A 72,089-nucleotide genomic window follows, 5' to 3' on the forward strand; every position below is an offset into this window, starting at 1 on the left:
TATATAATAATAATAATCCTACCATGAACTCCTACCTACATGAGAAAGTAGAAGTGTTCTGTACAGGGAAAGAGACTGGTTGTTATTGTTGTTGTTTAGGTATTTAGAAACATTACTGGAGTTATAGAACACTTACCCCCTCCGACGTATAAACCCACTGCATCCTCCTCCTTCTGTTCTCCATGGATGACCTGACATATGTAGACTCCATCATCTGACTCCCTGATGTCTCTCAGCCTCAGAGACACGTTGCCTCTCTCCAGCTCCTGGGTGATCAGACTCACTCTGCCCTCATAGCCACTCCTCTCTGTCACCTGGCCATTCTTATACATGTAAATACACTCTGTCTCTTTAAACCACCTGATTGTTGTGGCAACAGCACTGGTCTCAGGTGAGAGGTGACAGGGGAGTGTGACGTCTTCACCAACCTTAGAAAATTCATGGTCTTCTGAGGTGAGTTTAAACTGAGCTGTTCAGAAAGAGAGAACAATTCTCGTTTAATGCCAAGTCACCAACAGTAACCTACATCCAGCTATTTGCTGCACACCCCAACCCTGTTATTTGCATATGTTAGTCCTGTGACATCTGACCTGTATTCACTAATCATTTCATAGATAAACTCATAGTAAAGTGGTATAGTCCCGTGTAGCTCAGTTGGTAGAGCATGGCGCTTGCAACGCCAGGGTTGTGGGTTCGATTCCCACGGGGACCAGTATGAAAATGTATGCACTCACTAACTGTAAGTCGCTCTGGATAAGAGTGTCTGCTAAATGACTAAAATGTAAAAATGTAATAACACGTGTGCCCCAGCCCCATTCACTTTTTTTCCTACAGCAAAAGTTGTTGCCAGAAAGGATTTGAATGGGCAATAGACGTCCATCCAGACCCATTACCTGTATGAGCCTTGTGTATCCCTACACCCTATGACTCATATAAACCAGGTAAATCCATGGGCATACTCATATAAAACAGGTCTACCCCAGTGCCCAAGCCTCAATATTCATACAAACCAGGTCTACCATTGTGCAAGAGACACTAAACAAACCTATTAACATTAAATATCAGTTAAATTATTATACTAATTCAGTGTATGGGTATATACATAGCCAATTTCCCCTGAAATAACAAAATATTATGTTTTACAGTAAAATCACTGATTTAAACAGTAAAAATCACTGATTTAAACATCAGTAAAGGCTAATGGATAATGGTAAAATTATCTGTAACATCATTTTGATCAAGTATATCCATAACCCAACTTCAATCTACTGAAAAAGTAAATAATCTACTATGACTAAATATATAGAATAAATTAGAGGCATTGTATTTTCCCATTGGTTACAAATGTGTGGCAGGTGGCCTAGCAGTTAAGCACATTGGGTCAGTAACCGAAAAATCCCTTGTTTGAATCCCTGAGGCAACTAGGAAAATGTGTTGATACGCCCTTGAGAAAGGCACTTAATACTAATTGCTCTGGATAAAGAATTTGATTTATTTGTTGATAAGTACAATTTTAACTTCTCTAGAGCCTGTAAAGTCCAAACGTTTTTTTTTCTTCTGTATTGTGACCGACTGGATTAAATGGGTTTCATAATGAAAGGAGATGTTTGGAGGGAGAGGTCACTGTGGAGCAGTAGAGCTGTTTCTCACAGACACAAACTCAGCTACAACTCCTCATGTTCCTAACACATTTAATCCAGTGACAAACATTTACACATAAAGAGAAATAAAACCACAAACACATTTCATTTTCAATTGGTTTAGTACTGTTGTCCCCGATATGTGAAAGAAAAGTTAATAATTAATTACAGCATGGTGACTTACTATGTACTCTGGACTCTGCCATTTTCCCTGCAACAAAAAGAGAAAACATTTATATTTATCATTAACATCATCTATTCATCAAATTCTCAATTTTTCTCAATCACACAGATACAAACATCACCTCCTTTTTCTTTAGTGCTCGTTGTTTTAAAACAGGAGTGTTGTGTCTAGTTTGGAAAGTGAAATATACTGAGATCTCCTCTTACCTTTACTGGTCTTCACGTCCTCCACTTCAGATTAAAAACAGTTTATTTACATCCATAACCATACTCTAATATTCACTATATATGCATATCTACTCGTTTTTACAGAACAACCTGCACCTCAGGCCTATACTGAGATAGAGCTTTCACTTTCACCTTTGCATAGGCACTTGATGAGTAAACTCCTCCCCCCCTTGCCTCTTTGCTTGTTAGATAACCCAGACACAAAGTAAAAAGTGTCTATAGGCCTATCGTAAAATTTCATGAAAACAAAAATGTACATTTCTGGTTTAATTTAAGTTTAAGGTTAGGCATAAGGTTAGCCGTGTGGTTTAGGGTTAGGTTTAAAATCAGATTTTAAGAATTTAAATTGTGGTTCCGTGTAGCTCAGTTGGAAGAGCATGGCGCTTGCAACGCCAGGGTTGTGGTTTCGATTCACACGAGGGACCAGTGGCGACCCGTCATTCAGGGCAGGTGGGGCATGCCTATTTTGCATGGTTTTTTTGTGCCATTAATAGGTGTCACATATCAGTTTGCAAACAATGTAAAAAAAATATATATATATATAATTGAGTTAATAAAGCCGCATACAAACATGGTCTCTTTCTCATTTTCTTGAGTAAGGCAGCTCCAAAAGGCAGGTGTTTCAGCCTAGCTCAGTACTTTCTGTGGTGGTAGGGCAAACCAGCAGAAAATATGAGCATTGCGCCATGATTGGCTCAGTGTTCTGTAACTCATGGGGACACTACGTCACAGGCCAACTCTAAATCCTTAGTAATGGTAGACATCAAACATTTAAGTCCTTTGGGTCCTGCCATAGAGTTAGATTAGAAGAACCCTTCCAAGAAGGCTCAAGGTCATTGGCCACAGATAAAATGAAGTGAAATCACGTTATATCTACAGTAGCTTTGATTGGACTGATCATGTCAACATCTTACTTTCAAAGTCTTAGCTAGCAGTCATCATCATGAATGAAGTCGACAATCTACTGGCAAATCCTTTTTAATCCTTGTCATATGAAGAGAAATAATGAAGAGAAATTATAGATAAAACGTATCCGTGCTCATCGGCCATTGGACATTAAGATTACACAACAAGTTGGAAATTGCAAATTCAACAATAAGGAATCAGTGGCTAACTGCAAGCATCGCAAAGCAACCACTAGCATGCTATTCAATGTGGTGGCTGTGTGGTTTTATCCCGAGTTCCCACCATAAATCCAGAGAATGACAGACTTTGATGACAACATTTGCCCACAAAGGACTGCCGCGCCACCTTCCTGTTTAAGTGAGTCCAAAAATGTATTGTATGCTGCTGCATAAATGATGTAATATGCAAGCGAGATATGTATACTGTAGCTAAGAAAGTAATACTAAGTGTATGTTGTGTAGTAAGCTGTTAGTAGACCATGTGCCTCACCCTAATACTTTGGTCTATTTTCACCAACGCGGTATTGTAAACACATCGTTCGTGGCCGGTGTGTGCTTGTTTGCAGACTTTTATTTGTACAGCTTTGACAGTGCTACTGATAGTAGTGGTGGCCAGGGGGCGGTGTGTTCATTAGGGCGATATGGGCGACGCACTGCCAAACGGGAAAAGGAAGGGATTTTTTTCTAATCAATTATATCACGGCAACAGTAGTTATCAGTGTTCTAATCTAGACGTCTGATCTGCCACTAAATGTCCAATCAGGCTAAAGTCGTGCTTCAAATGTCCCCGCCGTTTTGGGGCGATTTCAGTCAGGTTGAAAATCGCCCAGAAGTCTCTCATAGCCTCTAATGTAAAATCATTTTTTTCAAATATCAGAGCTTTCAATACAATCTCTATGGGTTTCTGAGGGCTTGCACTTACGCGCTTTCGTCATACGTAACATAACCATGAACGTAACTAAGAAAGAGCGGGTAGCCCTCATCAATCAATTCACTACTACTGTCGAAATGGCTAGCCTTCAGTGCAACTTCGATTGTCTCTTTGAAATAAGTTCCTTTTTGTCGCGAACAAATCAAGATAAATTGGCAACCGAAACAATTAGGACCTCCCAGACCAAATTTAATAATTCAACAGGTTTCTACTAAGCAGAGTCGGAACACTGTCTACGAGAATCGAGACGACCTCATAGAATGTTTTTGAAGCCATTCGGACGGGTTCATTGGGTTCATTTGACCAGCCCACCGTGAGAGAGGCATCTGGCTACGTGAGGATGCTACATGATGAAGATTTAATTTTTTTCCTGCGGCTTTTTTCACAAAATCATGCCCCCACGTCGACATTCTGTACCAGAAGCTACAGAAGAAGGACATCGATGCTGTCTTTATCAAACGTGCCCTCGACAGCTTCACAAGCAGTGTGCAGGCCATAAGGTAAGATTAAACAATATCATTCGATCTTTCTCAAAGCAGAGCTTTATTTGAAAATGTATGCATGAAAGGAGACTGCATTTGTGTTTGAAATTACATTATTCTCATTATATATGGCCAGTGGTGTAATCTAGCTTATTTTATATACTATGTGTACTGTACAGTGGTGCTCATAAGTGTATGAACACATTCCTAAAGTTGACTAAAAAGAGGAATACAAAAATAAAAAAATCATCTTTTGGAAATTGATCTTAATGACTTAATTAAAAAAGTTGGAAAATCCAACCTTTAAGGACACCAATTTTATTTTATTTTTTATTCCTCTTTTTAGTCAACTTTAGCATGGGATCATAAGCTTTATGAGCACCACTGTATACTGTGCTGAACATCCAGGCTATGTGAGACACAAAGGCTAACTTAAACACTAAAGACTTTATGCATCCCTGCCCATTTTAAGTGGAACTGAAGTATTTGTACTATACATGGATACATTGCATATACCTGTGCATCACATAGACAACAATACTGTACAAAGCCAACAAACACATTGGTCTGTTTGCCTTCAGGGACTCCTCTCAACAGCAGCTGCAAGAAGCAACAGGAGCCAAAAGACCCAGAACAGCTTTGAGAGAAGAGGAGAAGCAGAGGCTGTCTGAAGAGGTCTGCAACACCATCCTGGATCACACCAAAGAAAGGTTCTCTTTCTCTGGCCACCTTGTGAGTGCTACCTTACTGCAAGCAGACATGTTTGAAAGGTACTGCCATTCATTTCCTGATGAGGCTCTGAATGCCACTGTGAATGCATACCCCATGCTGAGCAAGGCAAAGCTCAAGACAGAACTATCTCTGATCTATGAGAATCCTGAATTCAAGGGCTGCTGTGGTGCACTGGCACTGTACCAGGTTCTCATGAGCTACAACCTCCAGGAGACGTTCTCTGAGACTGTGACTCTGTTGAACATCCTCATAACTACTCCCATGACAACAGCTGAAGCTGAGAGATGTTTCTCAACTTTGACACGAGTTAAGACATTCCTGCGAAATTCAATGGGCCAGGAACGTCTGAATGCACTGGGCCATGCTTTCCATGGAGAGGGAACTAGTCCTCAGCATGCCTGATTTCAATGAGAAAGTCATTGAACGCTTTGCTGTATTGAAACAGAGATGAGAACAGTTTCAGTACAAGTAATGTAGCCTCTCTCTCTCTTTGTCCCTCCCTGTCTGTCTCTTTAACACACACACGCCCAAATCAGTTCACAGTTGATGTTGTTTAAAATAGTTATTTTTCATTTTAAAAAAAAGTAAAAAAAAAAAAATCTGTTCATGTTAATTTTACAAATCTATACAATTGGCCAGAATATGGTTGTTCATATTTACAAATCTATACAATTGGCCAGAATATGGTTGTTCATTTTACAAAGCCATACAGATAGCTGTGTTTACCTTTTCTAGAAATTACTTTCAAATTCTGTTTTCAGGCAAAATGTCTATCACTGTTCATTTTCACAAATCTATACAAGAGGGCAGAATATGGAAGTCTATAAAAATGTCTTATTACCAATAACTTGCATCAATGTTTTCAGTAGCCTCTATCAAAAGCTCCTGCTTGCTTGTTGTGAATTATGCTCAGGTGCACATATTTCCAATTCAACCATGAGGCAAAAAATGTGGTAAAATCTCTTGTTGATCCTGCAATCTGAACAAATACCAAGATGCTGTATTTTCAGCTGATATTTCATTTGTTTATGGAAATGCATATTGTTTATGCAGTGTTGAGGAATGTGAAAGAACACCCTTGATTATTTTTACTGTGATAACTTATTTTGATTTTGTAGCCAACACTTTTGAGATCAGTCAATAAATGCTTCTGGTATTGACTTATATGCTGCCCTGTCTTCATGTTGTTGCTGGACATATCTTTTAAAAATGTGTGTAGGTCACCTAAATCATCAGAAAAATTGCCCCCCTGAGAATTTTTTTCAGGAGCCGCCACTGGTGGTGGCGCTTGGCTTCCACGTGCAAATTCAGCACACACAACATTCTATACGTGACAAATTAAAAGCTTATTTAACGCGTCAAATAGTGTTATTTGACGTGTATCTTTCTGATACGCAAAGACCCAAACGTTGTTCAATGTGCCTCAATTTGGTCTATTTGCACATGTAGTCTATAACCTCTTTAGAGAAATGTCATCATTGAATATTGTAAGAGCTTTCATTGTCTGCTTATATGCCCCCTTGATTTATCCTACGGTTCTGACTTGGTGTACAGGGAGTACACTGTAAGAACGGCCCATGTTCTGATTTCTGTCTCTGTACATTTCAAAAGTGCTGAACAAATAGTTATATTGACTACGTCCGTTGTCGCTCGCTCATTAGTGTCTTAATCGAAATTACGGATTTACTCTTATCCGCTTGTCGTCCCCTTATGCCATAGTTTGTACATCTCAATTGTCAGTAGAAACCACATTTGTTTAAGCAAGTCAGCCATATCAGCTATGTTTTTTTAAAGGGCAGTAAATGAGGCTGAATGAACTGTTTCGCTGCCAGACAAGGCTCCACTGATAGCCAGGTGTAGCAGTGGTAAGGTGTTTGGACTACAGTTGGGACTCTGCTGTTGGGACAGCTTTATGTAGGCCCTAACAGTTTGTGGGCACCGTTTGTCACCGTTATAGTACAATGAATGTATTGTTTAGTGTTGTGTTGTGTAGTGGCTTTGCTGGCATGCATCCCACCGTTTTTTTTTTTTTGCCCACCAAGATTTACATGCTAAAATCGCCACAGCGAGGGACCATTGCTAAAAAAGTATGAAAATGAATGCACTCACTACTGTAAGTCGCTCTGGATAAGAGCGTCTGCTAAAATGTAAAAATGGGCAGGGTTTGTGACTTTGCTAACTAGTGACTACCATTACAGGGTTTATGCTATCATACAGCATGGTGCCTTCTTCTATGATCATATTTTAGTTAATCATCTCTAAGTTCTAAAACTATTTCAATTCAAATCAGAAGACAGATCCAGCCAGCAGATGGTAGTGATGTTCTTTAATTATAGTCATATTATCCTGAGCTGTAAAAGATTTAACAGTGCGTATCAATATTAGCTTCTCTTATCTCTTTGGACGCATTCAAATTAGTAAATGAGTGAAATTGCTTCGATGTCAAATAGTCTCAATGCTTTTCCAAAGGCTGGGTGTAGTCTGACTGGGGGGGTAGAGGTTAGGGGCTGGGAGTAAAGGCTGAGTTTGGGTTAGTGTGTACAAAGGACAGGGCTGGGAGTAAAGGCTGAGTTTGGGTTAGGGTGTGCAGGGGACAGGGCTGGGAGTAAGGCTGAGTTTGGGTTAGGGTGTACAAAGGACAGGGCTGGGAGTAAAGGCTGAGTTTGGGTTAGGGTGTGCAGGGGACAGGGCTGGGAGTATGGGAGGCTGGGGGGCGAGTTAGGGGGGCTGGGAGTAAAGGCTGAGTTTGGGTTAGGGTGTGCAGGGGACAGGGCTGGGGGTATGGGAGGCTGGGGGGCAGAGTTAGGGGGCTGGGGGTAAAGGCTGAGTTTGGGTTAGGGTGTACAGGGGACAGGGCTGGGGGTATGGGAGGCTGGGGGGCAGAGTTAAGGCGTCTGCATGCTTCCCAGCCGAAACAATTCGGGATGAGTTCTTGCATATATTACAACAACATTTTGTGACTTTCTTTTAAAAATACAATACAAAAAATGGGGCCAGAAACCATGTGGAGTCTGGTCTGTAGACCTCTCAATCTCCCTCAACATTAAACAGCTTTTATGGACAGATTGGGTTTGAACCAGGGTCTCCTGTGGACCACAATACTGTGTTAGCTTACACAAGTCTTCAGGTCTCCAGACAAGGTGACTTATTACACGAGCTTGGTTCAGCGAACCACAAGGAGCCATCTAAAGCTTTTAGGGAACTAGTACTAGGACTTGAGAAGACTCATTAGACCATAGGCCTACTAGTCAAATGCACATGAGCAGAGCAAAATGGGGCAGAGCGAAATTCAGTTGGTGGAACAGTAACTGAAAGAGGTTGGGAACCACTGGTATAGGAAATATAACGCAAAATGAACGAAACTTTTAAGAGATCACATTTTTTATTTATAAATACTTTGTTACATTGACACACTTAGCTAGCTACCCACCTCGTTCCTTTCTGTTAGCATGCGCACCTAGTACACCATCATGCTTTCGGGATACGTGTCTTTTCAGATTCCACTATGATTCTTTAGTTGAGGACACTACATCACAGCACTCCCTCTCTTGCTCCTCCTCATAAGTAAGTCACCTTGATTTTCTTCATGAAAATATTTAGCAAACTCCAGGACAGTAGCTAAAGTAAAGGGCTATAGCAGCACACAAGTAGCCTACAATCGCATGCTGGGCCGGGCATGCCCTGAGCTGGTGAAGTGAAGTGAGCGCTACTGGAGCAGTACTGGAGAGAAATTGGAGCAGGCGAGAAGGCGAAACTCAGCGCTCCAGTCAAATTGGGCACGCTCAGCTCCACTCACATACTCTGATTCACTTTGGACGGTAAGATGAAATGACTCAATATCTCTATCTGCCGGCCTTTGGGCTAGGATAAAATGCAGCAGGGAAGGAAATAGGAGGAGGAGGGGAATTCACAAACCACTAGGTTAGGTTTCCCAAATTCAGTCCTGGGGACCCCCAAGGGGTGCACTTTTTGGGTTTTGTCCCTAGCACTACACAGCTGATTCAAATAATCAACTAATCATCAAGCTTTGATCATTTGAATCAGCTGTGTAGTGTTTGGGCAAAAATGCCCCCCTTGGGGTCCCGAGGACCGAGTTTGGGAAACTATGCACTAAGTCAAGCATGCCGCCACAGCTTGTGCAATAATGGATTTTAGCTTGAAATCTTTGCTCAGATAAGTTCTTATGTGTGAAAAGTGAATCCAATGTGTGTAGCTTAGGCTATATTCCATAGCTACATTTCTCACATTACATTTACATAGATAGACCACAGCTCTGCTTTCTGTGGAATTTCAAGAACTCAATAACCACCCGAATACGTTTTAGCTCGTTCCATCACACTTTTAGAAAACATCAACAGAAACGGGACGTGCAACCTCGCAGCAGCTGTCCCCTAAAGCCAAGGAAGAAGGATACAATGCTACACCTGAAATAGCCCTCTATTCTCACAAGAGACGCTTGTTTGACCAGCAGCTGTAAGAAGAAATAAACTTTGAGAGAGTTTTTCCACTGTGTCCATTATTACTGTGCCAGTGACGTGGTTCCACCCAGCTCGCGCCAAGTTTCAAGTTCCGCTCATTTGCAACAGGTCGCTGTCAAACTCACCTCGTCTCACCGCTGGTCCCATTAGGTAACAACTCTGTCTAAATACATGTATCTGTCTTTACTGTTTTGAAATGTTACATTTAAGGCAAAAACATATTATTATGGATTATTTAGTAGCCGTTTAGTGCTGGTAGCTTGTACAGATTTCAATGGAACAACAGTAATAAATCCAGTTCAGATAAATTGATAACTGCGCTCATTTGATATGTGTTTTAATTCCAAACCATACAGACTAATACCTAAAAATACCTATTCTAACTTTCTAACAATTTGAGGTTGTTGGAAATGACACAAAAAAGGATGTTATATCTAGATATTGTCATTACATTGATCATTCAGCGGTGGCAGTACATGTCAAGTTAATTCCTACATAAGTGTGGTGTATAGTGTTGACATCTCTCTTTGTCTTTGTTGTCTCTGTCTCTGAGTGCTGTTCTTTCCCCATGTCTCTCTGAGGCTGAGAGGAATGGGACTGTTCTTTCCCCATGTCTCTCTGATGCTGAGAGGAATGGGACTGTTCTTTCCCCATGTCTCTCTCTGATGCTGAGAGGAATGGGACTGTTCTTTCCCCATGTCTCTCTAAAGCTGAGAGGGAATGGGAGATGATGGTTGATGAACCAATTATACTGAACAAAAATATGAACGCAACATGCAACTATTTTAAAGATTTTAATGAATTACAGTTCATAGAAGGAAATCAGTCAGTTCAAATACATTCATTAGGCCCTAATCTATGGATTTCACATGACTGTGAATAAAGATATGCATATGTTGGTCACAGATACCTTTAAAAAGGTAGGGGCGTTATCAGAAAACCAGTCAGTATCTGGAGTGACCACCATTTGCTTCATGCAGCGTGACACATCTCCTTCACATAGGCTGTTGATTGTGGCCTGTGGAATGTTGTCCCACTCCTGTTCAATGCTGTAGCGAAGTTGCTGGATATTGGTAAGAACTGGAACATGCTGTCGTGCACGTCGATCCAGAGCATCCAAAACATGCTCATTGGGTGACATGTCTGGTGAGTATGCAGGCCATGGAAGAACTGGGATATTTTCAGCTTCCAGGAATTATGTACAGATCCTTGCGACATGGGGCCGTGCGTTATCATGCTGAAACATGAGGTGATGGCGGCGGATGAATGGCACAACAATGGGCCTCAGGATCTCGCCACGGTATCTCAGTGCATTCAAATTCCCATCAATAAATAGCAATTGAGTTCGTTGTCCGTAGCTTATGCCTGCCCATACCATAACCCCACCGTCACCTTGGGGCACTCTGTTCACAAAGTTGACATCAGCAAACCGCTCGCAAACACAACGCCATAAATGTGGTATGCGGATGTGAGGCCGGTTGGACGTACTGCCAAATGTTCTAAAACCACTCTCACCTCGGGGTGAAATATATCCGTTGTGCAACGAGCTTCTGACTGCTCTGCTTGTGATGCTGCACATTTAAGGAACCAACCCTGCATTCAAACAGATACCCCACCCAGAAATAAATACAGAAATACCTCACCCAGAAATAAATACAATAATACCCCACCCAAGCCTAAATATACCACCCAGCCCAGCCTTAGCCCACCAGTAACGGAGTATGTGTTCCGTTTGAGCCACGTACTGTACTGTACATTTTTCAATTGTTTTCTTTATTGATCTATTAACCACAGAAGCAGGTGAGATGACTGGTGAAACATCTGCAGACTTTAACATCATAACGTTCCTGTCTGTTAACATATCTGGACACACATGAACCTGACATACTGTATGTTCATTTTCCTACAGACATGAACTTAACCTCAAACTTAATCTTGTCCCTGGACTAATTGCTACCGCATGTACCCTGTAGGTCTGGCAGAGATGATTATTCTCAACCACACATAAACCTGACTATGTTCATTCTGTAACATAAACCTGACTAGATAACACCTGGGCTGTTATATAGGGTCAGATAGACAGAGTTTCCCAGCTTCATGGTTATTGTGAATTCAAATAGAGGACCCCTTGGACAGACACTACGTACACTCTCCCGGGGGACAACATTTCCATTTTAGTCATTTAGCAGACACTTTTATACAGAGCGCCTTACAGTAGTGAGTGCACACATTATAATACTTTTTTTGTACTGCTCCAACTCTACTCACACGCCTGAAGCGAATAAAGGTCCTCATAAGCAGCTGATTATTATGTTAGAGCAGGGTTGGAACGAAGCCTGCAGTGCACACCAGTAGCAGTTGATGAGGAGGGTTAGCCATACACTGCTGAAGTCCATAGCCTTCATCCTCTCTCTCATTTTCTCTCTCGCTAACTCTTACTTAGTGGTAGATTAAATCACATTGACATCCGCGTAGCGTTGTTTTGGCGGTGTCTGAGGTGGAACTGTGTTAGAGCTGTCAAATCCACAAGTGGCTCGTTACATTATCTTATTGTGGACACTGCCACTGCCACAGCGACTATACCATCAAACAGGCAAAGAGTCAGTACAGAACTAAGATTGAATCGTACTACACCGGCTCTGACTGCTCGTCGGATGTAGCAGGGCTTGAAAACTATTACAGACTACAAAGGGAAGCACAGCCGCGAGCTGCCCAGTGACACAAGACTTCCAGACGAGCTAAACCACTTCTATGCTCGCCGAGGCAAGCAACACTGAAGCATGCATGAGAGCACCAGCTGTTCCGGATGACTATATGATCAAGCTCTCCGTAGCCAACGTGAGTAAGACTTTTAAGCAGGTCAACATTTACAAGGCCGCAGGGCCAGACGGATTAAGAGGACTGAGCACGCCCCCATTCTCATTTGGCTGTAGTGGAACAGGTTGAGAGCTTGAAGTTCCTTGGTGTCACATCACCAACAAACTATCATGGTCCAAACACACCAAGGCAGTCGTGAAGAGGGCACGACAAAGCCTATTCCCCTCAGGAGACTGAAAGGATTTGGCATGGGTCCTCCGATCCTCCAAAAATTATACAGCTGCACCATCGAGAGCATCCTGACTGGTTGCATCACCGCCTGGTATGGCAACTGCTCGGCCTCCTACCGCAAGGCGCTACAGAGGGTAGTGCGTATGGCCCAGTACATCACTGGGGCCAAGCTTCCTGCCATCCAGGACCTCTATACCAGGCGGTGTCAGAGGAAGGCCCTCAAAATTGTCAGACTCCAGCCACCCTAGTCATAGTCTGTTCTCTCTGCTACCGCACGGCAAGCAGTACCGGAGTGCCACGTCTAGGTCCAAAATACTTCTCAACAGCTTCTACCCCCAAGCCATAAGGTTCCTGAACAGCTAATCATGGCTACCCGAACTAGTTGCACTGCCCCCCCACCCCCACCCCATTATTTTACGCTGCTGCTACTCTGTTAATTATTTATGCATAGTCACTTTAACTCTACCCACATGTACATATTACCTCAACTAGCCGGTGCCCCCGCACATTGACTCTGCACCGGTACCCCCCTGTATATAAAGCCTCCCTACTGTTATTTTATTTTACTTCTGCTCTTTTTTTCTCAACACTTTTTTGTTGTAGTTTTATTTTAGAGATATTTTAGATTATTAAAAGATAAATGCATTGTTGGTTAAGGGCTGTAAGTAAGCATTTCACTGTAATGTCTACACCTGTTGTATTCGGCGCATGTGGCCAATAAAATTTGATTTGATTTAATTTGGAATCCGACAAATCCCATGCAGCCGTGTTAGAAGTTCAAACACTCGAATTACACTGATACTCTGTCTTCCTTCCTTCCTTCCTTCCTTCCTTCCTTCCTTCCTTCCTTCCTTCCTTCCTTCCTTCCTTCCTTCCTTCCTTCCTTCCTTCCTTCCTTCCTTCCTTCCTTCTCTCTCTCTCTCTCTCTCGTCTGTCTTCGTTCTCTGGCGTCTCGCTCTTGATCTACAGTATGGCTCTGCCCCTTATCAGTTGATGATGTCATGAGACAAGAAATAGCCTGTGTGTGTGTGTCCGTCACTCCTCTCAGAGGAGTCATCAGAAAATCTATCAGCTCAGTGATGAACCGCAGGATCCCACTCTCACAGTCACAGTCTATCAGGATGTCCTTATAGCTGGTTACTGTTGGGGCGTGCATGTCATTCTGCTGCACTGGTCTTGATGCCGTCTGGACAGACTCCCAAGGGGTGTGTGTGTTGAGAAAGACTCCACAGTGTATAACTGCAGCCAGAGTCTGTTTTATGACTAGCCTGTATGTCCCCCTGAGAGAGGATCAGTGAGGGTCAATAGTCCTATCTGCCATATGTGTGTTTGGTCAGAAATAAGGTCTGCTCTAGTCATTGGTCACTGGATGTGTCATGGTCACCCTCCTCTCTCCGCCAACCTCTGGAATGTAGCCAACGTGTTAAGGAGCTCTGAAGGTGGACTCTCAGAGTGACATATTGATGACAGTCATAAAGGACCAGTAATGGAGGACACTCAGTCAGTGCCCAGTCAGAATGTTATGTCACCGACCCGCTATCTGGTTACCCACCGTCAATCAGAGTCTAGGGCATTTAATGTCTGTTTTAGTGGCTGAGGCCACACTCAGATGCACGCACGTTTGTGCACACATACACAAACACTCTGAGTGACTATGGTGTTCTATAGAAAGCCTGATATGCGTTAGCTACTGTGGGACACGGGGACGGCACTCTCAGACACAAGGTTATGTGAAAATAAAGACATCAGACATCACTCCAGATGGGACATTCCTCAAGACCCCCACACCAAGGAGCTTTCTACTTCATAGAAATACATTGTCCCTTCACACAGCCAAGGTGTCTTCTTCGTTAGCATAAACCCCTGTCTTTTAAGTCTGTGAAGTGCATTGTGACACTCCTCAAGTTTTATTTAATTTGATTCAGAGTTGATAGCTAATGGATTGAATGTATGTAGTGCGTCTCAAAGTGCTCAAAGCCCTGACTGTACAGTTGTCTCAGAGCTGCTCAGATCAGCTGTTAATTATATTGTTGTTTCATTATAATGCACTCAGTAGAAAACAGGAAGGACAGAAACAATGTCTCTCCAAATCATATTATTGCTGGTGCTGTGGGTTGCCAGATGCAGAGCTAGATAGCATGGACCCAAGGGCCAAAGGGGAGATGGAGGGAGGAGAGGGCCAAAACCAGGGGCCCAGAGGTGGGGGTCAGAGCGATTGGGGGTGACCTCAACAGTGAGAGATTTGTCTTGGAGCCCCAATGCAGTCTGCTTTGAGTTTGTGCTAGGACGTGTTTGTGCAATCCACCTAAGTGTGTGTCTGTATGTATGTGTGTGTGTGTGTGTGGTGTCCTAAAGTTAATCCAACATAGGGCTTTAGTCATCCCGTGTTTGTGTGTGTGTTGTGAAAGGGTCAAAGCTTTAAAGGGATAGTTACTTTGAGGCGATCTGTGCCCAGTGTGGATTGTTGTCTTCGTTGGCCCATCTACTTTTAGGAAAGGGAAGACATCAGTAAGTTGGTCATTGGGTGAACTATCCCTTTAAATGCTAAAGGGTGCTTTAGTTCTTGTAAAGAGGACATTGTAAACACCAGTCTCTAATGAATTAACCATTACTCTGTGTGTTTGTCATGTGGCAGTTAATAGTGCATGTGTGAGTGTGTGTGTGACAGCCTGAGTTGAGTGTTTAAATAGGAACCCACCCAGCACTTAGATTACTGTGACATCATCTGTATACTTTAGATTTGATCCTTGCAATGAGCACCTTACTGTGTGTCTTTGTCCTTCTCCTCTCTCTCTCTCTCTCTCTCTCTCTCTCTCTCTCTCTCTCTCTCTCTCTCTCTCTCTCTCTCTCTCTCTCTCTCTCTCTCTCTCTCTCTCTCTCTCTCTCTCTCTCTCTCTCTCTCTCTCTCTCTCTCTCACACACACACAGTCTCTCTCTCACACAGTCTCTCCCTCTCTCTCAATTCAATTCAATTTCAATTTCAATTTAAGGGCTTTATTGGCATGGGAAACATATATTAAAATTGCCAAAGCAAGTGAAGTAGATAGTAAACAAAAGTGAAATAAACAATAAATATTAACAGTAAACATTACACTCAGAAGTTCCAAAAGAATAAAGACATTTCAAATGTCATATTATGTCTATATACAGTGTTCTAACGATGTGCACATAGCCTGTCTTCTCTTGAGAGCCAGGTCTGCCTTCGGCGGCCTTTCTCAATAGCAAGGCTATGCTCACTGAGTCTGTACATAGTCAAAGATGTCCTTAATTTTGGGTCAGTCACAGTGGTCAGGTATTCTGCCACTGTGTACTCTCTGTTTAGGGCCAAATAGCATTCTAGTTTGCTCTGTTTTTTTGTAAATTCCTTCCAATATGTCAAGTAATTATCTTTTTGTTTTCTCATGATTTGGTTGGGTCTAATCGTGTTGCTCTCTCTCTCTCTCTCTCTCTCTCTCTCTCTCTCTCTCTCTCTCTCTCTCTCTCTCTCTCTCTCTCTCTCTCTCTCTCTCTCTCTCTCTCTCTCTCTCTCTCTCTCTCTCTCTCTCTCTCTCAATTCAATTTAAGGGGCTTTATTGGCTTGGGAAACATATGTTTACATTGCCAAAGCAAGTTTGTGTTTGTGAACAGAGCCCCAGGACCAGCTTGCTTAGGGGACTCTTCTCCAGGTTCATCTCTCTGTAGGGGATGGCTTTCTCTCTCTGTGCTTACTCTGGACTGATCATTGTGGTGCCCGTACCTCTAATCGCTTGCTTGGTGTCGTAACTGAACATGATCAGCAACTGAGAGTTGCCCTGTGTTATTGAATCAATGCCAGGAATAGACTGACAGACAGCCTTCCAACTGTTCCCCCACACAGCAAGCTCTCACAGTCTCACTGCAGAATCCATCCAACGTTTGTCCAAAAATTTCTAAGGTAATCTTTAGGCATTAATTCTGAATGGTTAAGTTCAGGGTTAAGGTTTGGGATAGGGTTAAAATAAAAAGTGCACCGTTAAGTTTAGGAATTAATTCTGAATGGTTAAGGTAAGGGTTAAAGGGTCAATCAGCAATTGCTTCATCCATTTTTTTACTTAGAAATTCATTAAATGTACCCACTGACTCTTGAAGAATATAACTTAAAAATGCCTCATGCGCTTAGATCAACTGTCATACCCCATCAGAACCAGAAATATATGCTTGTTTCACTACAATGTTTGTAAACAAATTAAATGTAAACAAACACTATTTAGCCTCAAAAGATGGTTAAAACAGTAATTTTGATATCATGAAGGGTACGTCCTTGCATCCATAGCTCTGTCATTGAATTTGAGAGTGGTTACATTTCTTCAGCCCTATTCCTCAGCTTTTTACCGAAACGGGTGTGGAGTAGCTTTGTTATTGTTTCAACTGCTGAATGCCTCTTTAAGGTTTGGGATAGGGTAAAAAAAAAGAATTAAATAAAAATAATGAGTCCTAGCACTGGGATTGATCACGTGATCCTCGGAGCTCACGGCTTACACCCATCCGTCATGCCCATCCACAGCGCTCACCGGTGCCGCTACTGGCCAGTTTGGAAGTCATCTCCCGACATCCTGCTTATATGGATGGACGTTGAATTTGCAGTGAATCTTAAGCGACCTGGCTGCCACCACATCCCACTAATATTCCCCTACAGCTGTACCTGTACCATGTCAGTGCATTCTTCAATGTAGACATCACATCCTGGTCATTGTTGTCAGTCATTGTAAACTCTTCAGGAGAACACTCACAACAATACTCCATCATTAGAGCATCACAGCAGAGGGACACACACACACACACACACACACACACACACGGCCCGTAAAACACTCCTGCCTATTTACTCTCCACACAGATGGGCCATTGGAATGTCTGCACCAGTGACATCAGCTATAGTCAGAAATACACATGCCGTGTGTGTGTGTGTGTGTTTGAGCTCTCAGGGTTATCGGTTGTGATTGGGAACACAGGCGAATGCACGCACATACACACTTGTGTGTTTGTTTGAGGACTATGTGTGTTTAATGTAGCTGTATTAGGGCTAACAGGCTGGCTAATGTAGTGTGTGTAATTGGTACTAAGTCCTCTGCATCACTTATACTGTTGCAGAGCTGTTCTTTATCTTGCTTTCTCTCCGCCCCTCTACCTCTCTCTTTCTCCCCTTCTCTCTTGCTCTGCCCCTCTCTCTCCTTTCCCTCTCTGCCCCTCTATCTCCCATCACTCTCTCTCCTCTCTATCTCTCTCAGTTATTTTACACTTAATTTCTCTCTCCTGCAGAGGGGAACTCAGTTGAGGAGACTCTCCTGCTGTAAGTTTCTCTCTCCTTCCCTGAGGAAAGGGCATATCATAACCCCCCCCTCTCTCTCTCTCTCTCTCTCTCTCTCTCTCTCTTTTCACTTCCCCCATCCCGCTGACCTGCTTAATTACTTTTTTCAGGCTGGGAGGGGGAAAAGAAGGGGTGTGTGTCTGTGCGTAAGTGCATACAGTATCGTGTGTCTGTGTGTGCTCTGTAGGGCAGTGTTCAGCTGACTGCAAAAGCTCTACATGGCAGTGTCAGCCAGTACGTCAGCACCAGGGGATGGAGGGAGTGAATGAAGGAAGAGAAAGGAAATAGAGGATCAGAGTGACTGCAGACAGGAGAGGAGCACACACACTGCTCACAAACACACACACTGAGCACACACACTGCTCACGCTGGATTAGAAGAAAACCCTGGAACCAGAGTCTGTTTTAAAGTCGGAAAGGGGTGGGTGTTCATAAACTTTCTGAATATTAATGGCTCTATTCAATCCGTATCGCGGAAGGTTAGTGTTACAGCGTGATTGACATTTAAAGGCAATGTTCCCACGTTTGCAGACTGCATTCACGGTAAACACTGATCAATCGGAAATGACCTTTACATTTCTATCGCGTAATCTGTAACGCTTCAGCGATACAGGTTGAATAGAGCCCTAAAAGTGACTTTGATACCTGGTAGCAATTTAGTTGAAAACAAATTAGTGTGTGGTTGGGTGTGAATGTGTTTGAAGTATACTTTAAATAGATGTTAATGATACCTGGAATAATTGTATTATGCGTGACTGGCAGTAGTTCATATTATTACTATATCTATAGACATCATAATAAACCAATCATTCTCTCATAGACAGGCCAGATGTTTGGAACCTGATATTGACTACAGATTTTCCTAATACACCGTCACTGTCAATACATCAACATTTAACAACAAGCTACATTACAAATGTTTAAACAATTACAATGCAGAACTGTTTGTAAAAACAAGCTGCACAATAACACAATGTTAAAAAAGTTACATCATCACCGTGTTTGTGACGAGGTTGCACAACTGAGCTCATGTGCTTCGGGAAAAACAGGGATGGGAACTATTTAGCTATTGAGCAAGCATCTGCTTCCATGCCCAGTTCTTGCTAATCAGTTTCAAATGGGATAATGTGATAACAGGTTAAATACCATTCAGATAAAATAAACCAGCCAATTTGTTGATTAGATACAAAGAACAAAACAATGGGTTAGTGTTGTTGTTGCTGAGCTAGTGAGAGAGGGAGACATACTGTAGAGCAAGGGAAATAGGTAGAGAGAACCACCCCTCGATTACTAATTGTATAACCCACCCCTCTATTTCAGAGAATGGCTCTCGGCTCTCTGTGGTGACGGAGCAGTCCAAGGTGGTGTCGAGGCGGGGGGGAAACACCACCCTGCCCTGTAAGTTCCACAGAGATGCGTCACTGCCCACCAACCCCAAACTGAGGATCAAATGGACCAAGCTGACCTCAGACTACCTCAAAGAGGTGGGTTTCTACTAGAACCAATGTCATAAAATAGACCAGGGTACTACTCGAATCAAACCTCGTTTTCCATCCACATAATGCAGGACTTTTGGTCAGAGTCAGATAATGTACAGGTCTGGTCAAAAGTATTGCACTATGGGGGATAGTCCATGTCATAAAAGAGTCCAGGAAGTATCCATTGGAGCCAACTGATGACATCAATTACAAATCCTTCTTCGTGTTGTTCTAGGTGGATGTGTTCGTTGCCATGGGTTTCCACAAGCGGAGTTACGGACGTTTCCATGGACGCGTCTACCTACAGGACTCGGCTCCTACCGATGCGTCGCTGGTCATCACAGAGCTCACACTGGAGGATTATGGGAGATACAGTGGGGAAAAAAAAGTATTTAGTCAGCCACCAATTGTGCAAGTTCTCCCACTTAAAAAGATGAGAGAGGCCTGTAATTTTCATCATAGGTACACGTCAACTATGACAGACAAAATGAGAAAAAATATCCAGAAAATCACTTTGTAGGATTTTTTATGAATTTATTTGCAAATTATGGTGGAAAATAAGTATTTGGTCAATAACAAAAGTTTCTCAATACTTTGTTATATACCCTTTGTTGGCAATCGACACAGGTCAAATGTTTTCTGTAAGTCTTCACAAGGTTTTCCACACTGTTGCTGGTATTTTGGCCCATTCCTCCATGCAGATCTCCACTAGAGCAGTGATGTTTTGGGGCTGTCGCTGGGCAACACGGACTTTCAACTCCCTCCAAAGATTTTCTATGGGGGTTGAGATCTGGAGACTGGCTAGGCCACTCCAGGACCTTGAAATGCTTCTTACGAAGCCACTCCTTCGTTGCCCGGGCGGTGTGTTTGGGATCATTGCCATGCTGAAAGACCCAGCCACGTTTCATCTTCAATGCCCTTGCTGATGGAAGGAGGTTTTCACTCAAAATCTCACGATGCATGGCCCCATTCATTCTTTCCTTTACACGGATCAGTCGTCCCTGGTCCCTTTGCAGAAAAACAGCCCCAAAGCATGATGTTTCCACCCCCATGCTTCACAGTAGGTATGGTGTTCTTTGGATGCAACTCAGCATTCTTTTGTCCTCCAAACACGACGAGTTGAGTTTTTACCAAAAAGTTATATTTTGGTTTCATCTGACCATATGACATTCTCCCAATCCTCTTCTGGATCATCCAAATGCACTCTAGCAAACTTCAGACGGGCCTGGACATGTACTGGCTTAAGCAGGGGGACACGTCTGCACTGCAGGATTTGAGTCCCTGGCGGCGTAGTGTGTTACTGATGGTAGGCTTTGTTACTTTGGTCCCAGCTCTCTGCAGGTCATTCACTAGGTCCCCCCGTGTGGTTCTGGGATTTTGCTCACCGTCCTTGTGATCATTTTGACCCCACGGGGTGAGATCTTGCGTGGAGCCCCAGATCGAGGGAGAGATTATCAGTGGTCTTGTATGTCTTCCATTTCCTAATAATTGCTCCCACAGTTGATTTCTTCAAACCAAGCTGCTTACCTATTGCAGATTCAGTCTTCCCAGCCTGGTGCAGGTCTACAATTTTGTTTCTGGTGTCCTTTGACAGCTCTTTGGTCTTGGCCATAGTGGAGTTTGGAGTGTGACTGTTTGAGGTTGTGGACAGGTGTATTTTATACTGATAACAAGTTCAAAAAGGTGCCATTAATACAGGTAACGAGTGGAGGACAGAGGAGCCTCTTAAAGAAGAAGTTACAGGTCTGTGAGAGCCAGAAATCTTGCTTGTTTGTAGGTGACCAAATACTTATTTTCCACCATAATTTGCAAATAAATTCATAAAAAATCCTACAATGTGATTTTCTGGAGAAAAAAAATCTCAATTTATCTGTCATAGTTGACGTGTACCTATGATGAAAATTACAGGCCTCTCTCATCTTTTTAAGTGGGAGAACTTGCACAATTGGTGGTTGACTAAATACTATTTTTCCCCACTGTATAAGTGTGAGGTCATCGACGGGCTGGAAGACGGAACGGGCGTGGTGTCTCTGGACCTGCAAGGTAACACACACATGCATGCATGCTTGTAGACACACATACACACACACACACTGAAAGTATGTCCTCACACAGTTAGCATTTAATATGCACTCAGTGTGCCTTCCGATCACTTTTGAGATCTCCCGAGTGGCGCAGTGGTCTAAGGCACTGCATTGCAGTGCTAGCTGTGTCACTAGAGATCCTGGTTCGAATCCAGGCTCTGTCGTAGCTGGCCGTGACCGGGAGACCCATGGGGCGGCGCACAATTGGCCCAGCGTCGTCCAGGGTAGGGGAGGGAATGGCCAGCAGGGATGTAGCTCAGTTGGTGGAGCATGGCGTTTGCAACGCCAGGGTTGTAGGTTCGATTCCCACGGGGGGCCAGTATGAAAAAAAAAAAAAAAAAAAATGTATGCACTAACTGTAAGTCGCTCTGGATAAGAGCGTCTGCTAAATGACTAAAATGTAAATGTAAATGTGAGATATGGAAATGTCTGACTAACTTTTTTGGGAGAACCATTATTTGAAGTGACTGGGCTGTGGTAAAGTGACTGTGTCCTGTTGATAAAGTCTATTTACTGTGGAAACTCTGTAGCAGCCTGTCCTTGTCTAGCTGTCCCAGGGTTCTGGCTATATATTACCACGAGCTGAGACTACCCAGGAGGACTGTCAGGGGACACATACGCACGTGCACAAACACACACAGGCATGCGCATGCACGTGCACACACAAGCACGCTCATGCACAAGCATGTATGCACACGCACACACACACACACACAGTCAGGCCAGAGTAATGGAGTTCATCAATTAGATTTCCATTCCTGGCTTTCCTCCATGGAACAGGGTATAACTCCATACATCACCCAGCCAGACCTGCTCCATTAAATATGAGAATGATCAACCATTGGCAATCTAAAGCCTGGAGCTACAGACCTACAGCCACCACCCACTAACACAACACTGGAACAGAAATAGTAGGATTTTATATAAGGTAATGGGGTTTAGCTATTACAGTTTGTCTTTTTACAACTCATGTTTTGTTTAAAGAGAGATTAAGTGAGGACATAAAATCCAAAGCAAATTGATGTTTTATTTATTGCTGTTGGGATGTTGACTTTCTCCTCTCTCTTCCCTCTCTCTCTCTCCCCTCTCTTCTGCCCTCTCTCTCTTTCCCCTCTCCTCTCTCTTCCCTCTCTCCCCTCTCTTCTGCCCTCTCTCTCTCTTTCCCCTCTCTTCTCTCTTCCCTCTCTCTCTCTCTCCCCTCTCTTCTGCCCTCTCTCTCTTTCCCCTCTCCTCTCTCTTCCCCATCTCCCGCCTTCTCCCTCTCTACTCCTCTCTCCCCTCCCAGGTATTGTCTACCCCTACTTCCCTCGGTTGGGTCGTTACAACCTGAACTTCTTCGACGCTGAGCGAGCGTGTCGCGATCAGGACTCCATCGTGGCGTCGTTTGACCAGCTGTATGAGGCGTGGCGTGGGGGTTTGGACTGGTGCAACGCAGGGTGGCTGAGTGATGGATCCGTCCAGTATCCCATCACCACCCCCAGGGAACCCTGTGGGGGCAAGAACACTGTCCCGGGGATCCGCAACTACGGCTTCGGAGACAAGGAGAAGAACAGATATGACGTGTTCTGTTTTACCTCCAACTACAAAGGTGAGAGGGGGGAGGGGAGTGTGTGTGTGTGTGGTGAGGGGGGTTGAATGTGTGTGTGTGTGTGTGTGTGTGTGTGTATCTAACCCTCTCCCTATCTCAGGGCGGTTGTACTACCTGATCCACCCCTCCAAGCTGACGTATGACGAGGCTGTGCGTGCGTGTCAGAAGGATGGTGCTCAGATTGCCAAGGTGGGCCAGATGTACGCCGCCTGGAAGCTATTGGGCTACGACCGCTGTGACGCCCGGCTGGTTGGCTGATGGGAGCGTGCGTTACCCTATCACCCACCCCCGCAGGCGCTGCAGCCCAACGGAAGCTGCTGTGAGGTTCAACGGTTACCCCGACAAGAAACAGAAGCTGTATGGAGTCTACTGCCTCAAAGGCCACAACTGAGAACCCAATACACTCACACACACACTAGAGAACCTATTACATTTACATAGAGAAGGAGGGAGAGGGGGAGGGGGATGGGGGGAGGAGATATGAGAGAGGGAGGTCATGTGGAGGAAGTAAGTGGTATGAAAAAAACATTACAACTGTGATGTTTTCTTTTTAGATACTGTAAAACACGAGGTGTGAGACAAAATCCATGTTTTTATGTAATCTGGGACCTGTAATTATACGGGGATAGTTTACGCATATTTAAGGTTCATGTAATTTAATCTGTTGTTTCTATGCAGGAACAGAAAGGGAAGATGGATTTGGGGGAGGGAGGAGGGAGGGGAGGGAGGGAGGGGAGGAAGGGGAGGAAGGGGAGGGGGAGAAGGGGAGGGAGGGAGGGGGGAGGAGGGGAGGGGAGGGGGGAGGAGGGGAGGGAGGGGGGAGGGGGGAGGAGGGAGGGAGGGGAGGAAGTGGAGATAATGATGATGGATTAGTCATGCCATAGCCTGAAGGACATGCTTGGACTGAGAACAACCCAGTACAACTTCTGATAATTGGACTGATACCTTTGGGCACTTACCTTTTCTGTTCAATTAAACCTAGGACGACAAAAGAGCAACACTAAACGCAAAGATGGTGTAGATCAAGCAGCACTCCATCACTCACCTTACACAGGCTTGAGGTGTGTTTTGGGTCATTGTCCTGTTCAAAAACAAATGATAGTCCTACTAGCGCAAACCAGATGGGATGGCATATTGCTGCAGAATGCTTTGGTAGCCATGCTGGTAAAGTGTGCCTTGAATTCTAAATAAATCACTGACACCGTCACGAGCAAAGCACCCCCAAACCATCCTTCCATGCTTCACGGTGGGAACCACACATGCAGAGATCATCCGTTCACCTACTCTGCGTCTCACGAAGACATGGCGGTTGGAACCAAAAATCTCAAATTTGGACTCATCAGACCAAAGAACAGATTTCTACCAGTCTAATGTCCAATGCTCGTGTTTCTTGGCCCAAGCAAGTCTCTTCTTATTATTGGTGTCCTTTAGTAGTGGTTTCTCAAAGCAGCAATTCAACCATGAAGGCCTGATTCACGCAGTCTCCTCTGAACAGTTGATGTTGAGATGTGTCTGTTACTTAAACTCTGTGAAGCATTTATTTGGGCTGCAGTCTGAGATACAGTTAACTCTAATGAACTTATCCTCTGCAGCAGAGGTAACTCTGGGTCTTCCTTTCCTGTGGCAGTCCTCATGAGAGCCAGTTTCATCATAGCGCTTGATGGTTTTTGCGACTGCACTTGAAGAAACTTTCAAAGTTCTTGAAATGTTCCGTATTGACTGACCTTCATGCCTTCAAGTAATGATGGACTGTTGTTTCTCTTTGCTTATTTGAGCTGTTCTTGACATAATATGGACTTGGTCTTTTACCAAATAGGGCTATCTTCAGTATTCCCCCCTACCTTGTCACAACACAACTGATTGGCTCAAACACATTAAGAAGGAAAGAAATTCAACAAATTAACTTTTATGAAGGCACACCTGTTAATTGAAATGCATTCCAGTTGACTACCACATGAAGCTGGTTGGAGAGAATGCCAAGAGTGTGCAAAGCTGTCATCAAGGCAAAGGGTGGATATTTTGAAGAATCTAAAAAAATTTTTTATTTTTTTATAACACTTTTTGGTTACTACATGATTCCATATGTGTTATTTCATTGTTTTGATGTCTTCACTATTATTCGACAGTAGGTGTGTCTAAACTTTTCACTGGTACTGTATATATATTACTTGTTTCCCTTGCCAGCAAAGCACAGTGATGAACCATTTTGAACCATGAATCATGAGCCACAACAGTGATGATGATGATGATTAACCCGAGAGAGCTTGTCAGGGAATGTTACAAATATGTCAGAAAACATCAGCAATGCTTCTCTTCATCTGTAGTCACCTGTCCCTTGTGAACCTTTACTGACAACCCTTTTGTCTGGTACAGGAACTGTCCATTACTTATTTTAAGAATAAACCATGTAATGTATCAATTCTTCAAAAGTTGAAGAAAAAAACTAGAACCAGGCAATCCTTTCATCCCTGTACAGTTTTGTGTACATACAACATTACTCAGTCGCAGTATTCTTTGTAACTATGTTAGGAACTTTTTAGACCTAAAGTCAAGAGGAAATAAAACAAATAATTACACTTAACCTTGCTTTTTATTGTCTCATGAAAACAACCAAAATACCTGGACTTGCAACTATGATGCGTATATCATTACTGAGTGATTTAGAAATAGGGGATATAGTAGGAGCCCTAGGGTAGGGGATATAGTGGGATGATAGGGGTAGGGGGATATAGTGGGATGATAGGGGGTAGAGGATATAGTAGGAGGATAGGGGTAGGGGATATAGTGGGATGATAGGGGTAGGGGATATAGTAAGAGGGTAGGGGATATAGTGGGATGATAGGGGTAGAGGATATAGTAAGAGGATAAGGGTAGGGGATATAGTAGGAGGATAGGGGTAGAGGATATAGTAATAGGATAGGGGTAGAGGATATAGTAAGAGGATAAGGGTAGGGGGATATAGTAGGAGGATAGGGGTAGAGGATATAGTAATAGGATAGGGGTAGAGGATATAGTAGGAGGACAGGGGTAGGGGATATAGTAGGAGCCCTAGGGTAGGGGATATAGTAGGAGGATGGGTGTAGGGGGTATAGTAGGAGGATAGGTGTAGGGGATATAGTAGGAGGATAGGGGTAGGAGGATAGGGGATATAGTAGGAGGATAGGGGTAGGGGGATATAGTAGGAGGATATATGTAGGGGTTATAGTAGGAGGATAGGGGTAGGGGATATAGTAGGAGGATAGGGGTAGGGGGATATACTAGGAAGATGGGGTAGGGGATATAGTAGGAGGATAGGGGTAGGGGATATAGTAGGAGGATAGGTGTAGGAGGATAGGGGTAGGGGATATAGTAGGAGGATTGGTGTAGGGGGATATAGTAGGAGCCCTAGGGTAGGGAATATACTAGGAGGATAGGGGTAGGGGATATAGTAGGAGGATAGAGGTAGGGGATATAGTAGGAGGATAGGGGTAGGGGGATATAGTAGAATGATAGGTGTAGGGGATACAGTAGGAGCTCTAGGGTAGGGGATATAGTAGGAGGATAGGTGTAGGGGATATAGTAGGAGGATAGGTGTAGTGGATATAGTAGGATAGGTGTAGGGATATAGTAAGAGGATAGGGGGTAGGGGATATAGTAGGAGGATAGGTGTAGGAGGATGGGGTAGGGGATATAGTAGGAGCCCTAGGGTAGGGGGATATAGTAGGAGGATAAGTGTAGGGGATATAGTAGGAGGATAGGTGTAGGGAATATAGTTGGATAGGTGTAGGGATATAGTAAGAGGATAGGGGTAGGGATATATAGTAGGAGGATAGGTGTAGGGGATATAGTAGGAGGATAGGGGATATAGTAGGAGGATAGGGGTAGGGGATATAGTAGGAGGATAGGTGTAGGGGATATAGTAGGATAGGTGTAGGCATATAGTAAGAGGATAGAGGTAGGGGGATACAGTAGGAGGATATGTGTAGGAGGATAGGGTCTGGGATATACTAGGAGGATAGGGGTAGGGATATAGTAAGCGGATAGGGGTAGGAGATATAGTAGGAGGATAGGTGTAGGAGGATAGGGGAAGGGGATATAGTTGGATAGGTGTAGGGATATAGTAAGAGGATAGGGGTAGGGATATATAGTAGGAGGATAGGTGTAGGGGGATATAGTAGGAGGATAGGGGATATAGTAGGAGGATAGGGGTAGGGGATATAGTAGGAGGATAGGTGTAGGGGATATAGTAGGATAGGTGTAGGCATATAGTAAGAGGATAGAGTGGGATACAGTAGGAGGATATGTGTAGGAGGATAGGGGTAGGGGATATACTAGGAGGATAGGGGTAGGGATATAGTAAGAGGATAGGGGTAGGGATATAGTAAGAGGATAGAGGTAGGGGGATACAGTAGGAGGATATGTGTAGGAGGATAGGGGTAGGGGATATACTAGGAGGATAGGGGTAGGGATATAGTAAGAGGATAGGGGTAGGGATATAGTAAGAGGATAGGGGTAGGAGATATAGTAGGAGGGGCGGCAGGTAGCTTAGTGGTTAAGAGCGTTGTGCCAGTAACCGAAAGGTTGCTGGTTCTAATCCCGAGCCGACTAGGTGAAAAATCTGTCGATGTGCCCTTGAGCAAGGCACTAAACCCTAATTGCTCCTGTAAGTCGCTCTGGATAAGAGCGTATGTAATAATAAAAATGTATGCACGCATGACTGTAAGTCGCTTTGGATAAAAGCGTCTGCTAAATGGCATATTATTATTATTATTTATATTATAAGAGGATAGGTGTAGGAGGATAGGGGTAGGGGATATACTAGGAGGATAGGGGTAGGGATATAGTAAGAGGATAGGGGTAGGGGATATAGTAGGAGGATAGGTGTAGGAGGATAGGGGTAGGGGATATACTAGGAGGATAGGGGTAGGGATATAGTAAGAGGATAGGGGTAGGAGATATAGTAGGAGGATAGGTGTAGGAGGATAGGGGAAGGGGATATAGTAGGAGGATAGCGGTACACACACACATGCCCTCAGTAATGTAGGTCTTTCCAAAGAGTGGGGACATTTGCATAAAGTGTTTTCCTGCCAGTTTTATTAATTACAGAAGTACACGTCTTTTCAAGGTATTCCTGTTCTGTTCGTTGATGTTGTAACCGAAAAATGTCTGTCAAAGCAGCAGATTATTTTAGGAGCTGGATGACGTCATGAGGGTGAGACTTTGTTTTACTGGTGACGGTTCATATTTTCATGCTGGTTTCCAGAGCAGAGTGCTATTTTCGGATCCCCCACCCAGCCTTTAGCTGTTGCCTGAACACACAGCAGGGCTGGACTGACAGACAGACAGGAAAGATAGACTCATTCACTCACTTCAATCATTTCATTCATTCATTTGTTCATTCACTGTGTGAGAGTATATGCCATGACTCTTTACGCCATTAGACATTGGAATGCAACCCCACTTTCTAAAATAAAGTAAAGTGGCTCCCTCTGTTGGTAGCCAATACTTATTGCAGGTAACGACAATATTTGTATAATATTTCAATAAACTCAATTGCATGTAATGAATAATCTTCTGCATTGAGGTATGAAGCGTGAGAATATTGATACACATGGATAACATCTGTTATCATATTTTTATTGCACAGACAGCAGAAGTTGAGATGGAGCCGAGGATGGTGTATAGGTACATTATTAGTGAGTCTTTGGCGACATACACAACAGAAACATGAACATAAAAACAGACAAAGTATTCTCTGATAAATCACATTCCCTCTGCCTCCTCCGATACAGTATCCCCATCACTCTCTGGGTAGAAACACACATGGATGATAAAACACATACATGAAGAGCAAACAGAATGGATGAAAGCAGTAAACAAAGAAGACAAATGCAGCAGAATCCTCTCACTGAGGAACAGAGATACTAGCCTATAAACGTTCAATACCGTGTCCTCTTTGTGCTGTTGTTCATGCTTAATCAGGACCAATTGATTTATACAGATATTTTACAGATGATAGCAACAGGATATACGGAAAAAGTATTTGAACTACTCTTTTTTTGGACCAATATTATGCCTTACGGAAAAAGGAATAACTTGTATTTCTAAAAGGTCATAGTTCAAGTGTCTTTGAGGTCGTGTTCCTCTGCTCAGACGTGCCTGGATAGGTATTTTACGTATCAGCTAACAACATATGTTATAGCAATCTGGTGCCTGACGGCACAGTTGATGATCTGGCACGCAACCATTGGTTGATGCATGCAACGTCTGAGTAGGGGAACACGACCTGCATGTTTCTCATAGTTGGTTCTTTTGAGAGCAGTTTGGCGTGATTCTCAGGTACAGATCAACCCCCTGCACAGCGTGGTAACAGCTCAGATATCTGGATTGTATAACTTTACTAAACAGGTGTAATATATGCAATAAATTAAACAGATATGTCTTCATATATAACTTTATCCTCTATCTTATGAGTCAGGTCCCTAGCCACAGCACATGCCCACCCACATACCTGACATTCATTCTACTCTATATTTTCCTCTTTATCATTGTATGTATAAAAATGGTTAAACATTTAAAAAACACTCCCTTTTAAAACCATTGTCTTTACGATGAAGGTATTACTGATGTTTTTGAATACACTGGAGAGCCACTGCGGGAGGTGACTGCTTTCACTTCATAGAGTGTGATAAATGTGTGGTATTTTTCTTTTGTTTTTTTACATAAAATGAATTCATATGACATACTGCCTGTATGTACAATATTGAATCAATTCTACACTGAGTACACACAACATTAAGAACACCTGCTCTTTCCATGACATAGACTGACCAGGTGAATCCAGGTGAAAGCTATGATCCCTTATTGATGTCACCTGTTAAATACACTTCAATCAGTGTAGATGAAGGGGAGGAGACATGTTATAGAAGGATTTTTAAGCCTTGAGACAATTGAGACATGGATTGTGCATGTATGCCATTCAGAGGATGAATGGACAAGACAAAAGATTTAAGTGCCTTTGAACGGGGTATGGTAGTAGGTGCCAGAACTGCAAAGCTGCTGGGTTTTTCACACTCAACAGTTTCCCGTGTGTATCAAGAATGGTCCACCACCCAAAGGACATCCAGCCAACTTGACACAACTGTGGGAAGCATTGGAGTCAACATAGGCCAGCATCCGTGTGGAAAGCTTTCAACACCTTGTAGAGTCCATACCCCGACGAATTGAGGCTGTTCTGAAGGGGGTGGGGGTTATATGAGAACAATCAACTTTTTATCTCACATTCTGTGAGCAGAAAATATGGAATGATTCATATAAACCTTCATAACTTGCTGATGTGATTATGTGAATGCTCATTATTCCAAATAATAAACTATGGTCTCTTTCACTGGAATAATTGCAAACGTGACACCAGCACACAGGCAGACATTCTAGTAGTGAGCCAAATATCTATTTTATATGCCTTTTCAGTGGATTATTTCTCAGGAAAAAGAAACAGGGAAAAGTGGAAATATTCAGAAAGCACTGGATTGAGATGTGTACCTCTAGAGCAGGAACAGTCAAGCTCTCCTGTTCTAGAGATGGTCATTGTTGCTGTATTAACCATTAAGGCACTGTGTGTCACAGTTGTAGGAAGAATCAGACGTGATCTGGGGTGGATTTCACTAAGTAAGATCAAGATCAAGTTAGCCAGCTAACTTCAAAAAATATTCAGAAACTTAATTTGTCCTAGTTGAATTTGAAATGGACTCAATACTCTGTGTAACAATGTTTATAAAACCTGTTTATAAATTAGAAAAGTGTTTTTATCAGAGTTAGCTTGCTGATTATGATTATGCCTTGTGAAATACCCCCACGGCCCTATCCAGAGCCATAGCTATACATATTTATAAATAGTTATGAATGTATGTCTATGGGTCTGGCCCTAGCTAGCCCTTTGGATTCGATCTGAGTTGGTCTGGGATTACTACATTACTCAAAATTCCAGAAATCCCGGTTGGAAGGAGGGAGGGAATAAGCAGGAACCAGGATTTCTGGAAAAATCTGGAATTTTGGGAAAGTTACTGGAATTTTGCAACCTTATCTGTGCTTTTAAGGACTGACCAGAGATCAGATTAGTGTTGATGTCTCCTCTCTCTCTGGCTCTGTTGCTGCTGGTTACGGCTGCCCTGACGTTTCTGGTTGTAGTTCTTCTGTTGGTCTTGATTGTTTTGATTGTTATATTGTTGGTTTTGATAGTTGTATTGGTGGTTTTGATAGTTGTATTGGTGCTGGTTTTGATTGTTGTGATTGTACTGATTCTGGTTATGATTGTGATTTCCGGTACGTTGCCTAGAAACGAAATACTTCTGGTAGGTAGCGGCTGAAAAAAACAAAAGGAGAGATTGTTAATGTCGTTGGATCAAGGCCCTGATTAGATGGTGTGTGTAGTCAGTTCTGGTAGTCATTGAGACAGCGGAAGTGGACGGTACTCACGGCTCATGCAGGTGATCTTTGGGCTGTCCCATTGGCCGTTGTCACGGCAGCGGATAGTGGGGACATGTCTCTGTATGAAGCCGTTTTTACAGTGGTAACGAACCAGAGTGTTGATCTCATAACGAGGCTTCATAGAACCAAACACACAGGCATCCTTCACTACTGGGGGCTGGCTGCAAGAGACTGGAGGGAGGAGAGAGGACAGGGGTAAGGTGTGTGTGTGTGTGTGTGTGTGTGTGTGTGTGTGTGTGTGTGTGTGTGTGTGTGTGTGAGAGAGAGAGAGTGAGTGAGTGAGTGCATGTCAGGGTTGGGATCAATTCCAATTCAATTCCAATCAAATCAGGAAGTACATTGAAATTCCAATTCCAATTCTCTTCAATGATTTTTAATGACAAAATTGAAATTTGGTTTACTTTCTGAATTTACTGGAATTTAAATGGAATTGACCCCAACCCTGGTGTGTGTGTGTTACCTGTGCCCTTCTTGCAGGTGAAGGTGAGGTGGTAGTTGCAGGGTACATCGTTCCACTGTCCTCCCTCGTGCCAGATCATCACCACGCAGTCCTCTCCAGACTGGAAGAAACTGTCTGGCTGGTTGGGACGCCAGTGCTCATATTGCTGCAAACAAACAATTACACACTCTCATCATCACCAAAGTTTAGACCTTTTTACTGCACCCACATTCACTAACAGCTAAACAGCACCACAGTTACTCTGATAGCTCACACAGCCCTTATTTTATAAGATCATCATTCACAATACACCTGACCTGTAAGGTTGTCAACGTATAACACAGGGGAGGAATCTCATTGTAACTTCTTTACCAATCTCATTCATCACTAGCTACTATAAGGACCAGATGACAATACCTTTTAACAAGCCTATTGGTTTATTACACAAGGTTCCTTTGTTAACCCTGCTATTCTGTGACCTGTCAGAAGATTTACTAACTAAACCACCTCTAGAGGAAAGAACCCAGTGGAGACTCCTACCGTGACAGAATAGTGCTGAGGTGGTTAGTCTGTGGCTGTAATACACAGAGAGGGCATTCTGGGGCGATATTGCTCCATCTCAGTGAGCCAGACCCATAATCTCTACTGTGAAACTGAACCAGATGTTTAGCTAACCCCGACCACCCCCTCACCACCCTCTGGCATGGGGAAAGGGGAATTCTCCCCAACTTTCCCCCGCCTCCCCTTCTCTTCTTTAGGATATTTTTGTTGCAGCGTCCCTGGTCCAAACGGCTACAGCTATGCATTAACGCGTGTTAACTCAAACACACACCCAAACACACACGTACACTTAGAACTGAACATGGGTGTGTCTTGCAGTACTGAGCGATAACTCAGTTTAAAAAAACATTGTTTCAACAGTATCATCTGTGTCTCTCTCTTGTGGCTGTGCGTGCACAGCAACACACACACACACACACACACACACACACACACACACACACACACTGTCCTTACTCCATATATCAGCTCACACTTCATACAGAGAAAACAGCTGGACATTCTCTGGAGCTGCGCAGTTTGTGTGTGTGTGTGTGTGTGTGTGTGTGTGTGTGTGTGTGTGTGTGTGTGTGAGAGTGTGTGATAAGACCATCTGTAACACCCATATCACATCATATCATACACTATGTGGCCAAACGAACATCTCATTCCAAAATCATGGGCATTAATATGGAGTTGGTCCCCCCTTTGCTGCTATAACAACAGCCTCCACTCTTCTGGGAAGGCTTTCCACTAGATGTTGGAACATTGCTGCAGGGACTTGCTTCCATTCAGCCACAAGAGCATTAATGACGTCACGCACTGATGTTGGGCGATTAGGCAGTCGGTGCTCCAATTCATCCCAAAGGTGTTCAATAGGGTTGAGGTCAGGGCTCTGTGCAGGAAAGTCAAGTTCTTCCACAAACTGTTGCTACAAAGTTGGAAGAATGTCATTGTATGCTGTAGCGTTAAGATCACCCTTCACTGGAACTAAGAGGCCTAGCCCGAACCATGAAAAACAGCCCCAGACCATTATTCCCCCTACACCAAACTTTACAGTTGGCACTATGCATTGGGGCAGGTAGCGTTCTCCTGGCATCCGCCAAACCCAGATTAGTCTATTGGAATGCCAGATGGTGAAGCGTGATTCATCACTCCAGAGAACGTGTTTCCACTGCTCCAGAGTCCAATGGCGGCGACCTTTACACCTCTCCAGCCGACGCACAGCATTGTGCATGGTGATCTTAGGCTTGTGTGTGGCTGCTCGACCATGGCAACCCATTTCATGAAGCTCCTGAAGAGCAGTTATTGTGCTGACGTTACTTCCAGAGGCAGTTTGGAACTCGATAGTGGGTGTTGCAACCGAGGACAGACGATTTTGAGCTTGTGTGGCCAACCACTTCGCGGCTGAGCCGTTATTGCTCCTAGACGTTTCCACTTCACAGCACTTACAGTTCACGGGGCAGCTCTAGCAGGGCAGAAATTTGACGAACTGACTTGTTGGAAAGGTCCTATGACGGTGCCACGCTGAAAGTCACTCTTCAGTACGGGCTATTCTACTGCCAATGTTTGTCTATGGAGATTGCATGGCTGTGTGCTCGATGTTATACACTTGTCAGCAACGTGTGTGGCTGAAATAGCCGAATCCACAAATTTGAAGGGGTGTCCACATACTTTGGACCATGTAGTGTATCTAATCAGGGGGATTTTCTCCTGTCTTACCATGATGCTGCCGTCTGTCCAGCGGAAGTCTCTCTCATACATCTTGTCGTTCAGACCGATCCACTGGTAGTCATGGCCCAGACCTGGGTGTGAGAAACAACAGTTAGGCCTGCTTCTGTCTAGCTCTCCAACAGGAAATCACAAAGACATTTTAAGATGTGTGAATCACCAGCTTCCTTGTTCCCAAAGCCTGCTTTGTAAGCCCCAAAACACTGCAAATCTCTCCCTCTTTCCCCCTTTCTGGTTGAATCAACGTTGTTTCCACGTCAATGTGGAACTTTTAAATTCAATGACATGGTGAAATGTGTTGATTTTACACTGAATTCACGTTAGTTGACAACTCAACAAAATGTAAATCATAACTAGACGTTGAACTGACGTCTGTGCCCAGTGGGTAGTTTGCAGTGTGTGCATGAATGATACAGACCAGAGTAGAGGGGTACTTACTGTGCAGTAGGTAAGCAGCCCTAGGGTATGGCGTGAGTCCCCCTACCGTGAACTGTCCCCAATAAACTAGTCAGCAAAACTGGGTCATGTTGTCATGTTGTTACCACAGCTTGAGCTGCATGTTGCACAAACATCAGTCTTTTTACAGTTTGTTGTGCAGACTCATCAAAACAGTTTCATTATGGAGACTTGAGTGCTACATATGACACACAATATCTCTATGCCCCATACTCTCTACCATCTGACCTCTCACCCTAACCTGGACCTGTTACCTGTGACCAATGACAACCTAAGGGAGGCGGGACTTTACGGTTGACATACAGCTGCTCCTCCTGTGACAGGACACTGGCTAGGTGGGCTCCTTGGACACTCCTTGGTCTCTCTCGGCGGCGTCCCAGGTCCGACGGTGGGTGATGTACTTATAACAATGGCTCTCAAACTTCTGCCAGCCATACTCACACACCTCTGTGTCTGGGGGGAGAGAGAGGCAGAGAGAGGAATCATTGACTATCAGAGGAATCAATGGCTAACAATATCCACAGAGATTAAACAAATTGCACAAAATTAGGGGAGAAGAGAGAGAAACAGAGACATAGAAACAGAGTGAGAGAGTTAAAGAGAGAGAAACTAAAACGAAGGGTGGACTATAAAAGAGAAAGAGCTCCAGCTGGTTTAGAAAGGTCCCCGACTGAATGAGCTCACAGACTCACAGTTGGTGCTCATTATCCTCTTTGGAAACCCTCACAAGTTCCCCTGTTCTCTAGGCCAAACACACACACACACACACACACAAGATTGCTCGCTCTCATGCATTCACACACATTGATCCGCCTGTGTAAGTCGAGTATAGAAGAGCATGCTACTGCACTAAGGGACTGTAGCTCCATAGTGAACCCTCTTTGTTCATTTTGGACTTTGCTAGATTTGGTCATGAAGTGTATGTTAGTGGGTCCACAATGCTATGTCAGAACACCATGATCTGGCATGCTGCTGGCTTGGATGAGATGACTATTCACACACATGATTCTCTGGTGAGCTCTTCTAATAGAATTACAATTCTGAATAGTTGCTTAGAGTAGTTTCATTCTTCTAGAAGTTTATTCTGAGTGTTCTACTGTAGAATGTTGAATGGGTTCAATATGTTATGAAAAGCAACACATCATGTGTTGACATAATTTAATGATGAGACACTTGATACAGCGAATGCCAATCTGCAAAAACCACTGTTAACTTCTCGGGTCTGTTTTGCTTGTTTCCCGCGAGTCTTGTTGCTAAGTTCGTTGCTAGGGAATGGCCAGTGTTATTCATATCGTATGGGCTGAATAGGCAGGTCTTTGTGATGTCATCAATTATAATGTCTAGAGAAACATACAAACATTATAAAGGGTTAAAGCAAGACTGGTAGACTGAGAGTGCATGTGGTGTGTGTTAGATAGGGGGTTACGGCGTGGCAGGTGGCCTAGCAGTTAGAGCGCTGGCCAGTAACCCAGAGGTTGACCGCTTGAATCCCTGAGCCGACAAGGTGAAAAATATGTAGTTCTGCCTCTGAGCAACGCCCCCACAACAACAGCTCCCCGGGCGCCCAATGTGGCAGCCCCGCGCACCTCTCCGATTCAGAGGGGTTGGGTTAAAAGCGGAAGTCAAGTTTCGGCTGGACCTGGAGTGCAATTGACAATAATATTACATTTAATCAAGGCCTCAGGTACGTCTATCATCAGCAAACTTCAGATCACCTTTATTAACTTATCATACCCCGTCCCTGGCTACACACGCATGCACATACTTACACACACACGCACATGCTCACACACACACTAACACACACACACAATGTCAACGAGCAGCTCTGTACTGGATAAAGAGTTGGTTTGGTCAATGCCAGTGGTTAGTACAGCCTGCATTGATCCAGTTCACCACAGCTGCAACATCTTTCTAATAAAATAATGGACTAATTCTCTCCTTTCTCTCTCTCCTCTGGCCCACTAGCAGCAGAACACAGCTGGGGTTCTCCAGGTGTGGCTGTCAGTGTGTTTGTTTGTTTAGCATGATATTTCTGTATGCACTGTTACAGATACAGTAAGAGGGTGAATGAAGATGTTATTGGGTGTATGTACGTGAGCATGCAGTACAGTATTATTGCTGAGTAAAAGCAGCAGTATTGGGGATGGAGCTCGAACTAATCTAGTGTGCAGCCAACGCCCAGCGTTAGGGATATCCAGGGAGCAGAGACATGTCTCACTGTGTGTGTGTGGATGTGTGGGTGAGTGTGTGTGTGTGTTTGTGTGTGTGTATGTGTGTGAATGCGTATGTGTCTGTGTGTGTGATGCAGCCCTATACACAGCCGTAGTCAACCTTGGACAATGGTTTTCTCAGCCTGATCCAGAGAATGGAGTCTGTCTACTGACTAAATACGACCAAGAGCTGGCAGTTCCACTAGAATAATTTACCACTTTTTGTTGGTTGGCTTGAAAGGCTGTCTCTTTTCTGTAAAAGCTTTGATCAAAGCAGCTGCACTGGTGTGTGTGTTACCTTGTTCACAGAGCTGTCCTGCATAGCTGGGCAGACACACACAGCTGAAGGAGTTGACTCCGTCCATACAGGTGGCTCCATTACGACATTGGTTGGACTGGCACTCATCAACATCTACACAAATGACACAGAATATAATATAACTGTGTGTGTGTGTATGTGTGTGTGTGCGTGTGTGTGTGTGTGTGTGTGTGTGTGTGTGCGTATGTGTGTACCTGTTTTCGCAGCGCTTTCCGGTGTATCCATGTGCACACACACTGATGCTGGCGTTGCCTCTCTGGTAGCAAGATGCTTCGTTCAGACACACATTCACAGTGCACTGCTGCAGAGCTGAGACAGACACACACATATCATCCTCATTATCATCCTCATCATCACAGCAGTTATCATTAGCATCATCGCAAAGTTAACATCGTCAACGCTGTCATTGTCATCATTATCAGCATTATCAGCATCATCATCATCAATAACACTATTTTCATCATCAAGAACATTATTATCATCATCAAGAACATTATTATCATCATCAAGAACATTATTATCATCATCAAGAACATTATTATTATCATCAAGAACATTATTATTATCATCAATAACATTATTATTATCATCAAGAACATTATTATCATCATCAACATTCAACAACAACCAATGGCCATGATGACATCATACACCCATTATTAAACACATTGAATAGGCTCTGAGATTTACACCTACGTCTGACATCGACGGTCTGGGCCTCGATGTAGTAGTCAGTTCTTGTTTCAGGCTGATAGGTGGACTGGGGTTCCTCAGGAACAGGGGGGCTGGCCTCCAGCAGAGGAGAACCAATCACACGGTCATTATCCACAAACTCCTCCCCGTCAGGCAGGAGGGTCTGGGGGGTCAGGGTCCAGTCAGGGATGGGGCGGGAGAGGCGGGCAGGAGGTGGAGTGGAGGGATGGGCGGGAGGTGGAGTGGAGGGGCGTGCGGGAGGTGGAGTGGATGGGCGGGTGGGATGTGGAGTGGAGGGCGGGCGGGAGGTGGGTGGAGGTGTGTGCAGAAGGTGGAGTGGAGGCGGGGCGGGAGGTGGAGTGGAGGGGCGGGCGGGAGGTGGAGTGGAGGGGTGTGCAGGGGGGTGTGTGTGTTTGGTTCAGGTGCTGTGTGGTCTTCTGATCTGTGGTAGAGTGGCTGGTTTGCTCCTGGTGGTGGGTGGTGGGGAATCTAGGGTGAGAGGGTTGTTTGGTTTGCTCTTTAGTGTGTGTGGCGTGATCTCTATCGTGTGTGGTGTGCTGAGTGGTTTGGTCCTTCCCATGTGTAGGTGGGTATCTGGTCTGATCCTTAGTATGAGTGAAGAGATCTTTATCCTGTGTGGTAGGCTGGAGGGGGTAGTCTCTGTGCTGTGTAGAAGAGTCTGTGTGATGTGCAGTGCGGTCTCCTACAGTCACTCCTCCCTGGGCTGGTCTGGCTCCTGGTCTGGCACCTGGTTCGGGTGTAACAGTCACCTGTCCCTTCACCCCAGGCCCCACCAGAGGAGCCTCAATGGCTCCAGGGCTGCCAGGGCTAGTGTATCTGGGGTCTTCAGGTGGGTACACCTCCTGTGCTGAGCCTTCCTCTTCTGTTGATGTAGACCCCTCAAAGTCTCCCGCCTCTGTCTGTGAGGGAGTGTGTGTGTCCTTGGTGTAAGTGTAGCGTGTGTGAGATGGAGTGTGTGACGCTCTCCGCCCCTCAATCTCTGTCTCGTCCGTGACCACATCTGATTGGCTATCTACGGCTGGGGTGGGCCGGGTATCGTCTGCTGAGTCCTCCTGGGTACGGCCGCCTGACCCTCCATGTCCTCATATGGGGAGATGCCATCTGGGGAAGTATGGGGGAACCAGAGGATGAGGCTGAGACTGGGGAAGAGACTGGAGAAGAGACAGGGGAAGAGACAGGGGAAGAGACTGGGGAAGAGACTGGGGAAGAGACTGGGGAAGAGACTGGGGTAGAGACTGGGGAAGAGACTGGGGAAGAGACAGGGGTAGAGACAGGGGTAGAGACTGGAGAAGAGACTGGGGAAGAGACTGGGGTAGAGACTGGAAGGAGACTGGGGTAGAGACTGGGGTAGAGACTGGGGAAGAGACTGGGGTAGAGACTGGGGGTAGAGACTGGGGGTAGAGACTGGGGAAGAGACTGGGGAAGAGACAGGGGTAGAGACAGGGGTAGAGACTGGAGAAGAGACAGGGGAAGAGACTGGGGTAGAGACTGGGGTAGAGACTGGGGTAGAGACTGGGGAAGAGACTGGGGGTAGAGACTGGGGTAGAGACTGGGGAAGAGACTGGGGAAGTGTGTCGGGAAGAAGGGGTTGTTTCTTTGGAGCTCTCTGTCTTTCCTTCTGTCTGTGTCCTCTCTCTGTCCCTATATCTGTCTGTGTCTCTGTCTGAAGTTGTGTCTCCGTCTGTGTCTCTGTCTGAAGTTGTGTCTCTGTCCGTGACTCTGTCTGAAGTTGTGTCTCTGTCCGTGACTCTGTCTGAAGTTGTGTCTCCATCTGTGTCTCTGTCTGAAGTTGTGTCTCTGTCTGAAGTTGTGTCTCTGTCCGTGACTCTGTCTGAAGTTGTGTCTCTGTCCGTGACTCTGTCTGAAGTTGTGTCTCTGTCCGTGACTCTGTCTGAAGTTGTGTCTCCATCTGTGTCTCTGTCTGAAGTTGTGTCTCTGTCTGAAGTTGTGTCTCTGTCTGTGTCTCTGTCTGAAGTTGTGTCTCTGTCCGTGTCTCTGTCTGAAGTTGTGTCTCTGTCTGTGTCTCTGTCTGTGTCTGTAGTTGTGTGTCTGTCTGTGTCTGTGTCTGTAGTAGTAGACTCTCTGGTCTCTCCAGTATGAATAGCTCCATAGTCAAAGGGAGTGAGGCTCTTCTCCTCCTCTTCATGGTCCATCTCTTCTCCCAGTTCACTGTGGACTGGTGTGGCTGTCTCAAACTGGTCTCCTCTCGCCTCCTTCTCCTTCCCCGGCAGCTCTGGCTCCAGAGTCACCTAAATGAATAAATGAATGAATGAATATAAATATAAATGAATAAATATGAATGAATATAAACCTAAATAGGTCCCCACAAGGATAATAACACAAGGGAAAATTCTCCCTTGTCTGGACATTTTTCATGATGTTGATGATGATGTGCTTTCTTGTATGGTGTGTGGGGGTGGGGGGGGTGACCTTTGAGGGGTTTGGATCCCTCTTGAAATGTACATTTGTGGATCCAAATAAGTGTGTGTGTGTGTGTGTGTGTGTGTGTGTGTGTGTGTGTGTGTGTGTGTGTGTGTGTGTGTGTGTGTGTGTGCGCATCAGGACCTGCAGATCCTGCAGATTAAGGTCTACCAGAAACACATCATGGGCAATCCCTCATGCACATTGCTGATAAATTATAATTGTTTCAGCATTGCAATACTATCCACAAAGAGTGAATAGTGTCTGCTGTGTGTTGGCTATGACTGGGTCGATCCGAGCCAGACGTGTTACTGGAACAAGGCAGGTTTGTGTGTCTTCATTAGGTCTTTATGGTACACATGGAACCTATATCGTGGGAACGGGTGCAAGGGGGAAGCACAATCGGATGGTCAGCACTAAACCTGAGGTTAGTTATATCTCTGAGGACAAATAAAAACTGTGACGGGATGGTATAAATAAATCATTTTAATCTTGTTACGGTCCGGCACTGTTGGTCCTGTCCCCGCTTGTTTTCCCTTTTCCTTTTTCCCTGTGTGTGTTGTCTGTGTCTGTCTCCCCTGCTGTGCAGCCCAGTCAGAGGATCTAGGTCAGGGGGCGTGGCCATCCTCTTTCATGCTCAGTTACATCCAGCTGCAGCTCATTGTCACCAATCAACCAGCAGTTATCTACCCGGGCTGGACACCTCTCCAGCGCCAGTTCGTTCCTACACCACCTGTGGTAACCTGGCTCCGTACAGCAATCTCAGTTTAGTTGTTACCCTCTCAGCATTATAGTTGTCTCTGCCACGTTTGTAACCTGTCTCTCTTTCGACCAGATCCCGTCTGTTCCTGCTGCCTGCCTGCCTGCCACTCCCACGCCGCAACCTGCTCATCTGTTGTCTGATATCCCTCGACATCCAGCTCTCAGTGCTACTGGCTCTCCACCCCACTCAGCTCCTACCCCGGTCTGAAGCTGCTCCACCCTGAACTGTTTCTCTCTGCCAAAACACGCTGAATAAACAACATCTTAATTCACCCTCTTTGTCCGTGTGTCCGTCTCTGCGCTTGAGTCCCCCACCCAGCCTAACAATTCTACAGTTGAATGTGTGTGTCTGTGTGTGTGTGTGTGTGTGTCTGTGAGTGTTTGAGTGTGTGTGTGTGTGTGTGTGTGTGTCTGTGAGTGTGTGTGTGTGTGTGTGTGTCTGTGTGTGTGTGTGTGTCTGTGAGTGTGTGAGTGTGTGTGTCTGTGTGTGTGTGTGTGTCTGTGAGTGTGTGAGTGTGTGTGTGTGAGTGTTTGTGTGTTTGTGTGTGAGTGTGAGTGTGTGTGAGTGTTTGTTTGTGTGTTTGTGTGCGAGTGTCTGTGTGTGTGTGAGTGTGTCTGTGTGAGTGTTTGAGTGTGTGTGTGTGAGTGTCTGTGTCTGTGAGTGTTTGAGTGTGTGTGTGTGTGTGTGTGTGTGTGTGTGTGTGTGTGAGTGTGTGAGTGTTTGTGTGTGTGTGCGTGTGTGCGTGCGCGCGTGAATGCGTTTGTGTTAGTGTGTGTGTGTGCGTGTGTGGAGTGTGTGTGTGTGATGTGTGTGTGTGTGTGTGTGTCTGTGAGTGTTTGATGTGTGTGTGTGTGTGTCTGTGTGTGTGTGTGTCTGTGAGTGTTTGAGTGTGTGTGTGTGTGAGTGTGTGTGTGTGTGAGTGTTTGTGTGTTTGTGTGTGAGTGTGAGTGTGTGTGTCTGTGAGTGTTTGAGTGTGTGTGTGTGTGTGTGTGTGAGTGTGTGTGTGTGAGTGTGTGTGAGTGTGTGTGTGTGTGTGGAGTGTGTGAGTGTGCGTGAGTGTGTGTGTGTGTGAGTGTTTGAGTGTGTGTGTGTGTCTGTGTGAGTGTTTGAGTGTGTGTGTGTCTGTGTGAGTGTTTGAGTGTGTGTGTGTGAGTGTCTGTGTATGTGAGTGTTTGAGTGTGTGTGTGTAGTGTCTGTGTATGTGAGTGTTTGAGGTGTGTGTGTGTGTGTGTGTGTGTGTGAGTGTGTGAGTGTTTGTGTGTGAGTGCGTGCACGCGTGCGTGCGCACGTGAGTGCGTTTGTGTTAGTGTGTGTGTGTGTGTGCGTGTGTGAGTGTGTGTGAGTGTGTGTGTGTGTGTGTGTGAGTGTGTGAGTGTGCGTGAGTGTGTGTGTGTGTGAGTGTTTGAGTGTGTGTGTGTCTGTGTGAGTGTATGAGTGTGTGTGTGTGTGTGTGTGTGTGTGAGTGTGTGTGTGTGAGTGAGTGTTTGTGTGTTTGTGTGTTTGTGTGTTTGTGTGTTTGTGTGTTTGTGTGTGAGTGTGTGTGTGAGTGTTTGAGTGTGTGTGTGTGTGAGTGTTTGTGTGTGTGTGTGTGTGTGTTTGTGTGTGGGTGTGTGTGTCTGAGAGTGTCTTTCTCTTTTCTCTCTCTCTTTCTTTCTGAGAAGTTCCTGGACGACCAAGATAAAGACCAAAACATTTCTTCATGTTTGTCCACATCTGTTTGTGCAGAATCTGCGGATGTGTTTGCATGTAAACTGGTGCTGCCAGCTTGCTTGTAAATGGACAGGGTGATAATGATACAACTTCTCTATTAAAACAGGACAACAAACAGCTAGAAAGCATCCAGAGCTCATCCTCGTCAAGCCCCACATTTCCTCAAGGCATCACTGCAAGCAGGCACGCACACACACAGCTAAATGATCCTGAACTCCAACAGCAGCCAAGGCTTACTGACATGACAGATCTCAGAGACCCCTCGTAAATCTGTCTTGGGTGGAAATCTGGAGATACTAATATATTATGGAGATGTATCAGGTCAGTTTAGGTCACAGTTGTCCAGCAGTAGCCTGGTTTAAGAGTGGTCACTGTGTCCTTCCTGTCCATGCCACACACACTCTTTAACAGTGTGTCCTGTATACTCTCTTTCTATGCAATATCTCTCTCTCTCTCTCTCTCTCTCTCTCTCTCTCTCTCTCTCTCTCTCTCTCTCTCTCTCTCTCTCTCTCTCTCTCTCTCTCTCTCTCTCTCTCTGTCTCTCTGTCTCTCTCTCCCTGACCATTCTGTCTGCCTACAGAGCATCAACAGAAGCAGGCCACTGTGGATACAGAGTACAGAGTCAATCAGCACACAGTCACCCACAGAGACTCAGAATGTTAGAGTACACAACATAAGTTATTGTAGTCAATGCTCCTGGACCCGTGCCACGACTCCAGGCATGCGCTCCTCTCCCGCTGACTCCATAGTTGGTGGGTGATTCTGTGATGCGTGATTTGAAGGAGTCAGGCGCAGGAGGGTAAATCACAGTATACAGAGTTTATTCCATAATCCAGCGTAACCAGTCCAGTGCACAAAACAGGCGCACTGGAACAGACATGCACACAGGGAAAATACCCCGGCAATACAAAATACTGAGCTCAACCGAGCTACTAATCCTCACAATGAACAATCACCCACGAGGACAAGGGGGCAGAGGGAACACTTAAACACGTACTAATGAGGGGAATATGAACCAGGTGTGTGTAATGACAAGACAAGACAAATGGAATGATGATATATGGAGCGGAAGTGGCTAGAAGGCCGGTGACGACGAATGCCGAAGGAAGTCGGAGGAAGTCGTGACACACACACCATTTTGGCTTCACATAACCTGCTATGTTTCAACACTGGAGCACATCTTGAGCCAACATGTTAGCCCTCTCTCTTTTCTTCCTGTATACAATAGCCTATAACCCTAACCCAAAGTCTTTACATTGTCTGCCCATATAATCCACCCACAGGCTGTCTGTGTAAACCACAGAGAAATATGAGTTTGGCATCAAACAACATCTGTGAATCTCCAGTAAATCTTTACCATAAGAGGAAAAGGGAAGGCAAGGCCTTACATACACACACACGCATGTATGCACACACACACAAACACAAGCACACACACACACACAAACACAAGCACACACACACACACAAACACAAGTAGACACACACAGGTCTTTTATAAAGTGCTAGCTTGTCTCATGGGGAGCTGACGTACGTTAACCTTACTGACACACGGTAATGACATAATTAAGTTTAATGTACAGTACAATTTATACATTGTAGAATAATAGTGAATACATCCAAACTATGAAATAACACATATGGAATCATGTAGTAACTAAAAAGTGTTAAACAAATCAAAATATATTTGAGATTTGAGATTCTTCAAAGTAGCCACCCTTTGCCTTCATGACAGCTTTGCACACTCTTGGCATTCTCTCAACCAGCTTCAACTGGAATGCTTTTCCAAAATTCTTGAAGGAGTTTCCACATATGCTGAGCACTTGTTGGCTGCTTTTCCTTCACTCTGCAGTTCATCTCATCCCAATCCATCTCAATTAGGTTGAGGTCGGGTGATTGTGGAGGCCAGGTAATCTGATGCAGCATTCCAAAACTCTCCTTCTTGGTCAAATAGCCCTTACACAGCCTGGAGGTGTGTTGGGTCATTGTCCTGTTGAAAAACAAATGATACTCCCACTAAGCGCAAACCAGATGGGATGGCGTATCGCTGCAGAATGCTGTGGTAGCCATGCTGGTTAAGTGTGCCTTGAATTCTAAATAAATCACAGACAGTGTCACCAGCAAAGCGCCCCCACACCATCACACCTCCTCCTCCATGCTTCACGGTGGGAACCACACATGCAGAGATTATCCGTTCACCTACTCTGCGTCTCACAAAGACACGGCGGTTGGAACCAAAAATCTCAAATTTGGACTCATCAGACCAAAGGAAAGATTTCCACCGGTCTAATGTCCACTGCTCATGTTTCTTGGCCCAAGCAAGTCTCTTCTCCTTATTGGTGTCCTTTAGTAGTGGTTTCTTTGCAGCAATCCGACCATGAAGGACTGATTCACGTAGTCTCCTCTGAACAGTTGATGTGTCTGTTACTTGAACTGTGTTAACCATTTATTTGGGCTGCAATCTGAGGTACAGTTAACTCTAATGAACCTATCGTCTGCAGCAGAGGTAACTCTGGGTCTTCCTTTCCTGTGGCGGTCCTCATGAGAGCCAGTTTCATCATAGCGCTTGATGGTTTTTGCGACTGCACTTGAAGAAACGTTCAAAGTTCTTGATATTTTCCGTATTGACTGACCTTCATGTCTTAAAGTAATGATGGACTGTCGTTTCTCTTTGCTTTTTTGAGCTGTTCTTGCCTTAATATGGACTTGGTCTTTTACCAAATAGGGTTATCTTCTGTATACTACCCCTACCTTGTGACAACACAACTGATTGGCTCAAACGCATTAAGGAGGAAAGAAATTCCACAAATTAACTTTGAACAAGGCACACCTGTTAATTGAAATGCATTCCAGGTGACTACCTCATGAAGCTGGTTGAGAGAATGCCAAGAGTGTGCAAAGCTGCCATCAATGCAAAGGGTGGCTACTTTGAAGAATCTCAAATTTAAAATATAACACTTTTGACTGACTGGTACTGTATCTCTCTCTCTCTCTCTCTCTCTCTCTCTCTCTCTCTCTCTCTCTCTCTCTCTCTCTCTCTCTCTCTCTCTCTCTCTTTCTTTCTCTGTGAGTGTTGGAGGCATTTATAGCTGGCAGGACTCTGAGCAAAGACACTCAGGGGAGTTAGTTAGCCTGCTCACTCACACTGTGAGGGGACCTGGACAGTCCAGCTCCTGCTCCTGCTCAGCTCCAGCCCAGGTCTGATGTCATGTGCTTGGCTGGGCCAGGCCATCTGGTTGGCTGGCCTGCAGTCTGTCCCCTGTCCCTATAGCCATGTCACATCCACTGTGCATGAGGCAGCTCACATATACTGTACGTTCTGAGCTGTATAAATCAGTACCACACTGTCAGAGACCTTACTGTTTCAAATGATTCACATGTGAATTATGTTATGGATTTCATTTTCTGGTATTTTAGAAACATAATATTTGGTTTCTGGAAAAAGAGGATTGCAAGTGTGTAAATCTATTCTTATTATGATGATGATGATGATGATAATGATAATGATAATGATACTCTTGGGCAAGTAAGACTTGCGTTGCTCGCTCTCTTTCTCAGACTGTCTCTCCCTCCTCTTTCACTTTCCCTCTCGTTACACTCTCTCTCTGGCCAGGGGCCAGCTGCTAGTGCATTAGGGACCTGTTTCTGTTTTAGAGAGCATGAGTTGGGTTTTACCCTTGTAAAAAAACACAGCCCCATAAACGTGAGGAACAGGAGAGAGGTAGCGTTAAACAGAGCCCTATTTCTCTGCAGAACCCATCCACCTTGCAACACCACACTATAAACTGCTTGAGTTCCTAACTGTAACTGGGTCTCTGCTGTGACCCACCTACAGCTTCTAAAGTTTTCTAGTGACCCACCAAATCAGAGCCATGTTTCGAGCCAGGATCCAGTCTTAAGCCCTGACCCTTAAAGAATGGGCCTTAACCAACCATGTTGGAGACACTGGGCTAAATCAGCCGTGGAGTTGGAGACTGTAAGGTAGAGATAGGATGAAGAGGTAGGGGAGGTTGCAGACTGCAGTATGGCAGGGAGGCAGGGAGAGGAAGGGGAGGTTGGAGACTTGGAGACTGCAGTAAAGCAGAAGAATGGGAGGTAGGAGACCGCAGACAACAGCAAGGCAAGTAGAGGAGGGAGAGGTTGCAGACTGCAGATAAGGTAGAGAGAGGATGGAGAGGTTGAAGACCAAGGAGCTCTCCAAACAGTTCAGGGACAATGTTGTGGAGAAGTACAGATCAGGGTTGGGTTATAAAAAAATATCCGGAACTTTGAACATACACGGAGCACCATTAAATCCATTATTAAAAAATTGAAAGAATATGGCACCACAACAAACCTGCCAAGAGAGGGCCGCCCACCAAAACTCACGGACCAGGCAAGGAGGGCATTAATCAGAGAGGCAACAAAGAGACCAAAGATAACCCTGAAGGAGCTGCATAGCTCCACAGTGTAATGAATACTCGGACAGAGTGGTAAGATCCAATCGCAGAATAGCGATGCTTTATTAGAGTACAGACAAGGGAATAGCTTAATCGTGGTCGGGCGGGCTGTGGTCAAAACCGGGCCAGGCATAGACAGGCAGAGGTACCAAAGGAGCGGGCTTAGTCGTAGTCGAGGTCACAGGCACAGGATCAGAGAACGGTAATCACTGGGGTAGACAAGTAGAGGATTAAGCAATTCGGGGAGTCAAACAACAAGGCACAGGTCGGATACACGGGTAATCAAAAACAACAAACTCTCTCTCTCTCGGAACAAAACGCTTAGCAAGTCACAATGGAACAATACCTCGCACCGACTGAACTTCTGAGCACACCTTAAATCCTACACTAATTACTGACAGGTGTGCTCAGAACTCAGGTGAACCAGATCGAAGTCTGATGACTCCCCCTATCTGTAGATCGGGGAAGTGTCAGACTCTGTCTAGACCCAGCCAACCCCGATCCCTTACAGTATCCCCCTCCCCAGGGCCGGCTCCTGACGGCCTTCTACCTCTACCGGGTGGTCTTCCTCTGGGTCGGGGTCCGGGATGATCTGGGTGTTCAGCGTGGAAAGTGGCCTTGAGAGCGGGGTCTAGTATGTCCTTAGCAGGAACCCAGTACCGTTCCTCCGGTCCATATCCCTCCCAGTCCACGAGATATTCGATGCCCCCTCGTCTCCGTCTTGACTCCAGTATCTCATGGACTGTATAGGTGGTGTCCTGTTCATCCTCCAAAGGTGGTGTAGTAGGTTGTTGAGCGATTGGTGGATACATCGGGCTATAATGGACAGGTTTCAACAGGGAGACGTGGAACGTTGCGTTTATCCTGTATTGTCGAGGGAGTAACAGACGGTAGGTGACAGGGTTAATACGGCTCTGTCGCAGCCGGCCGCGACCGGGAGACTCATGGGCGGCGCACAATTGGCCCAGCGTCGTCCAGGGTAGGGGAGGGAATGGCCGGCAGGGATGTAGCTCAGTTGATAGAGCATGGCGTTTGCAACGCCAGGGTTGTGGTTCGATTCCCACGGGGGGCCAGTATGAAAAAAATATATATATATGTATTCACTAACTGTAAGTCGCTCTGGATAAGAGCGTCTGCTAAATGACTAAAATGTAATGTAAATGTACTTTGAAGGGACCAATGTACCTGGGTTGGAGCTTCTTGCAGCTCCGTCGGAACCGCAGGTCTCGGGTAGACAGCCACACTCGTTGCCCGGTTTGATAAGTGGGAGTAGGTCTCCGGCGTCGGTCGGCATAGGTCTTTTGCTGCTGTGAGGCTTGACTGAGATGTTGATGGGCCGTCTCCCAGACCTGCGCACTCCGACGGAACCACTCGTCCACCGCCGGTACCATCCCGGGTGCGGTATCCCACGGGAACAGGGGTGGTTGATACCCTAGAACACACTGAAAGGGCGTTAGACGTAGGGGAGGTGTGAATGAGTGAGTTTTGAGCATACTCTACCCAAGGAAGGAATCGGCTCCACTCTTGCGGCTGCCGCGAACATTGTTGCCGTAGATACTTCCCAATTTCCTGGTTGAGCCGTTCTGTCTGCCCATTGGCCTGGGGATGATATCCGGAGGTGAGGCTCACCGAGATGCCCAAGCGTTCGCAGAAGGCCTTCCAAACCCGGGATACGAACTGGGGTCCCCGGTCGGAAACAATATCCTCTGGAACACCAAACTGCCGGAACACCTGGTTAAATATAGTCTCCGCCATCTGAGTGGCGTTAGGTAAACGGGTCATGGGTACTAACCGACACATCTTTGAGAATCGATCGATGACCACGAGAATTACAGTATGGCCCTCTGATTCTGGTAGGTCGGTAACAAAGTCCATCACAATGTGCGACCAGGGTCGTTGAGGAGTTGGCAATGGCATCAGCTTACCCTCCGGTAGTGCTCGAGGCGCCTTGGACTGAGCACATACTGGGCAGGATAATACGTAGTCTCGGGACGTCATCTGTGAGGGAATCCCACCAGTATTTTCGACTGATGAGTCGGGTAGTTCGAGTGATTCCGGGATGACCAGATCCCTAGCGACGTGTGGCACCATTCCATCAGTTGAGGTCGAAGCGGAGCTGGTACAAACACCTTCGACACCGGGGTTTCTGGAGGGGCTGGTTCCGCTTGTAGGCTCTCCTGAATCGTGTCATCGATAGCCCACCTCACAGGACCAGCACGGCAACTCATGGGGAGGATAGGTTCTGGTTCAACCCGGTCTGTCCGCGCGCTCGAACCGTCGGGAAAGCGCGTCCGCCTTACAATTCTTGGACCCGGGAATATAAGAGACAGTGAATTGAAAACGGTTGAAGAACAAAGACCACCTTGCCTGTCGGGAGTTCAGTCGTTTAGCACTGTGAAGATACTCCAGATTGCGGTGGTCCGTGAGCACTTGGAACGGATGAGCTGCTCCCTCCAGCCAATGTCTCCACTCCTCCAGTGCTAACTTCACCGCCAGTAATTCACGATTTCCCACGTCGTAGTTCTGCTCGGCGGATTCAGCTTCTTCGAAAAAAAAGCACAGGGTCGTGATTTGGGCGGCTCACCTTGGCGCTGGGATAGCACGGCTCCAACTCCAACCTCCGAGGCGTCCACCTCCACGATGAACGGCAAGGTAGGATCCGGCTGACATAAAATGGGGACGGTGGTAAATCGTTGTTTCAATGTCTCAAAAGCCCGCACTGCCCCCTCCGTCCATTTCAGACCACGCCCCTTGTGGCTGGTCATCGCCGACAGGGGAGCTGCGGTGGTGCTGAAATTACGCACGAACCGTCTATAGTAATTGGCAAACCCTAAGAATCTCTGAAGCTCTTTCACCGTCTGGGGTTGAGGCCAGTCTCGTACAGCTTGTACATTGGATTCATCCAGTCTTACCCCGTCGGGAGTGAGTATGGCCCCAAGGAAGGAAATCGTCGTGACATGGAACTCACTCTTCTCGGCCTTCACGAACAGAGAGTGTTGGCGGAGTCGGTCCAGAACCTGTCGTACATGGGACACATGTTCACTCAGAGAGTTAGAGTAGATTAGGATGTCATCAATGTACACTATGACGAAACGATCAATCAAGTCCCTAAAAATGTCATTCATGAACGCCTGGAACACCGAGGGCGCGTTAGTAAGTCCATAGGGCATGACACAATATTCATAATGCCCTCGATGGGTGATGAAGGCGGTCTTCCATTCATCCCCCTCTCTAATGCGCACCAGATTGTACGCACTCCTGAGGTCCAGTTTACTGTAGATGGAGGCCTGCCCCACCTGCTCGAGGGCTGCTGGAATCAAAGGAAGGGGGTAACGATTTTTATGGTGATATCGTTCAAACCTCGATAGTCTATACAAGGACGCAGTCCGCCATCCTTTTTCTTAACAAAGAAAAAACTGGATGCCGCTGGAGACGTAGATGGGCGAATGGCCCCTTGCTGAAGTGCCTCGTCAATATACTTGCTCATTGATTCCCGTTCGGCTGTGACAAAGGGTAGATTCGTCCGCAAGGAGGTGTAGCCCCGGATAGCAGATCAATTGCACAATCCAAGGCCCGATGCGGTGGTAACACGGTAGCCCTCTCCTTGGAGAACACCGGCGCGTAATCCTGGTACTCTGTAGGAACAACAGTAGACACCGCACCCTTCGCATCCTCCACAGTAGACGTTTTGCAAGGTAAAATGAGGCACTCAGCCCTACATACCTCACTCCAAGCCGTGATATCGGCAGATTTCCAGGAGATGACCGGATCATGGGTAACGAGCCAGGGGTGGCCGAGGACTAGCGGCTCCCGTGGAGCGGAGATGACGAACAGAATGATGTTCTCATGGTGCAGAGAGCCCACTTGTAACTTGATTTCCCGGTACGGTGCGTAATGAACCCAGTGCCCATGGGCTCTGTAGGAGTTCATCCATCCGTTTCTCCTGTATCTCCCATCGCCTCTGTAATTCCGCTGGATCCATGGTAAGGGCGAGGTATTCTGTAATGAATACTCGGACAGAGTGGTAAGATCCAATCGCAGAATAGCGATGCTTTATTAGAGTACAGACAAGGGAATAGCTTAATCGTGGTCGGGGCGGGCTGTGGTCAAAACCGGGCCAGGCATAGACAGGCAGAGGTACCAAAGGAGCGGGCTTAGTCGTAGTCGAGGTCACAGGCACAGGATCAGAGAACGGTAATCACTGGGGTAGACAAGTAGAGGATTAAGCAATTCGGGTTGTCAAACAACAAGGCACAGGTCGGATACACGGGTAATCAAAAACAACAAACTCTCTCTCTCTCTCGGAACAAAACGCTTAGCAAGTCACAATGGAACAATACCTGCACCGACTGAACTTCGGAGCACACCTTAAATCCTACACTAATTACTGACAGGTGTGCTCAGAACTCAGGTGAACCAGATCGAGTCTGATGACTCCCCCTCTCTGTAGATCGGGGAAGTGTCAGACTCTGTCTAGACCCCAGCCAACCCCCGATCCCTTACACACAGCAGAGATTGGGGTATCTGTCCATAGGACCACTTTAAGCCGTACACTCCACAGAGCTGGGCTTTACGGAAGAGTGGCCAGAAAAAAACCATTGCTTAAAGAAAAACTAAGCAAACATGTTTGGTGTTCACCAAAAGCCAGGTGGGAGACTCCCCAAACATATGGAAGAAGGTACTCTGGTCAGATTAGACAAAAATGGAGCGTTTTGGCCATCAAGGAAAACGCTATGTCTGGCGCAAACCCAACACCTCTCATCACCCGAGAACACCATGTTTTTCATCGGCAGGGACTGGGAAACTGGTCAGAATTGAAGGAAAGATGGATGGCTCTAAATACAGGGAAATTCTTGAGGGAAACCTGTTTCAGTCTTCCAGAGATTTGAGACTGGGACGGAGGTTCACCTTCCAGCAGGACAATGACCCTAAGCATACTGCTAAAGCAACACTTGAGTGGTTTAAGGGGAAACATTTAAATATCTTGGAATGGCCTAGTCAAAGCCCAGACCTCAATCCAATTGAGAATCCGTGGTATGACTTAAAGATTGCTGTACACCAGCGGAACCAATCCAACTTGAAGGAGCTGGAGCAGTTTTGCCTTGAAGAATGGGCAAAAATCCCAGTGGCTAGATGTGCCAAGCTTATAGAGACATACCCCAAGAGAATTGCAGCTGTAATTGCTGCAAAAGGTGGCTCTACAAAGTATTGACTTTGGGGGGGTTGATAGTTATGCATGTTCAAGTTTTCTTTTCTTTTTTTTCTTATTTCTTGTTTGTTTCGCAATAAAAAATATTTTGCATCTTCAAAGTGGTAGGCATGTTGTATAAATCAAATGATACAAACCCCCCAAAAATCAATTTTAATTCAAGGTTGTAAGGCAACAAAATAGGAAAAATGCCAAGGGGTTAAATACTTTCACAAGCCACTGTAGCTGAATAAAATAGAAAGGATATTTTCTCCAAACGATTTGAGGCAGTGCGCACAGAAACATATATGCTTATATGCTTAATTTAGAGTTATTTATGTAACTTTAGTTGTGATACAAATGTTAGATATATGTTTTGATTTTTAATACATTCTAAGGCTGCATGATGCGACTCTAATGATGATTTGAAAAAAGTTTCATGAAAGGCCTGAGCTCTGCTTAGTTTTTTTGCGCAGGCTGTACACATTTCATCAGTCTCTCATTCATAATTTGACAAGCACTTGATAATACTCCTGAGTATACTCCTGAGTGGCGCAGTGGTCTAAGGCACTGCATCACAGTGCTAACTGTGCCACTAGAGATCCTGGTTTGAATCCAGGCTCTGTAGCAGCTGGCCGTGACCGGGAGACTCATGGGCGGCACACAATTGGCCCAGCGTCGTCCAGGGTAGGGGAGGGAATGGCCAGCAGGGATGTAGCTCAGTTGATAGAGCATGGTGTTTGCAACGCCAGGGTTGTGGGTTCAATTCCCACGGGGGGCCAGTATAAAAAAATATGTATTCACTAACTGTAAGTCGCTCTGGATAAGAGCGTCTGCTAAATGACGTAAATGTAATAATGCCTCAAATTTCCCGGCTGCATCCCCTTTGTGTGGCTGTAATGCCCCCTAAAAAAATCCATGCCTTTTGCGGCCGCTGTGCCCTTGGGCTGAATATAATAATTATAATCCCCTTCTCCCAGCTGCGTGCTGAAGCACCTCTCCCTCACATGGCTCTCTGTCATGTGATCGGGTCTTTCTCACAGGCTACAAATGAAGACAGACGCAACTGTGCGATTCCTTATCCAATTCTGAGGCGCATATTGAAGATATTGGAAGGACTGTCCACATTTACTTTTCGTCAGCCAACAAGATGAGTAGGCCTAACAAACAGCAAAAACACTAGCCTATGTGTCACGATCGTCGGATATAGAGGACCAAGGCGCAGCGTGGAAGGTGAACATACTTATTTATTAAATGATACACGAACAAAACAACAAATCGATACGTGACGTCCACAGGTGCAAAACACAAACCAACACGGAACAAGATCCCACAAACACTGTGGGAAAACCACCTGACTAAATATGGTTCCCAATCAGAGACAACCAGCAACAGCTGATACTGCGTTGCCTCTGAGAACCACTCTGGCCAACATAGATATACAAAAACTAGACTAGACACAACGAGCACAAAACATAAACTCTACACACCCTGGCTCAACTTAAAAGAGTCCCTAGAGCCAGGGCGTGACAGTACCCCCTAAAGGCGCGGACTGCGACCGCGCCTAAACATCACCCGAACAGGGGAGGGCTGGGTGGGCATTCCTCCTCGGAGGCGGTTCCGGCTCCGGGCTTGACCACCACCCTCTACTAACCCCCCGTAGTGCCCCTGGTCTGGTCTAGCCCCACTGGCTGGAGCTGGACTGGACTTCGGTGGAGCGGATTGCTCAGGCTCCGGTGTGGAGCAGCTGACCGGTACCTGACCAGGCACCGGTGAAACGGGCACGGGCTGGCGTGCGCACCACAGGTTTGGTGCAGGGAGCAGGAACAGGCCGGACTAGGCTGGTGACGCGCACTATTGGCTTGGTGCGGGGAGCAGGAACAGGCCGGGCCGGGCTGGCGACGCGCACCATAGGCTTGGTGCGAGGGGCAGGAACAGGCCGGGCCGGGCTGGCGACGCGCACCACAGGTTTGGTGCGGGGAGCAGGAACGGGCCGGGCTGGCGACGCACACCATTGGCTTGGTGCAGGGAGCAGGAACAGGCCGGGCCGGGCTGGCGACGCGCACCATAGGCTTGGTGCGAGGGGCAGGAACAGGCCGGGCCGGGCTGGCGACGCGCACCATAGGCTTGGCGCGATGGACAGGAACAGGCCGGACCGTACTGGGAACACACACCACTGGCCTTACACGGGGATCAGGAACGGGCCGGACCGGACTGGCAACACACTTCAGTACCTCTCGCCGTGCCTCTACATTTTCCTTCCCTCTATACACCAATGGCTCCCGTAACCCGGTGGCCTTCTCTCCTCGTCCACCAACTCGCCCCTTATCTGCCTCCAGTGGCCCCGTCGTCCCTGCCATGTGCCCCCCTAAAAATTTATTGAGGGTGCCCCTCGCCTGTCCGACGACTGCCCGGTTGGCGCCGCTTCTCCTCTCCTGCCTGGGCACGCTGCTTGGTCCTGTATTGGTGGGATCTTCTGTCACGATCGTCGGATATAGAGGACCAAGGCGCAGCGTGTAAGGTGAACATACTTATTTATTAAATGATACACGAACAAAACAACAAATCAATACATGACGTCCACAGGTACAAACCAACATGGAACAAGATCCCACAAACACTGTGGGAAAACCACCTGACTAAATATGGTTCCCAATCAGAGACAACCAGCAACAGCTGATACTCGTTGCCTCTGATTGAGAACCACTCTGGCCAACATAGATATACAAAAACTAGACTAGACACAACGAGCACAAAACATAAACTCTACACACCCTGGCTCAACTTAAAAGAGTCCCTAGAGCCAGGGCGTGACACCTATATGTTTTGATAAGGTTTGTATCACAACTAAAGTGGCCAAATAACTTCTTAAAATGAAGCATATTAATCCACTTTACAACGGGTGTAGAGCCTAACTGGCATACATACGCAGCGCTTGAGATTCAAGCACCTTTATAATAAAAACCTTACATGCATAATCACATTTGTGGTCACTTCTGAGAATGGTGTTTTCCTGCTAATGGCACATTCGCGCTTATAGCCTACTGCCATGTGCCCATTGCTGTGCTTATAATGTGAAGAAATAGCCTAATAGTTTATCAACATTTTAAGCTAAAAGTTCTCATCTGTTGCATCAGGCTCAATGCTTAAAACAGTTTTTTTGATGCTAGTGGTTGTATTAACTTGGGATCTATCGCATCCCACAGCTGTCCCAGACTATGTTTGGAATATTTCTCGCACAGAATAGAAAATGTCGACTTTTGTAGATTGACATAGTGTCACGCCCTGGCTCTAGGGACTCTTTTAAGTTGAGCCAGGGTGTGTAGAGTTTATGTTTTGTGCTCGTTGTGTCTAGTCTAGTTTTTGTATATCTATGTTGGCCAGAGTGGTTCTCAATCAGAGGCAACGAGTATCAGCTGTTGCTGGTTGTCTCTGATTGGGAACCATATTTAGTCAGGTGGTTTTCCCACAGTGTTTGTGGGATCTTGTTCCGTGTTGGGTTGTACCTGTGGACGTCACGTATCGATTTGTTGTTTTGGTCGTGTATCATTTAATAAATAAGTATGTTCACCTTCCACGCTGCGCCTTGGTCCTCTATATCCGACGATCGTGACAGAATAACACACCGCTATGGAGTCAGCAGGAGCAGCGGCGGCACCCAAGTCGCCGGAGGAACGGATCAGCGATCAGGACACCATGATCCGGCAACTTGGGGGCCGCCATGAACGAGGTGTCTAACACTCTGCGGCGTTTGGTCACCGGAGAGGTGCCCACACCTCCGCACACCTTACCATCACCATCGGCCAGTCCTCCTCTCCCAGCACCGGAACCCAGTGGTATTCGACTCTCGCTCCCGAGGGCATATGATGGTACCACAGCCGGGTGTCAGGGTTCCTCCTGCAGGTGGAACTCTACCTGGCCACCATACACCCGGCGCCCTCGGGATACGAGAGCATCTCCGCCCTCATCTCCTGTTTCTCCGGCAAGGCGTTGGAGTGGGCCAACGCCGAATGGAGGGGAATAGACGCCGCCACCATCACCTACTCGGAGTTCTCCCGCCGCTTCAGGGCAGTGTTCGACCATCCACCTGAGGGGAAGGCGGCGGGGAGCGTCTGTTCCACCTCCGACAGGGGAAGAGGAGTGCACAGGATTTCGCCCTGGAGTTCCGGACTCTAGCGGCGGATGCGGGGTGGAATGAGAGGGCCCTCATCGACCACTATCGATACGTGACGTCTACAGGTGCAAAACACAAACCAACACGGAACAAGATCCCACAAACACTGTGGGAAAACCACCTGACTAAATATGGTTCCCAATCAGAGACAACCAGCAACAGCTGATACTCGTTGCCTCTGAGAACCACTCTGGCCAACATAGATATACAAAAACTAGACTAGACACAATGAGCACAAAACATAAACTCTACACACCCTGGCTCAACTTAAAAGAGTCCCTAGAGCCAGGGCGTGACAATAGGCCTATGGGCTAGGCTACATGAGGTGTGCGACTATGATCTGAAAAAGTTGCAAAAAAAAGCATGTGCTGTTTCTTCCCTTAAACTGGGCATCATTCACCAGTGATAATATATCATTCACTAGTGATAGGCTAATATTGTCACCCATCACACTATTCTTGATTTAATCTTGTGTTTACATATACTAAATAATATAAGTGTGAAATTTGTGTTGATTTAGAATGGTCCATTATCATGCACTTGTCTCGAAATAGGGACAGCTGAAAAAAAACATCTATGCATTTAAATAGCTAATGGAGGACGCTTTTCCCGTGGTTCCTTTTCATGCCAGACAATTAAGCTTACTCCTGTTGTAAAGAGAAGCAATGTGCTTAATATTAGGAAAGTTGAGAAATAAATATAGTAAGCCTAGCCTATAGAAAGCTGATGGGATCCTCCTATTTTTAATAGAGGCCATCACTCTGTTTTCTCACGCAATTGCGTATCCTATAGAAATGTTGCGCAACATCAGCACATGATGGGCTCTTATGAAGTGTTTGATTAGATTTTTGATAATTGATGTCAGAGTGATTAGAGGGACAATAGAGTGCTGAGTACCAGGCAGTTAGCAAGTTTGGTAGGCTACTAATGACCATCATCAGCATCAGAGCTTGGAGAAGCCTAATTACCATGACTAAACGGTCACGTGGAATTCGACTGCCTTCATGACTCGTGAACGCCTTCATGACTCGTGAACGCCTTCATGACTCGTGACCGCCGGTGTGGCAGGAATATAGTCACAGTAACAGCCCTACTCTGACATACACTGAGAATAGAAAGATTCATCCTTTCACCTGGATTCACCTGCCCAGTGTGTGTCATGTTTTGTATACTCAGTGTATATCCCTGTGCTGATCATGGGACAGACTGTGAAAGAGGTCATATGTTGTCCTGTGCTTATGCTTAGTGTTGAAAACCAATTGATACCAAAAAGTTGTTGTTGTGTCCAGGCCCGTGCCAGCCCAATCCATGCCACAATGGGGGTGTGTGTGAGACCACTGATGCCCAACGAGGTGATGTCTTCCTGGGGTATCACTGTGACTGCTCCCCTGGCTACTCTGGAGCCCACTGCCAACACAGTAAGTACACACACACACACACACACACACACATCACCCAAACACACACACACACACACTAACCCGGGGGTCAGTTTGTCTAGCGGCTGAGGCCTAATATGCCCCCCAGGCTGGAGGGAGTGGCCTAATCTGGACATTCTTAATGAGGTCACTCAGTGGGGGTCACTCTAATGATGTAGTACACATGTCCTCACGCTTTCATGGGTACAATGAGTTATGACAGCTCACACACTGTGTCAACACACCATAAATAGAAATAGCTGTATGGAATAATGACAGTCCCATAAATGTATGTAACAGTTTTTCCTGGTTGGTGTTTTTGTTCCAGATGTGAATGAGTGTGAGAGCGGGCTGTGCAGGAACGAAGGTGTGTGTACAGACCTGGAGGCCAACAACTGTCCTGTAGAATATGCAGGAAGAAACTGCCATCACAGTGAATGTGAACTTGTATAATGTTTTATGTGAGTCATCACAGGATCAATATTATAAGACTGGTCTTGAGGTTCAATGCTTACATGGACACATTATCAAATTAGGTATCTTGCTGTTTTCCATTTGAGTGTGCCTCTGTGTGTATGTGTGTTAGCTATTTAAGCCCTCTGTGCTGTCCTGGTGTCGCGTCAGTAACAATGTTGTCACGTCCTGGTACTAGGGCCTCTCTGCTCTCCATCAGAGCCAGCCAGAGGAGCCTGTTTTGTGGGGGAGAATGAATGAGACGGACCCCTTGGACCCCCATCCTCCACAGGGACCAAGGACACACACAGACCCCAGCACCACTCCCCTACTATACACTCTCCTCCAGGACCAGATGTCTCTCCACTCACTCTCCTCCAGGACCAGATGTCTCTCTACTCACTCTCCTCCAGGACCAGATGTCTCTCCACTCACTCTCCTCCAGGACCAGATGTCTCTCCACTCACTCTCCTCCAGGACCAGATGTCTCTCCACTCACTCTCCTCCAGGACCAGATGTCTCTCCACTCACACTCCTCCAGGACCAGATGTCTCTCCACTCACACTGCTCCAGGACCAGATGTCTCTCCACTCACACTCACACAGGAGCTGTGAAGAAAGAGAGGAGAGCTGGTAGGGTGTGGAGGATGTTTTTGTCATTTTGAAGCTGAAGTCTCAGCCAGTGAGAGTGAAGATGTTGGACTGATGAATGGAAGTATGGAGGAAGAAAGAGAAGAACAAAAGGATGGACTGACTAATAGAAGTAAAGAATAAATAAATAAATGATATACAGCTCAACAGAGAAGATGACTCAGTTTTAACAGTAGAGACGCTGACTGGCGTCAGTAGAAAAGTTGCTCCCCATCAGAGCCAGCCAGAGGAACCTGTTTGTGGGGGAGAATGAACCAGAACAGAGAAGATGACTGAGTTTTAACAGTAGAGACGCTATCTGGTGGATCTCAGAGTGAGACAGTGAATGACTGCATATGAGATACCTATCTCCATGATGGGACAGACCTGGAACATTGGGTTCATCTGGATCTGGGAACTATCCAGTGCAGGACTGATGTTGTCCTTCAGAGCAAGGAACACTGGCCAACACCTTCCCTCCACCAATCGAAGCGCAGTACATACGTGTTTACCCACAAGTCTGCAGGGGCCACTGTACTCTGCGCATATAGCTTATAGACTGTGAGCTCACAGGTCAGTGACATCATCACCTGAAGACACCTTTTTACATATGGTCAAATGTTAAACCTTCCAAAATAGGAATACATTGTAATAAGATAAGTATGTCATGACTGTGTTGTGACACAAAAGTTCAGTTCTCTCTCTTTCTCTCTCTCTCTCTCTCTCTCTCTCTCTCTCTCTCTCTCTCTCTCTCTCTCTCTCTCTCTCTCTCTCTCTCTCTCTCTCTCTCTCCCTCCTCCTCTCCCTGTCCTTTCTCTCTCTCTCTCCCTCTCTCAGGTAGACTTGTTGGTTCCCACTAAAGTAACAGGTATAGTGACTCAGGGAGCTAAGGACTTTGGCTGTGTCCAGTTTGTACTCTCCTATAAACTGGCCTACATCAATGATGGACTGAGGTGGACTATGTACCCGGAGGAAGCACACCACAAGGACAAGGTATAAACACATGATCAAACAACCCTGGTTCTGGTACAGACGTATCACACTCAGGATGGAGCTACTGGGCTTCACAGAGGACGACTGACCACCTCTCTCTCTCCCCCTCTCACTCTCTGGAAGTGGAGGTGTGGACACTGGTCATTAGAGACACTGGAAACTATATTTGGACATAAAGGTCACAATAAGTGATTTTGATATGATTGGTTTACAGTGTGTTATTTATTTATTGGATTGTAAAGTACTGTACTTCTGCTCTTTAATGTTTTCCTTTATCGTGCTCCTGTGTGATACCATTTCCAACAGTTGTAAAGTAGTGTAGTGCCTAAATATTACAGGGTTAACTTTTCCATGACCAACCTTCGACTATTCCCTCCCTGACTACTAAGGGCCACAGTTTCTGATGGAAAAACAGCCCTCTCAAAGCTCCACTAAATAACCATAACGTTTGAAAGTGGACATCTTACATTAATCGTAAATGAAAAGTTACAACATTATTCACGCTATAATGTGAGTATCAAGGTATTTCTTTATGACAGAAAATGTAATCCAAATTGTGCTTACCACTGTACAACATAAACACTGGTATATTTATTGATACTGATTTAATACAATATTGATTGTAGTAACATATACTGTATCTGATACAAATTAACAAACCACTTTCTATATAGTAAAACAAGCAACATAATACATGTATTTCTCTCTGTGTCTGTTTGGGTATCAAATCAAAAGTGGTTGGAATCAGGTGTTGAATGGATTGCTGCTGCTCTTATACTCCTCATGGTTCCTCCTGCTCCTCTGGTGGTGTAGCAGAGACATCTGCTGGTCAGAGAAGGTTACTGCATGTCTCTTTAAATCATCACCAGTTAGTCATTTGGACATTTCCATTCAGACTGATGCTCCATCACTTCCTCTGGTCTTCTGAAACTGCTGTCCTAGAGTATTAGTAGTAGTATTAGTAGTAGTAGTGTGTGTGTGTGCATGCATGCAAGTGTGTATTTGTGTGCCAGGTAAAGAGAGAGGCCAGCTGTTAGACCAGGTCACTGTTGATAGCTCAGCTCTGTACTGTAGAGAATCATCCAAGACAAAACAATCTCCAAACACTGATGTCTTATAAAGTTGTATTTCTTTATTTCAACAATATCAGTCTCAGGTGGTGTGAGAGTTCCATTGGGATAGATTCCCACCATTAATATGAGACAACACCGTGGTAACTGGAAGCTACATCCAAATCACTGATTACTAGCCACTGGGTAATGGGTTCAACTAACAGACCATAATAAACACATGTATTACTCATCCATCCTTCACTGTGATCTCTGAACCCTGAACCAAATCTTGCGTGAGCATCGCGTTGCCTGTCTGTCCACGAACGAGTACAGTAGAGATATGTTTAAGGTTTCAACATGGAACATAACATCATAACAACAGTATGCTGATTAACTTTGATTGGTGAAGGTCAGCAAATAGAAAAAAACAGTGTGACTGTGGTAAAATAATAACACTCCTACGTTGCTCTCACAGTGTAGGATAATACAGTGTGATTCTCTCTAACTGGTCTCCTCTCTAACCCCTCCACAAAAATGTTGTCTCATCCAACAACTGAACAATAATCTAATGCATTACTCATCAATTCACTGTAGACATACACTGTGTACAAAACATTAGGAACACCTGCTCTTTCCATGACATAGACTGACCAGGTGAATCCAGGTGAAAGCTATGATCCCTTATTGATGTCACCTGTTAAATCCACTTCAATCAGTGTAGATGAAGGGGAGGAGAAAGGTTAAAGAAGGATGTGTGCCATTCAGAGGGTGAATGGGCAAGACAAAAATGTAAGTGCCTTTGGACGTTGTATGGTAATAGGTTCAAGGCGCACTGGTTTGTGTAAAGAACTGCAACGCCGTTGGGTTTTTCATGCTCAACTGTTTCCTGTGTGTATCAAGAATGGTCCACCACCCAAAGGACATCCAGCCAACTTGACACAACTTTGGGAAGCATTGGAGTCAACATGAGCCAGCATCCCTCTGGAATGCTTTGACATTGTGTAGAGTCCATGGCACGACGAATTGAGGCTGTTCTGAGGTGTTCTTAAAATTTTGTTCACTCAATTTTAAAGTTTCAACACAAAACATATAATTTGATTGTGCAATTTGATTGATTAAGAACAGGAACTGATGTGTGGTAAATGCAGTATGGTTCTCTCTGTTCAATAGTAGACCTCCTACAACATTGAGTAAAAGTCTCACTCAGATCTTTAGAGTTCTCAGTCTCTGACTCCTCCCAACGACCCCCTGATCCCCCTCAACCCTCTCCATTATAAAAGCCTGCAGTGCACATTCAATCATCTACGTTGGTTTGGAATTCTGGCCTACGTCTCATCAAGATCTTTACAGACCTCCCACCCCCTCCTTCTCTAGACAAAGTAGACAGGACAATACATTATTCTGGCCTGTTTTCCCCATGTTCACTATGACACTCACCACGGCACAGTGGACAGTAGATCTGATCTGGTTCTACACATGGACTGTGATGGTGAATCATATCAGATTGTGGAGAAGCCAACTTGATGAGTTTCTCCTGACCCAGCTCAACACTCCTATCAGTGCCCTCTGACCTCTCCCCTCTCGTACCAGTCTCTTCTGCAACACTGAGTGAGCTTTACTGACCTCTTTCAAGTTCTGTCTCAGTCTCTCCATTTCTCCATCCTTCTCCTCCATCTGTCTGCTGAACTCCCTCTGCATCTTTGTCTGTGAGATCATGATGTTCCTCTGTAACTCAGGTAGGACCATCTTCATCAGGTTTCTCTCTGCTTCAACTCTGACCTCTCCTTCATAGTTCTCCATCATCTCCTCTATCTCCTGTCTGTGTCTTTCCTCCATCTCTCTCCTCTCATTCTCTCTCTTCTCTCTAAATCTCTCCAGCTTTCTCTCCATCCCCTCCCTCCTATCAGACTCTCTCTTCAGCTCTCTCTCCAGCTCTCTTTTCTTCTCCTCATCACCCTCTTCTTTCACCTGTCTCTCCAGTTCAGTGGTTCTTTCACTGAGTGTTCTGATATCTCCTTCATGTTCCTGGATCACTCCCTCTATCTTCCTCAGCGAGTCCTGCAACTCCTTCTGAAGCCTATCTCTCACCTCTCTCTCCTCCCTCTGTTTCCTCTCCTCTTTCTCCCTCTGGATCTTTCCCTCCATCTCTCTGACCTGGTCCTCTGCCTCCTGGTAGGTCTGACTGCTGTAGAATCTCTCTCTGTTTCCTGCCACCATCTCCTCTACCTGCTCCAGCAGCTCTGGGACCTGAGTGCCATGGGCCCTGTCCTTAATGTTGAGGACGTGGTACCTGCTCCCACATTTCTCTACAAGCTGCTGGAGGTCCTGACTCCCTGCTTGGAGAAACTCCTCAATGCTCTGCTCTTTCAGGCCATCAGCATGGGTGAATAGAATCACAGTGTGTTCCCAACAACCCTCCCCAAACATCTCCTCTATTCTCTCCAGCACCCCTCTCTCCTCCCCCCTGGAGGGCTCCACTGGTATGACCAGGAGGAAGGCGTGGGGTCCCGGGGCAGACAGACGGACACAGAGCCCCACATCCTGTCTCATCTCCTCCAGAGAGAGTCCAGGACAGAACCAGTCTGGAGTGTCCACCAGCACCAACCGTCTCCCAGACACGTCCCCCTCTCTCCTCTTACTCCTCTGGGTCACTGCAGAAGGGCTGGCCTGGGCTCCAAACTCCTCTCTGCCAAGGATGGGGTTTCCTGCTGCACTCTATGGTATCTGAAGATTATGCCTTTGTTAAATGTTTTTCATGAAGAGATAGAATGTTGTTTATGGTAGTATCAAGGGGGAATGTTTTAGGTGTAATACCACATATCACAGACAGGGGGGGGTTGTAGACAGGGGAGACTGGTGATTGGCCAGAAGAGGGGGCATCAGGGTTTATAAATAGGGGTTAAACGATGAGACGTTAGAACGAGCATAACAATCTGGCGAGTCGTTCTCCGGACAACGCGTGTCTGTAATTTATGCTGTAACCTCGTGGTATGAATAAAACTTCTAACATGATGCAGCATAACGGACTCTTTGTTGACAGCAGTAATTGCCACCATTCATCATATACGACATAATGGCGCCCAACGTGGGGCTTTGGTTTGCGTCTCTTCTGTGTTTCAGTCAAGCGCCGAGCTAACTCTCTCTGAGGCATGGAAAGGGTGAGTGTTCTTGCCGCTTCGGAGTTTGTTAGATTGGATATGACTTGTGTGCACTGAGGAGCTGCTCCATTATAACCTAGCCTCAGGTGGCGTTGCTGCTGGTCGACTAGAGTCTGCTAACATTTATCTCATTGGTAACGGGTGACAATGACCAATTTAGAGCAAAAGGAACGGTAGAACTTTATATTTCATTGGTAACTATGGACAATGATGAACGGTAGAACTTTATATTTCATTGGTAACGGGTGACAATGGATTGGCAATTAATGTTGGAATACGTATGCATTTTTAGGGCACCGTTAATCTGGAAAGACCTCAAAATGGGGCGACTCACAGGAGTGGGCCAGAAATCCAGGTCTTAGTTAGACTGAGTCAGGTTGATTTCTTAAGCGGGAATTATGAAGTGAATTGGTGTATTTACGTTATACTCCGCCTCTGGTCGACGGGAAATTGGTTTGGGGATAACCTCTTGATATGAGATTCATCTTTCAAGGCAGCATAAAGTTAGACGGGGAGAATTGGACGATTATTTATTTGGCAACGGTGCAGGATATTGATTTGTGTAGTAGGCTGCAGTTGGCTAGAGGCTGAAGCTAAGGCTGGATTGTTTTGGGCCACGTGGTATATCGTTGCTCAGGCTAATCTTTGTAAGGTTAAAGTGTGAATCATGCTATAGTGTACCTTAGGCTAAGCTAAATGCTAATGTTAACGGCTAATTGTGTTGCGTGCTACATGCTAACGGATATCCTTAGAGATTCCATTGCGATGGGTTAAAGTCTCTTAAACTTGTTTATGTGTTTGTAAGTCGGGTTGTATGTTTTGTGAGCGCTGTTAAATGTTGTTTGACTAGAAGGGGGAAATGGGAAGTTACAGCTGGCTGTTATTATTTCTGTTTGGGGAGAGAGTAGAGAATCATTCTTTCATGGGGAAAAGTATTTTTGAATGGTTGTGCGCATGCGTTTAATTTTGCGACACTACAGTACCAAACGTGGGAGTTGGAGTTTATGACACGAGATTAGGACACGTTTTGGTTTACGGCACTAAATCTACGACATGCGGTCGTGCTGAGGCGAAGAAACAAAATGGGGGCGTAAGGTCCTATCTTTGGGGTTTCTTGGCAGGGGTTTAATAGCTATCGGGAAGGAACGTTGGACATGAATCTTTTAAAATCGTTACAGTAACTGTTATTGGAACGTTAAACTATTTGGCAAGATGTAGTAAAGTTATAAATCAAATATATGTTGACGGAGTATAATTAATTAAATTAAAAGACGATTAAAATTAAATGAAATGTTTTGGAGCGATCTATGAGGTTAAAATGATATTTGCGCATGCGTGGAATTCTGTAAAAACAACACATTGGTTAAACTGCAGGGGGAGACAGAGGAACACAGACGACGAAACAAATAGGCACAAGGAGATTTTAACACGATGATTCTAGTTTAAACAGAGGGGGGGTTAAGATGAAACTTGTTTGGGACCTATTGAATTTATAAATTAAATATATGGTAACGGATTAGTCTTAGAGTGAATTAAATAATTAAATAACGAATAAAAATAAATGTTTTTGAGCGTTTTAGTTAGTTTTGAGTTTAGTCTTAGAGTGAATAAAGTAGAACGAATGAATATTGAATGGTTGGAAATACTCAGTGATGGCATTAACTATTAAAAGCTGTTTCTGTGTCTTTGTCCCTTGTCATGAGAGACAGGAGAGAGGGGGCGAGGAGATACAGGAAGTGATCACGTGACGCGGTGGAGGGATCAAGTCATCAAACAGGTTATTGTTACACGATATGTGAGCTTATGACGATTTTGCATGGGCTTGGCAAATACTATTTCATTAAAAATTGCATTTTGGATGCTCTGTGTATCACTGGCATTTGATGGGAATTGTATCATTTATTGAAGGGTTAGAGGCTTTGTTTTTGGGATTGCTTTGGAGTTGACTAATTTACTTGCATTTGATGGGTTGTGGTAATATAGTCAACACTAATGGATAAATTGGGGACATAGGATATAGGAATAAAAATTGGTTTTAATTATTCATGATGTTTAATGGACTTATTGGGATTTATTTGGAGTTGTTAGGTTCTATTAAGAATTACATGGAAGAAGGCTACATAACCTATATGGTTTAAAATAGGATAGTTCACAATAAAGGAATAGAAAGGCTTGTTACAATGGGGTAAAAAATATCAGGACTATGAAAGTCAGTACATTGGTTGATATAGTGCATAGTGGTAATCCTTTAACTAAAGTGTTGCTAGGGTATCCGGCAAGTGAAACAAAAGTTGCCCTTCATTCTCAAACAGAAATTGATAAAATATGTCAGCGATAAGATAGGTTTAAAAAGTAGAGCTTAAGGAGGTTTATTCTCAGCTTACAATAATTATCCAGGAGTGATTATTGCATCAGAAATATAGATTAATAATAGATAGGGTACCCGCAGAAACAACTATGAAGATGAATTCAAAACTCCAGAAGTAAGAAGAACCGACATGTTTGGAAACGAAGAGAAGGAGGTTCAGAAAGATGAAGATGAAGAGAAGAGAAACTGATGAAGAAAAGGATCCCAATAATAGGAGATGTCTGGAACGTGAAGGAGAAGGGGAAGTTAAAGAAGATGAGTGATGATGAAGAGGTTATGCATGGGTGGATATGACTCTGTGATCAGAAGGAAGTTGGCAAGAGGAGAAACGAAGAAGGATACTGGAGACTTGATCTCTGATGAAAGTTGAACGAAGAAGGAGACAAGAGATTTGAGTTCTGGTGAAGAAAGTGATGAAGATTTGGAGATTAAAGGGGTTGTATGTTCAAGAGGATTTTATCCTACAATGACTGGCAAAGAAGAAATAGGAGATATAGACCGAGGCGTATCAGGCCTGGAGGAAGAGACAACTTTGGGAGAGGTAAGGGAGCTAGAGGAACAGCTCGAGATGCTGAAGATACAGAAGAGACAAGGAGAAAACCTGCGGAGAACATTTTTAATCCCAAGAATTGGAGGAGAAGAAGAATACATTGAGGCAAAGATGCTGAAGAAAAGTAATAAGATGATGGAAGATGATATTTCAAGAACAGAACTTAGAAGATAACCTTTTGAAGAATACTGATATGTCAACGACGAGAAGGAACAGGACCAAGAAAACTGCTGAGAGAATCCCAAGAACAGGAGAAAACAACAGAGGAAGATGAAGGAGCAAGTGAAGATCACCTGTTCTAGAGAAGATCCGGAAGGGGGGTGCATTGCTGAGAGCCTCGATTAGAGAAGAAGAGAAAATAGCTAAAAGTAAAAACAACCGACTATTAGAAGTGATAGTGAATAGGGGAAAAACGTATCTGGGTTCAGCCTAAAGAGGTTAAACATATCACTCTGTAAAATAAACTAATTAGGTTAGGATAGGGATTGGAAGTAGTAAAACAGTTTACTCTTCGGGAATCAATTGAGCTCTGCTATAGAAGTCAAATAGGAATTACAATAGACATACTAATATTAGGACAATATATCAAGGATATTGTGGGAAGAGATGCATGGTTTAAATTGAAGGGTTCAATCAGAGACACACTGGACGACTGACTGTCTGGTGGAATATTTTAAGAAGTGGGGTTTTTGGGAATCATTTGCTTAAAAGATAATATCATAGGAAGGATGATAATGTATTAGATTGCCTGTTAGACAATCTGTCTGGGAAATAGACTTAATAGAGTGACTGTTATTCTGGGTTACATCCTTACACCAAGAGATTTGAGGTTATGCTAAAAGGTGTTTAGTCGGTTTTGCCAAGTCTGTGTGTAATGAGTCAGAAGCAGGTGGAGAATTCCCAATCACGTATTCTAAAATGGGTGGGGAAGGAATTTTGTCAATAAATCAGTGGGAAAAGGTTTTAAATGTTATGAGAGAAAAGATTAGATTAAAATAAGTTAGGAGAACTAGGGGTGAAGGAACTCTGAGACAGTGAGCTAAGTTCAAAGTTAGTAGTAAGAGAGAGAGAGAACAGTAATGAATGACACTTTAGAATAGGAAGATCAAGGTAATTGTGGGTACTGTTTGTTATAATCAAAAGGTTTAAAGTTTAGAGGTAGAACTGAAAGGGGGAAAAAGTGACACTAGTGGTGATGGATGGAAGTACAAGTAAAGAGTTCAGAGCTTTGGGATGAAGTAGTAACAATAATGACATCACCACGTGAGTCTATTAAAACAACAGTGAGAAGTAATTTAACTCTTTCAACATTGATAGTTATTAAAGCCATAAATATAGCGCATTTGATTATAAGGGTCCAGCACCAATTATAGGGGGAAAATACTGTTATTAGAGTTAGGATAATAATAATAATTATAATATACCATTTAGGATGATGACGTTTCTTTCACAGAGAGAGAGAGATAATTAGGGAGAATAAGTATTGTTAGCAGGATCAGAAGTAGGAGCTGTTGCACCTACTCAAATAAGAGATTATTTTGCGTAAGGTTACAGATAAAGATCAGGGAGAATATGTGTACTTATCTAGTGAAAGCATTAAAATGTGTTTTGGTTAAGAATGAGTGGTTAAAGGGCTATGTAATTTGTAAGGTGATGCTTATAATGGAAGATTTGAAGTTTGTAAAACTTTTCACAGTCACAGAGGGAGTTAAGGATAAGTTTATTACAGTAGTCACTCCAACAGGGAATAATCGAATAGGATGTTGGTAGTTTCCCACTAGAGGGAATTAAGGGTTTTAATTCATCAACTAAATCAACAACGTTAATGGTAACTTTGGGAAGGGATTAATGATACGATGGTAATAGCAAATGTAGGAAGGAGGACGACAACTTTTCTGAAATTAGAGGTAGCAAGAGGGACTCAGGAGGTTATGGAAAATAGGAGGGCAGAGAGAGAGCAATATAGATTAATCTGAAATGGAGAAGAGAGATTCATCATGGAGGCTGCAGGATGAGGTCTTTTGATTTTGATGACAGAGGGGGGCATCTGATCAGTGCTGCTCGTTCCTCTGTTGTGGAAATTAGAGATAGATTAACTCATTCTGTAAGAATCAGTGAGGAATCTTGAGGGTTGATGTCTGTTGGGGATGCCAGCCCAAGACGTGTTGGATGGTTGCGCAGCCTCTAGCGGGTCTGGGTCAGGGTTATGCTTTGTCATGACTGTGGTGTCGGCAACAGTCATTGACCGATAAAATAATGTAGTTGTCAGAACAGTAGGGTTTAAGTGTTTTTGGGTAAATGGATTACCCTATGGGAATTGGTAGATGGAAAGTAAAGTCAGGTAACAGTGGAAACCTGAAGTATTCAGGTGAACCAGTGAGGATAAAAGTTGTTTTTGGTCTAATAAAACATATGAGGTAGGGGTATGTTTATGGAAATAATAGGTTATTTTTTATATATCAGGTAGTAAGAAGAGCAGGACTTTGATGGTTAAAAGATTAGCTTTTGACTGACAATGTGACTATGGGAATTTTAGAGATATTTGGTGGGTTTGTGATGATAGAGTATATTCTTACCCTATGGGGGATAGGATGTTGTTACAGGTCAACGTTTAAGCTTCCATATGAGGTTTTACCATTATAAGAGGGATAGCACCGGACACAGCTAAATCTAGGGTTAAAAGGGTGACATGGCTACATGTTATAGTCTTCAAGCCTACCATTGGAGAATGAGTCTAAGGGAGAAGGGGGGACTTCTTCCATGATATGGTGTAACATTTGGGAGATCTGAGAAGATTTGGTTGCAAGCTCAATTAGGCCAGTAGGGGGCAGTGATGGGGTACATTTTAAGGCACTGTGTAATATGTTACTGACCGTTGAGAAAGTTATGATATTGAGATAGGTTGGAGGAGTGGTGCCTGGAGGCAACACTCAGATGCCATTGTTGACTGTTCCGGATCTGGACGAAGAGGGACAAGTGGCCTACTGATGGATAAATATCATTTTGGATTATTTGATGATTTTTCAAGTTGTTTTTTTCAATATTAGTATGATTTTTAGTATGATTTATGAATCAAAGGGGGGGATAGGTTAATGTGATTCATACATCATTTATAGGTCTTAAATTGATGTTGAGGTTTAATTTGAAAATGTGGTTTTGCAAAAGATACTGTTTGGTCGTTTATTTTCTTGTCATTCCAGAAGCATTTGGGAGAACATGTGGAGATTGGAATACTCAAACAAAGACAATATGAAGGGACAATATGACTGGAGGAGATGAAATAAGGAGGGGGTGGCTGATTCCATCATCAACAAGTCCATTGGAGGAGGAAACTACGGAGGAGATGAAGTGTAGTGGACTACATTCCAGTGTCAGCAATGAAATATAGACATATTTGATGTGTAATACATAACTGTGTCATATTCTTAAGGAATTGATTTTAGTAGAATGATGTTTGATGTTATTGAATGCAGATGAGGATCTTAGATGCTTTTGTTTATTTCGATGGGGTTTAGGGACAGAAGGTCTAGGAAGGGGAGAGATTCATTGTACGATTCGATGGGTTGACCAGCCGTACAATGGATATTTATGGATAGGATTTTGTTTACATGTGTATTTAATTACATCATAGTTTCAAATGTCTTTACATGATTTATGAGTTTATCTGGAGTACCGCGGTGGTTGCCTGGGGCAGAGGGACCGTGAGAGAATTTTACTGTCTTGATTGATGGATGGATTATGGCTGCCGGACAGGTTTTTCGCTCTCACACTCCATAAAGATTTATTCATAATTCATAGTAATGTGTTCACACTTCATCAACAGTTATTCATATTTCATAAGAAAGGTATTTACACTCTAGAGGAGAATGGTTTGGTTTAAGGTTAAAGATATTCAATAAGATAAGTTGTTACTAGTCATAATCCTATTCTGTTTGGTTTCGAGACGTTTGGGTTGTCTCGAAAGGGGGGAATATGGTATCTGAAGATTATGCCTTTGTTAAATGTTTTTCATGAAGAGATAGAATGTTGTTTATGGTAGTATCAAGGGGGAATGTTTTAGGTGTAATACCACATATCACAGACAGGGGGGGGTTGTAGACAGGGGAGACTGGTGATTGGCCAGAAGAGGGGGCATCAGGGTTTATAAATAGGGGTTAAACGATGAGACGTTAGAACGAGCATAACAATCTGGCGAGTCGTTCTCCGGACAACGCGTGTCTGTAATTTATGCTGTAACCTCGTGGTATGAATAAAACTTCTAACATGATGCAGCATAACGGACTCTTTGTTGACAGCAGTAATTGCCACCATTCATCATATACGACATAACTCCCAGCCCCAATCCTCCCCAGCAGCACCAGTCTCAGCTCAGACACACTGGGAGACACTGGGGAGTCTGGACTGCTGCTCTCTCCTCCCACTGCAACACAACACAACACACAGCACTGCTCAACACACCGACCTTCTGGAGGATGTACAACACAGTGTCAAATATAATGTAAGCTACATCCATAATTCACTGTCTGGAGGATTTAACTCCATGCTGTTTCTCCTCCTCAGTGGAAGTGTGGGGTCTGTACCTGAGGTCTCTCCTCCCACTGAAACACAACATAGAGAACTGGTCAACATACTGTTTCATCAGTGACACATTTAAAAACATAGTATACACAAACAACAAATACATTACACATCATAGTGAAATATAGATTATTGGAGAAAATAGAGAATATCAAGATTGATGACAGTTTGAGGCAACATTGACAACTCACTAAGTGAAGGATGGTCCACTATAG

General features: G+C 44.9%; 1 protein-coding gene and 1 pseudogene across 1 annotated transcript; one reads left to right on the forward strand and one right to left on the reverse strand.

The window, feature by feature from the left end:
* The first annotated feature begins 14,765 nt into the window (after positions 1 to 14,765).
* LOC121583514 lies at positions 14,766 to 23,533 on the forward strand (annotated as a pseudogene).
* A 7,991-nt stretch (positions 23,534 to 31,524) lies between these two features.
* LOC121583513 (versican core protein) lies at positions 31,525 to 37,326 on the reverse strand. Its single transcript, XM_041899655.2, is given in 6 exon segments — positions 31,525 to 31,739; positions 32,029 to 32,173; positions 34,270 to 34,352; positions 35,027 to 35,075; positions 35,078 to 35,187; positions 37,246 to 37,326. Coding segments are annotated over 6 exon segments (669 nt in total). The 5' UTR covers positions 37,313 to 37,326.
* Positions 37,327 to 72,089: the final 34,763 nt, after the last annotated feature.

Source organism: Coregonus clupeaformis, chromosome 15, assembly GCF_020615455.1.
Source record: "Coregonus clupeaformis isolate EN_2021a chromosome 15, ASM2061545v1, whole genome shotgun sequence".
Classification (NCBI taxonomy): Eukaryota; Metazoa; Chordata; class Actinopteri; order Salmoniformes; family Salmonidae; genus Coregonus; species Coregonus clupeaformis.